Source organism: Eubalaena glacialis, chromosome 19 (assembly GCF_028564815.1).
Source record: "Eubalaena glacialis isolate mEubGla1 chromosome 19, mEubGla1.1.hap2.+ XY, whole genome shotgun sequence".
Taxonomy (NCBI): domain Eukaryota; kingdom Metazoa; phylum Chordata; class Mammalia; order Artiodactyla; family Balaenidae; genus Eubalaena; species Eubalaena glacialis.
Genome location: NC_083734.1, coordinates 29,323,178 through 29,395,266, shown reverse-complemented (window position 1 = coordinate 29,395,266; position 72,089 = coordinate 29,323,178). Strand labels below are relative to the sequence as shown.

Below are 72,089 nucleotides of genomic sequence, written 5' to 3'. Positions count from 1 at the left end.
ACTGATATAGGGTTTCAAACTTTTTTTGACCACCTGACTTGAAGAAAAAACTAAGAAGTAATAGTCCCTCCTTCCCTGCACACCATTCCCAACCCATTCTACCTAAAAATCCTTCATATTGTGGGTTTTATTTTTCATTTTAATATTAATTGTATTTTAAATTAGGTCTCTAAGAAAGAAGTTGGCCTTTCTCATTCTTTTCAGAGTGGTCTGGGAAATACTACATCAATGCATCTGAGAAAAACATAGGAAAACAGGATCTCTTGTAGTTTTGTTTTTGAGTCAATACCAAAATAATGACCAGAAGCAAAAATCCACTGGTGCGTCCACAAGCAGGGTGCTGGGCCAGTCAGCTTCATCCTTCCCGCCCTGAGCTGTTCTCCTGCAGGCTCCATGCCACTGCTGCGAGCCCCTAGAGCAGAGAGAAAATGTAGGACAGAATGAGCAGATCTATGATGGCAAAGAACATCAGGATGAAAATATCCAGCATTGTGGACTCCTTGGCCAAAGAGGCCTCTGGATTCCAGAGAGATGTGAGCTGTGAGCACAGAGTTTGCAGTCGGTGGAGAGAAATGGCTCTTTCTTCCCCGTGCTGCTCAGCCCTCCTTTCCCCTCCCCCTCCCAGGGCCTGCGACTCCGGGTTGCTGCAGCTCCATCAGCAGCTTACTTCCCTCCTCTCTCACTTCCACAGCCAACCAATCACAAAGCCTGGAGGAGGTAACCAGGGAACTGCTCCATATAGACCAGGCAGAAGTGAAGAGGTTTAATTTCTCCCTAGGAACCCAGTCCCACCCCTTTGTATCTAAATGGAGTCTGCATGACATGCACATAGGAGGAGATCTGATCTGTATCCAGATGCCCTAGGAATGAATCCTCCTGACTGCCTTTCTTCTCCCTTTTCCCACTCACACACTCTGGGCAAATTATCTCAGAAAAATGACAGTTGGGAGTTGGATAGGCCGACCACTGGCAAGTAGTAAAAGTCATGTCATGTAAGACATGGACAAAGGTCCCATGTGAGTCTCAGCGGGCATCTCTGTGGATGGAGCTAACACTGATGGGAATTCCTAAGCTGTGCCAGATTCTGCACATGTGGTGTAATTTTTTTTTAAAGAACAATTCAATTTATTTAAATTAAGCAAAAAAACACATCAAAACAGTTCACCTATTGCCCCCACACCAACCATTAATCTGTTCTCTGTATCTATGAGCTTGCTTTCTTTTGCAAAACAAGTACTTTAAAGAAAAAAAAAAGCAGCGTACCACCGTCCACAATCATGATTATTTCTTAAAAGAGAGAATACTTTAGAGCAAAAACAAAAACAGGATATAACCTCATGAAATTGCTTTTATTTTTCACATTTTTCAGTGCATGTCTCCAAATTAGCATTTGGAAACCACCAAAGCTAGATTAATTAATCCAGGAGCCAGAGATGTGAGTTATAATGTCAAATCCTGTAAAAAATAATGGAGGACCAAAATTCTTTGATTTGCATTGGTATTAACTATTGCTCATACCGTGTGGCTCTTTCATGGGGCCAAGGTGTTATGTCTGAAGATTTCTCGATTATTTGCGAGACAGCATATGGAAATCAGCATGCCCAGACACACAAGCCTTGCTGAGAGAATCTCTAACTTTGCCACACTCCATAAACCACTCAGCCTTCATCTTTAAAAGAAGGATCTGTTTTACAGGATGTTATATGAAATGAAATAGTAAATCTGAAAGCATTTAATAAACTATAAAGTGATCTGTAGCCATCAGATTTTGTCAGTATCTCTAAGCTTTATAGACATTTTCTTTAATCAAAATCTCATCAAGGCTGTGTTAATCTGCCTGCAATGTCTGATGAAACATCAAAATATGTTCTACATAGGAGACCACGGTATATAATGTATATGTCAGTGCCTGGCACAAAATAGGCACTCAATTATTTTCTGTTCCCTTTACCCACTGAAAGTACGTGCTTTGACTCTCTAGATAATGCCAAACATTTTGCTGTAAAAGCAATAGACAAACTGCAGTTACGCTTCTATGATCTTTTTGAAATTTTCTTGGATAAATGAATGGAAAGGAAATCAGAATAATCTTTATGTTATGAAAACCTTCATCCTACTCATACATCAGCTTTTTCACTTCACTTCCTTCTCTCTCTCCTTGCGCCCTCTACTGACTGCAAGTTTGTATTGATTTAGCAAATTTAACTGTTCTGAACAAAAAGATCACAATTTTCTCCAGCCTGTGACAGTGACTAATATGTATGCTACTTTTCCCACAAATATAGGATCAAGCTGTATATCAGTTTTTGAAAATTCGCTTTTAGCACTAATTGTGTATTGCAAACATCTCTCCATGTCAATAAATGGACCATCAAGTGGCTACACAGTGTGCCATTGCAAGGATGTCCCATCTTTATGGGAGCACATTTAGACTGCCTCAGCTTTTCTCACTGCTGTATTTTAAAAAGTTTCCTTTTATGTCTCATATTCTCCATGAAGATATGTTAGAAACTAGAGCCAAAATTGATAACACTCCATAATTAACATTGGAATCTAAAAAAGATACACCAGTACTCAAAATTGCAATATACAGTACAGCCAAATATTTATTCTGCCACTTTCTTTTCCCTGCACTGCTTATCCTTTTCTACTAAATTGCACCAAAATACATTTATCATAATCAAAGAGCAAATATTTAAAAAGACTTAAAATTTTGTTTACAATAGGACGCAAGAAGATATTTCATCTCCAAAATGAATGAGGGTTGATTGTCATGAATAAGGAAAAATCTGAGGTCTGGAAAAGCTAGGTGAAAATTAGAAATATATTTGCTATGTTCACACCCCCACCAATGAAGGAGTGAATGTCCTATATTACACTGAAAAAATCCAATTAATGAAGTTGAAGAAAAACTTGAGCATTCTCTCAAAATTCACAGGAAAATAATAAATAATTGAAAATAATGAAAGAAAAGATAAGAAATAAGGAGTCCAAAACATGTAGTTATACAAAGTAGGAATTCCAAAGCAGGAAATGAAACCAGGAGAACACAAGCAAAAATTAAATGGCAGAAGAAGAAATTTTTAAGCTAAAGAAATATTTAAGTTTGAAGCTTTAACAACTTCACTAAAAATAAATGAAACACATGCCTAGGTATATCAGGCAAAATTCTTGAATATAAAAGATAAATCAAGCTTTCTACATGAATTGAGGCTTTTAAAACAGAAAAAAATCATGTATTCTAGAGAAGAACACAAATCAAGCTATTCTCCCTAAAGCTAAATGCCAATCCTCAATGTTTACAGAACTTTGAGGATGGGTCAAAATTAAGAATTCAAGAATTGTAGAGACGTAGCTTAAAAGAACTAACAGTGAACAATAAAAGCATGGTTTTAAAGCAATTTGCAAATATAAAAATATAATTATTTAAAGACAGGATGGATGTTGTAAACCATAACAGTAATAATCTAGGTTTTCATTCCAAAATAATATAAGCAAACCCAAGAAATAGCAAAGGTTAATGAAAGGTAGTATAAAATCACTATATTTTTTCTTTTTTTGGATTAGATTAATATTTTTTATTGAAGTATAGTTGATGTACAATATTATATAAGTTACAGGTATACACCACAGTGATTCACAATTTTTAAAGGTTATATTCCATTTATAGTTATTATAATATATTGGCTATATTCCCCATGTGGTACAATATATCCTTGTACCTTATTTTATATCTAATAGCTTTTACCTTTTTTTTTTTTCAACATCTTTATTGGAGTATAATTGCTCTCCAGTGGTGTGTTAGTTTCTGCTGTAAAACAAAGTGAATCAGCCATACGTATACACATATCCATATTTCCTCCCTCTTGCGTCTCCCTCCCACCCTCCCTATCCCACCCCTCTAGGTGGTCACAAAGCACCGAGCTGATCTCTCTGTGCTATGCAGTTGCTTCCCACCAGCCATCCATTCTACATTTGGTAGTATATATATGTCCATGCTACTCTCTCACCTTGTCCCAGCCCACCCCTCCCCCTCCCTGTGTCCTCAAGTCCACCCTCCAAGTCTGCGTCTTAATTCCTGTCATGCCCCTAGGTTCTTCAGAACCTTTTTTTTTTTTTAGATACCATATATATGTGTTAGCATACGGTATTTGTTTTTCTCTTTCTGACTTCACTCTGTATGACAGACTCTAGGTCCATCCACCTCACTGCAAATAACTCAATTTCGTTTCTTTTTATGGCTGAGCAATATTCCATTGTATATGTGTGCCACATCTTCTTTATCCATTCATCTGTTGATGGACACTTAGGTTGCTTCCATGTCCTGGCTATTGTAAATAGAGCTGCAATGAACATTTTGGTACATGACTCTTTTTGAATTATGGTTTTCTCAGGGTATATGCCCAGTAGTGGGATTGCTGGGTCATATGGTAGTTCTATTTTTAGTTTAAGGAACCTCCATACTGTTTTCCATAGTGGCTGTATCAATTTACATTCCCACCAACAGTGCAAGAGGGTACCCTTTTTTCCACACCCTCTCCAGCATTTATTGTTTGTAGATTTTTTTAATGATGGCCATTCTGATTGGTGTGAGGTGATACCTCATTGTAGTTTTGATTTGCCTTTCTCTAATGATTAGTGCTGCTTGCATCCTTTCATGTGTTTGTTGGCAATATGTATATCTTCTTTGTAGAAATGTCTACTTAGGTCTTCTGGCCATTTTTGATTGGGTTGTTTGTTTTTTTGATATTGAGCTGCATGAGCTGCTTGTATATTTTGGAGATTAATGCTTTGTCAGTTACTTCATTTGCAAATATTTTCACCAATTCTGAGGGTGGTCTGTTGGTCTTGTTTATGGTTTCCTTTGCCATGCGAAAGCTTTTAAGTTTCATTAGGTCTAATTTGTTTTTTTTGTTTTTATTTCCATTTCTCTAGGAGGTGGGTCAAAAAGGATCTTGCTGCGATTTATGTCATAGAGTGTTCTGCCTATGTTTTCCTCTATGAGTTTAATAATGTCTGGCCTTACATTTTGGTCTTTAATCCATTTTGAGTTTATTTTTGTGTATGGTGTTAGGGAGTGTTCTAATTTCATTCTTTCACATGTAGCTGTCCAGTTTTCCCAGCACCACTTATGGAAGAGTCTGTCTTTTTTCCACTGTATATTCTTGCCTCCTTTATCAAAGATAAGGTGACCATATGTGTGTGGGCTTATCTCTGGGCTTTCTATCCTGTTCCATTGATCTATATTTCTGTTTTTGTGCCAGTACCAAACTGTCTTGATTACTGTAGCTTTGTAATATAGTCTGAAGTCAGGGAGCCTGATTCCTCCAGCTCCATTTTTCTTTCTCAAGATTGCTTTGGCTATTCGGGGTCTTTTGTGTTTCCATACAAATTGTGAAATTTTTTGTTCTAGTTCTGTGAAAAGTGCCAGTGGTAGTTTGATAGGGATTGCATTGAATCTGTAGATTGCTTTGTGTAGTAGAGTCATTTTCACAATGTTGATTCTTCCAATCCAAGAACATGGTATATCTCTCCATCTATTTGTATCATCTTTAATTTCTTTCATCAGTGTCCTATAATTTTCTGCATACAGGTCTTTTGTCTCCTTAGGTAGGTTTATTCCTAGATATTTTATTCTTTTTGTTGCAATGGTAAATGGGAGTGTTTTCTTAATTTCACTTTCAGATTTTTCATCATTAGTATACAGGAATGCAAGAGATTTCTGTGCATTAATTTTGTATCCTGCTACTTTACCAAATTCATTGATTAGCTCTAGTAGTTTTCTGGTAGCATCTTTAGGATTCTCTATGTATAGTATCATGTCATCTGCAAACAGTGACAGCTTTACTTCTTCTTTTCCAATTTGGATTCCTTTTATTTCTTTTTCTTCTCTGATTGCTGTGGCTAACACTTCCAAAACTATGTTGAATAATAGTGGTGAGAGTGGGCAACCTTGTCTTGTTCCTGATCTTAGTGGAAATGGTTTCAGTTTTTCACCATTGAGGACAATGTTGGCTGTGGGTTTGTCATATATGGCCTTTATTATGTTGAGGAAAGTTCCCTCTATGCCTACTTTCTGCAGGGCTTTTATCATAAATGGGTGTTGAATTTTGTGGAAAGCTTTCTCTGCATCTATTGAGATGATCATATGGTTTTTCTCCTTCAATTGTGTGAATATGATGTATCACGTTGATTGATTTGCGTATATTGAAGAATCCTTGCATTCCTGGAATAAACCCCACTTGATCATGGTGTATAATCCTTTTAATGTGCTGTGGGATTCTGTTTGCTAGTATTTTGTTGAGGATTTTTGCATCTATGTTCATCAGTGATATTGGCCTGTAATTTTCTTTCTTTGTGACATCTTTGTCTGGTTTTGGTATCAGGGTGATGGTGGCCTCGTAGAATGAGTTGGGGAGTGTTCCTCCCTCTGCTATATTTTGGAAGAGTTTGAGAAGGATAGGTGTTAGCCCTTCTCTAAATGTTTGATAGAATTCGCCTGTGAAGCCATCTGGTCCTGGGCTTTTGTGTGTTGGAAGATTTTTAATCACAGTTTCAATTTCAGTGCTTGTGATTGGTCTGTTTATATTTTCTATTTCTTCTTGGTTCAGTCTCGGAAGGTTGTGCATTTCTAAGAATTTGTCCATTTCTTCCTGGTTGTCCATTTTATTGGCATAGAGTTGCTTGTAGTAATCTCTCATGATCCTTTGTATTTCTGCAGTGTCAGTTGTTACTTCTCCTTTTTCAATTCTAATTCTATTGATTTGAGTCTTCCTTTTTTTCTTGATGGGTCTGGCTAATGGTTTATCAATTTTGTTTATCTTCTCAAGGAACCAGCTTTTATGTTTTATTGATCTTTGCTATAGTTTCCTTCATTTCTTTTTCATTTATTTCTGATCTGATCTTTATAATTTCTTTCCTTCTGCTAACTTTGGGGGTTTTTTGTTCTTCATTCTCTAATTGCTTTAGGTGTAAGGTTAGGTTGTTTATTTGAGATGTTTCTTGTTTCTTAAGGTAGGATTGTATTGCTCTAAACTTCCCTCTTAGAACTGCTTTTGCTGCAGCCCATAGGTTTTGCTTCATCATGTTTTCATTGTCATTTGTTTCTAGGTATTTTTTTATTTCCTCTTTGATTTCTTCAGTGATCCCTTGGTTATTTAGTAGTGTATTGTTTAGCCTCCATGTGTTTGTGTGTTTTACAGATATTTTCCTGTAATTGATATCTAGTCTCATAGTGTTGTGGTCGGAAAAGATACTTGATACGGTTTCAATTTTCTTAAATTTACCAAGGCTTGATTTGTGACCCAAGATATCATCTATCCTGGAGAATGCTCCATGAGCACTTGAGAACAAAGTGTATTCTGTTGTTTTTGGATGGAATGTCCTATAAATATCAATTAAGTCCATCTTGTTTAATGTATCATTTAAAGGTTGTGTTTCCTTATTTATTTTCATTTTGGATGATCTGTCCATTGGTGAAAGTGGGGTGTTAAAGTCCCCACTATGATTGTGTTATTGTCAATTTCCCCTTTTATGGCTGTTAGTATTTGCCTTATGTATTGAGGTGATCCTATGTTGGGTGCATAAATATTTACAATTTTTATATCTTCTTCTTGGATTGATCCCTTGATCACTATGTAGTGTCCTTCTTTATCTCTTGTAATTGTCTTTGTTTTAAAGTCTATTTTGTCTTATACGAGAATTGCTACTCCAGCTTTCTTCTGATTTCCATTTGCATGGAATATCTTTTTCCATTCCCTTACTTTCAGTCTGTATGTGTCCCTAGGTCTGAAATGGGTAGACAGCATATATACGAGTCTTGTTTTTGTACCAATTCAGCCAGTCTATGTATTTTGGTTGGAGCATTTGATCCATTTACATTTAAGGTAATTATTGACATGTATGTTCCTATTACCATTTTCTTAATTGTTTTGGGTTTGTTATTGTAGGTCTTTTCCTTCTCTTGTGTTTCCTGCCTAGAGAAGTTCCTTTAGCATTTGTTGTAAAGCTGGTTTGGTGGTGGTGAATTCTCTTAGCTTTTACTTGTCTGTAAAAGTTTTAATTTCTCTGTTAAATCTGAATGAGATCCTTGCTTTGTAGAGTAACCTTGGTTGTAGGCATTCCCCCTTCATCACTTTAAATATGTCCTGCCACTCCCTTCTGGTTGCAGAGTTTCTGCTGAAAGATCAGCTGTTAACCTTATGGGGTTTCCCCTTTATGTTATTTGTTGTTTTTCCCTTGCTGCTTTTAATATTTCTTCTTTGTATTTAATTTTTGATAGTTTTATTAATGTGTGTCTTGGCGTCTTTCTCCTTGGATTTATCTTGTACGGGACTCTCTGTGCTTCCTGGACTTAACTAGTTCCTTTCCCATATTAGGGAAGTATTCAACTATAATCTCTTCAAATATTTTCTCAGTCCCTTTCTTTTTCTCTTCTTCTTCTGGGACCCCTATAATTCGAATGTTGGTGCACTTAATGTTCTCCCAGAGGTCTCTGAGACTGTCCTCAATTCTCTTCATTCTTTTTTCTTTATTCTGCTCTGCAGTAGTTATTTCCACTATTTTATCTTCCAGGTCACTTATCCGTTCTTCTGCCTCAGTTATTCTGCTATTGATCCCTTCTAGAGAATTCTTTGTTTTTTTTTTTTGTTTTATTTATTTATTTATTTATTTATGGCTGTGTTGGGTCTTCATTTCTGTGTGAGGGCTTTCTCTAGTTGCGGCAAGTGGGGACCACTCTTCATCTCAGTGCGCGGGCCTCTCACCATCACGGCCTCTCTTGTTGCGGAGCACAGGCTCCAGACGCGCAGGCTCAGTAATTGTGGCTCACGGGCCCAGTTGCTCCACGGCATGTGGGATGTTCCCAGAGCAGGGCTCAAACCCGTGTCCCCTTCATTGGCAGGCAGATTCTCAACCACTGCGCCACCAGGGAAGCCCCTAGAGAATTCTTAATTTTATTTATTGTGTTGTTCATCACTGTTTGTTTGCTCTTTAGTTAAGTGTTTCTTGTATTTTCTCCATTCTATTTCCAAGATTTTGGATTATCATTACTATCATTATTCTGAATTATTTTTCAGGTAGACTGCCTATTTCCTCTTCATTTGTTAGGTGTGGTGGGTGTTTACCTTGCTCCTTCATCTGCTGCGTGTTTCTCTATCTTCTCATTTTGCTTAACTTACTGTGTTTGGTGTCTCCTTTCACTGGCTGCAGGTTCATAGTTCCCATTGTTTTTGGTGTCTGCCCCAGTGGCTAAGGTTGGTTCAATGGGTTGTGTAGGCTTCCTGGTGGAGGGGACTAGTGCCTGTGTTCTCGTGGATGAGGCTGGATCTTGTTTTTCTGGTGGATAGGTCCACGTCTGGTGGTGTGTTTTGGGGTGTCTGTGGCCTTATTATGATTTTAGGCAGCCTCTCTGTTAATGGGTGGGGTTGTGTTCCTTTCTTGCTAGTTGTTTGGCATAGGGTGTCCAGCACTGTAGCTTGCTGGTCGTTGAGTGGAGCTGGGTCTTGGCGTTGAGATGAAGATCTCTGGGAGATTTTCGTCATTTGATATTACATGGAGCTGGGAGGCCTCCTGTGGACCAATGTGCTGAACTTGGCTCTCCCACCTCAGAGGCACAGCCCTGATGCCTGGCTGGAGTACCAAGAGCCTGTCATCCACACGGCTCAGAATAAAAGGGAGAAAAAAAAGGAAAGAAAGAAAGAAGAAGATAAAATAAAATAAAATAATGTTATTAAAATAAAAAATAATTAGTAAAAAAACTTTTAAAAGGTAATAGAAAAAAAAAAAAAGAAAGAAGAGAGTAACCAAACCAAAAAACAAACCCACCAATTATAACATGTCCTAAAAACTATACTTAAAAACAAACTAATAAAAAATGGACAGAACCGTAGGACAAATGGTGAAAGCAAAGCTATACAGACAAAATCACACACAGAAGCATACACATACACACTCAGAAAAAGAGAAAAGGGGGGAAATATATATATATCGTTGCTCCCAAAGTCCACCTCCTCAATTTGGGATGATTCGTTGTCCATTCAGGTATTCCACATTTGCAGGGTACATCAAGTTGATTGTTGAGATTTAATCCGCTGCTCCTGAGGCTGCTGGGAGAGATTTCCTTTTCTCTTCTTTGTTCGTACAGCTCCTGGGGTTCAGCTTTGGATTTGGCCCTGCCTCTGCGTGTAGGTCGCCTGAGGTCGTCTGTTCTTCCCTCAGACAGGACGGGGTTAAAGGAGCAGCTGATTCGGGGGCTCTGGCTCACTCAGGCCGGGGGGGAGGGAGGGGTACGGAACGCAGGGTGAGCCTGCGGCAGCAGAGGCCGGCGGGACGTTGCACCAGCCTGAGGCGCCCCATGTGTTCTCCCGGAGAAGTTGTCCCTGGATCACGGGACCCTGGCAGTGGCCGGCTGCAAAGGCTCCCGGGAGGGGAGGTGTGGATAGTGACCTGTGCTTGCACACAGGCTTCTTGGTGGCGGCAGCAGCAGCCTTTGTGTCTCATGCCCGTCTCTGCGGTCTGCGCTGATAGCCGCGGCTCGCGCCCGTCTCTGGAGCTCCTTTAAGCAGTGCTCTGTATCCCCTCTCCTCCCGCACCAGGAAACAAAGAGGCAAGAAAACGTCTCGTGCGTTTTCGTCAGCTCCATACTTTTTCCCGGCCTCCCTCCCAGCTAGCCATGGCGCACTAGCCCCCTTCAGGCTGTGTTCACGCAGCCAACCCCAGTCCTCTCCCTGCGATCTGACTGAAGACCGAGCCTCAGCTCCCAGCCCCCGCCCGCCCTGGCTGGTGAGCAGACAAGCCTCTCGGGCTGGTGAGTGCTGGTCGGCACCGCTCCTCTGTGCGGGAATCTCTCCGCTTTGCCCTCCGCATCCCTGTTGCTGCGCTCTCCTCCGTAGCTCCGAAGGTTCCCCCCTGCCCACCCTCTGTCTTCGCCATTGAAGGGCCTTCCTAGTGTGTGGAAACCTTTCCTCCTTCACAGCTCCTTCCCACTGGTGCAGGTCCCATCCCTATTCTTTTTTCTCTGTTTTTTCTTGTTTCTTTTGCCCTACCCACGTACCTGGGGAGTTTCTTGCCTTTTGGGAGGTCTGCGGTCTTCTGCCAGCGTTCAGTAGGTGTTCTGTAGGAGTTGTTCCACATGCAGATGTATTTCTGATGTATTTGTGGGGGGGAAGGTGATCTCCACGTCTTACTCTTCAGCCATCTTGAAGCTCCTTCCCCAGGATCTACTTTCAAGATGACTTGCTTACATGGCTGGCAAGCTAGTGCTAACTGCCAGCTATAAACTCAGCCAGGGCTGTGAGCCAGGGGCCTTGGATCCTCTCTAAGGCTGCTTGGTCTTCCTCATTTCTTGTCATCTAGGAATTGAGATAGACTTCCTAGAGAAACAGGAAGCAGTATTATCATCTATGACCTGGTCTTGGAAGTCACAGAATATCACTTCTGAGTGTGGGCAGAAGCTCACCCTGATTCAAAACGAGGGGACACAGACACTACCTTTTGGTGGTATGAGTGTCATAGTCACATCATAGGAGGTTATGTGGGATAAGAGATATTGTTGTGGCTATTTTTTAGAAAGTACAATTTGTCTACCTTCAAATTACTAAAGGGGAAAAAGTATTTTAAAATCTCCACATATATGGCCTTATTTACCTCAGTAGTTGTGAGAAGTGGCTAGAATTAGAAAGATATGGATCCTGACTGTAATATTTACTTTCTTTGCATGTATGGACATTTCACTTAGTCTTTTAAAAGCTATTTGTTAAATGGAAATATTGATATACAACTCATAGGGTTTGTAGTGAGAAAATGTATTTTAACTAGTTAGCATATTACCTGGCTCATATTAAATAGTCAATAAATGATCATTTTTAAAAAGACAAGGATGACTGGGATACCACTGTTTACATTGTTTCAGAAGTTCTAGCCCAGTGATTGTCAAGTTTCTTTTGGGGAGTAGAACACTTTTCCCCTCATAAACTCTTCTGTAGAGCAATTAGAAAACCAACTAAAGCTTAGTTCTTATTTTTGAGGCAAGACTGGGGGCCTGGAGCTCTACCTGCTAGTTTACCCTATTTCCCACGATGGAGCCAGAGATATCTCCTCAGATGTTTCAGCCCATATAATAACATGGGAAAGGAAAAGAATTGGTATAGCTATTGGATAAGCTATGATGCAATTATCTTCCCCACTCCTGACAATATGATTGTCTATGTAGAAAACTGAGAACAACTTAAAATCTAATGGAACTGACAAAAGAACTTAGTATATAATTCATATATATATGAATATATATAAGGATCAACAGAATTCTTATATTAATTCACTCAACAGATATTTACATGCCAGTGTGTGCTCATAACTGGGGATAACAGTGGTGAGAGGGATGGACAGGTCTCTGCTGTTGGGCTTATGCTCTAATGGAGAAGACAGATGCTCAGCTAATTACAGATCAAGATCATTGTTGGAAAGCAAAGAGCACTTACTTGTTTACTTTTTAGTTTTCCTACTGCCCCCACTGGGGTGCAGGTTCAGTCACAAGTAGCAGTAAATTTTATACAGGAAAAAAACAAATGGCTGAGATAGCAAATAAAAGAGGCTGAGGAGGAGAGTCTATGGAAGGAAGATTCAGGCTGATATCCAAAGGATGAGAATGAGTGAAGGGTGTGGGGAAAGCTGCTGAGGCAGAGAAAAGAGTGAGGACCATGTTTCTGAGGTAAGGAAATACTTGGCACAACCCAGAAACTAAGGAACAGCAGGCTGGAGCCTAGTGAGTGAGGGGAGGGTGGAGAAAATGGAGACGAAGATGCAGGAAGGGCCAATCAGATGGCGGAGGACTCTGTAGGCTAGGGGAAGAAGTTTGAATGTTATTTAACGCACCCCTAAGCCAATGAACGGTTGTAAGGAGTGGGGTGACAGGATGACTCAGCATTTTAATACAGCACTCTGTGTGTCTCTGTGTTGGGAGTGGGCTCCATCAGGGAGACCATCAGAAGGTCACTGAGCTATCAGGGGAACAGTCATGTGGCTTTGGCTAGGTGGGTAGTGCAGATGGAAAGCAGTGGAAAAATCCAAGCTATGTGGGAAGTAGAAATAGCAAAAACTGTTGACAAATCATATGTGGGGTTTGAAGGAAAGAAAGGAGTATCATTGTAAGGTTTTTAAACTTCCAAACAAATCCGATCTACCCTCATGGACACACAACCCTAGTGAGACAGTGCATAGAGAGGACCTGAATGAGACATTTTCTAGGTGGAAATGGCCTAAATTAAGTTGCCTGAAGTTACGAAGAGCACAGTCTACAATCCCAGTCAGGCTTTGGATCCAAACTTGAGTGCTCCACTCAAAGAGAGGAACCCATATTTATGCTGATTCATATGAAAGTGCAGCCCTGCAGTCTGGAGATCACAACCCAGCTGAAACCCTAGACTTGGTCTGAAACATCCTAGTGCTGAACTTGGATCCCCTGTGGAGATTTGTCAGGGCAACAGAAGGGACTTCGTAATACAATACTTTCAGCTAGTCTCTGGAATCCCCTTACTGGAAGGAAGGTGGTTGATGATTTTATTCTCTGATCCCTTCCAGGAGTCAAACAAACCTAGTTTTGTGAATTATCATTTTCATTTAATAAAGTTCACACAAAGCATGTTTTAACAGGCAAAACTATAAACTCGTCTTTCCTAACACCTAATTTGTATGTCTTATTATATTTATATTAACAGGCAAAATACACTAGGGACACTTGGTCTTCATGGGTCTGTGACAACATGATTTGACTAACTGGATAACCAAGTTATTATTCAAGGTATTACTTCTTTGTAGCTCAATTCTCTCATCTGTAAAAGTGGTGGACTAGATAATACATGACATACATAAAATACTTTCTCTAATTAATTGTGTTCATGTGGACTGCAAGCTAAAGATAAGAATTTGCATCTCGTGTATCTTTTCTACAATAGCTGTTATAGCCATGGAAGCATAAAATTTCATACTTAAGGAGAATTCAGATATTGTCTTTAATTTATTCTTTTACCTATTAATATAGTCACTTGTTTGATAAATATTGATCAATATTCAATAAATACCTATCAAACAAATGAGTACATAAATAAATTAATAAAAGAATAAACTAAGGGTGATATCTAAATCCTTTTTCAATATTAAATTTTATAGTTTTATGGCTATAATGGTTCATTAAAGTCTTTTAGGAATGAAAACCTTGTTTACAGATCTAATTGGGTTAGAAGTTATGTCCACTGCTTCATGTCTATAGATCCTGTATCAGTAATGGGTGACCCAGACATGAGAAATAGGTTCTAGAATCCAAGAAAACTAGCTCCAAACCTCAGCTTTGCCTTTGACCTACCCATGTGACTGTGGACAAGTTACTTCACTTCTCTAAACTTCAGTTTCTTCAGGTAAAATCTGGAGAGTATAATAGAACTGATTTCAAAACTGGTATTGTAAAGATTAAATGAAAACGCTTAGCATAGTTTCTGTTATAAAGAGTACTCAGGAGACTTAATCTATTATGAACCAACTTACAAGTTACTATTTTATGAGTTTTGGAGCCCGGTAACAGCTTCATCACCCTCTTTTACTTCTCCATTGCCCTAGCAAGATAAAGCTCTTGAGCATTTTAATAGAGGCAGACATTCAACAGTACAAGTTGAGTAGAATAGAACTAAATTGATTTGGATGGCCCTTGAAACAGATTAACATCAGCTCAGCTATAGAATTTAGAGTTAACTACTGAGATAATACATTTCATAAGGGTTTTACTTTCACTTTACAGAGAGCTTTCATTTGTATTATTATATTTATATCACTGTTAAGTAAACAGGTTTAAAAAATTGAAGTGATTTGCCGGGTTCTTAAAGACCAGAACCCAGATTTTTTAATTGCAAAGCTAGTTTTTGTGACCATGTTTCTATCTTGGGAATCCACAAATCAAATTAGTTCTGTACCGTGAAACACATCTCTAGGGAAAGTGAGAAGTTCTGATCTTTACACAGACGTTTTATCCATGATACCATATATTTCATTCACTTTTCAGTTACTTGGGGCCTAGTAGCTTTTACTAGTGAATAAGAACAGATATTCTTTTAATCCCCTAATTAAAAACAAAACCAAAAACACTGATCAATCACAATAGGTAATGCCTAACTTTGTTCCCTGTGCAAAGTTAGGCATTTGTGAACATTCATTATTCATTCATTTTTCATAGTATCTCAGAATGGTGTTTTTCTTCTGCTATTGTTAATGGCAATTATAGTATTACACCTTTATTAGAATTATTTCCTTTATTTGTTTAAATTACACAAATTTCAAATATACAGAAAAGTGTAGAGAATAACATAACCCAGTGTATACATTACTATTGTGCCTTATTTGCCTCATACTTTTTTAAAGAAATAAAATGTTACAGTTACTGTTGAAGTTAATGGGAATTCTTCCCATTCACATTCACAGTTTTCAAGGCATATGTATTGTCCGTAAACACTATAAAGTATCTTACTCTGTACGTCCTTCTACAACTTGCTGTCTTCATTCATCAGTGTTTTCAAGATTTATCCATAATTTACAAGTAGATTACTTTTTAATTTCAAAAGCTATATAATGAATAAAGCACAATTTATTGATAATTATTTATTTTCTGGTTCGTAGATCATTATGTTTTATCAAAAAAATTTTTTTGCCACTAAAACAATGTGCATCCTTATGCAATATTAGCAGTTGTCTCAGGTGTACTAATAGATGTGGAACTGCTGGGCCAGACAGTACGTGTATCCTCAAATTTAATAGGTCTTTTCAAGTTGTTTTTCAAACTATCATTTAAATTTTAACCAGAATACTTTGTCAGAGCTATCATTTCCCTCTATATTCACCAACACCTAATTTTTAAGTTTTTGCCAATTTAACATAAATGAAATGATGTAATTTATTTTGCACTTCTCCAGTTACTCTGGAAGTTAAGCAACTTTTCATGTGTTCTTATGCTATATGGGTTTTCTCACTGTTCATATTTTCAATTTCGTTATCTGGGTTTTTCTCACTGATTCCTAGTTCTGTGTATATCAATATTGATCCTTGGTTGGCTTTGTGAGTAACAAGTGTCTTCTACAAATCTATGTGTTGGATTTTAATTTATTTATAGTATGTAGCTGAACAGGAGTTCTTGCTTTTTAATGTAGACAACAATGAGTCAAGAGTAAGTGCAGAAAAGAACACTCTTTTCTGGTACTTCAAGCAGAAAGGAATTTGATGCAGGGAATTAATTGCTGGCTAAGTTCCTAGAATAAGTGTGTATTTGTTTTGTTTTGTTTGCAAATATATGGGGGGGGGCAGGGATTGGCTATTTTTGTTTCCTTTTTATTCCTTTCTTTTATCTTTTACATTGTCATCAGAGAATGATATAGATTCTTTCCTGTTGGTTGAAAACATCCTTTGTGGCTTATGGAATCATCAATTTTAATAAATGTTTTATGAGAGTTTGTAATTGGGTTCTATAAATGCCCTTTATATCAGACATATGAATTATATGCTCAAATCTTTCATATCTTTACCAATTTTTTTGTCTACTTGATCAATCCATTTCCTAGAAAAGAGCCTTAAAATCGTCCACTATGATTGTAAATTTGATGATTTTTCCTTGTACAGTGAACCCTTCACATCCATGGGTTTCCTCGATTTAACCAACCACAAATTGAAAACATAAAAAAATTCCAGAAAGTTTCAAAAAGCAAAGTTTGAAAATGCTACACACAGGCAACTCTTTATGTAGCATTTACATTGTATTAGGTATTATAAGTAATCTAGAGATGATTTAAAGTATATGCGAGGATGTGCATAGGTTATATACAAATATTATACCAATTCATATAAGGGATGTGAGTATCTGCGGATTTTGGTATCCTCAGGGGTCCTGGAATCAATCCCCCAAATACTGAGGGAAGACTGCACTGGTAACATCTTTTGCCTTATGTATTTGAGACTATGTTGTGAAATGAATATAAATTTAGGCATTCAGAACTCCTGAAGAGTTGTGTCCTTTGTCTTTTAACTCATGAACTTCTACTAATTTTTTTCTGGCCTTAAAGTCTGTTTTGTCTGATAGTTTTACAGCCACATCAGCTTTCTTTTGTTTAAGGCTTACTTGTGTATATTTTTCATACATTTACCTCTACATTTTCTGTGTAATTATATTTTAGTTATGTCTCATATAGACACATATAGCTGGGTTTTCTCAAAATTTCTATTTTGAATAATTTCAAATTTGAAGAAAATTTGAAGGAATAGAATAGAAAATATTGCTACCCTTACCTAAATTTATCAGTTGTTTATATTTTGTCACTTTTGCATTTCTATATACATTACACAATTTTTAACTGACCAATTTGAATGTAAATTGCAGGTATCATGCTACTTCACTCCTGAATTGAATGATTTATACAAAAGTGCATAAATTACATTGTATATATATATATATATCTCACATACATATGCACACAAGTTCATATACACATATGTTAATCGTTTAAAAGTGTATTGCTGAGTAGTACTTGGTTGGTGGATATATCATAATTTGTTTTATCAATTTACCCATTGAAGGACATTTGAGTTGTTTCCAGTTTTTGGCTATTACAAATTAAGATGCTATGAACATTTGTGTCTATATGAACAATGCTATTTTTTTTCTCTTGGATAAATACCTAGGAATGGAATGGCTAGATTGTATGGTAGGTGTATGTTTTTGGTTTTTTTTTTTAACATCTTTATTGGAGTATAATTGCTTTACAATGTTGTGTTAGTTTCTGCTGTACAACAAAGTGAATCAGCTATATGTATACATATATCCCCATATCCCCTCCCTCTTGCGTCTCCCTCCCACCCTCCCTATCCCACCCCTCTAGGTGGTCACAAAGCACCAAGCTGATCTCCCTGTGCTATGCGGCTGCTTCCCACTAGTTATCTATTTTACATTTGGTAGTGTATATATGTCCATGCCACTCTCTCACTTCGTCCCAGCTTACCCTTCCCCCTCCCGTGTATGTTTAACTTTTAAAGAAATTGTCAGTTTTCCACAGTGTTTGTCCCATTTCCATTCCCATTAGCAATGCAGGAGAGTTCTATTTCTTCCACATCCTTGCCAACACTTACTTTGGTCAATCTTTTTAATTTCAGCTATCTAAAAGGTGCATATTTATATCTCATATGTGATTTTAATTTATATTACCCTGATGATGAATGATGTTGAGTATCTTTTCATGTTCTTATTTGCCTATCTTTTCATGTTCTTATTTGCCATCAGTATATATTCTTGGTGAAATGTCTGTTTAAATCTTTTGCCCATTTTTATTTGTTTGCTTGCTTTCTTATTGTTGCCTTTTGAGAATTTATTCCATTAAATTTTAACATGCACAGAAGACAATTAATCAATATCTCTTACCCACCTTCTAAAGAAAACTCTGACTTTGTCCTCCCCTGTTTATGTTTTTTGCTGTTTAGAATTTTACTTTCTCTTTGTTTCCATATGTCCATTTATCTATCTATCTCCCCACCCATCCACCTCACCTCTTCACCTCTCTGTTCTCTTCTTGTGGAACTCCAGTCATAAATGTTTTATCTTTTCAATGTGTCCTTCATGTCTCTTAGTTAATCTTTCATGTTTTCCATTTCTATATATCTCTGTGTTGCTTTCTGGAGAATTTCCTCATAGCTACCTTCTTATTTCCCTCTTGAACTGTGGTAGGACAACTACTTTACCTCCTCTTTTACGTTTCTAATTGTAGTGACTGTTAATAGTTTCTATTTGTGAAAGGTGGTTTGCTTCTTTTGGTTCTTTTTCACATTCATTTATCTTTTTCTTAGTGTTCTATTTTCTAGACCTCCTTTTACCTCTTATATTATCACAAATACATGTTGAATAATTACTCTCATATTGGTCTGTTATCTGTGGTTCTTTGGTTCTGATAGTCCTGTTTGCACATCTGCTAACTCTCTGACATGGAGAGTTGTTCCCTCAGGTATTTGTAACTCACTTTTTGTACATGCACCTTCTTGTGGATGTTGTTTTCTCTTGGATAATTGCACGTGTCCTAGCTGTGAAAGTGTCACTGGTTTTGATTCTGGCAGGGTCCCAGGCATTTCAATGGTCCTTTGTGTTAATTTATCTCCTTGTGGCTCAGTTCAGGTTGCAGGTAATGTAAGTTTAAATTCCATCTCTGGCATAGGCTTGGGGTGTGGTTTCTTCCAGTTGCCTTTTTGTTTCTTTCTACCTAAGGCTTCTGGAAAAGCACGAGTTTCCTTGAGGGCTCCATGGTCTACAGGCTGGGGATTTTCTGGTTTCATTGGAATGGAAGGGGCAGCTCTTAGGGGATCCAGGCTCCATGAAGAAGTCCCTGGTCCGGCTTCCCACCAGCTATGGCCCAGCACCACATCTTTAGTCCACGTGTGAGTACTAGAACCCCAACCCCAGCCCTTAGAACGTTTGTCTGTTGGGATTTTAGGAAGCCCCAAATATATTATTCCTCACCAGCCATGTTGCTGGAAGTTCCTCTAAAGAGTGTTTTTCACAAAGGAAAGAGGCTGGCCTATTATAATAGACAAGTCCTAAAGGAGAACAGGTCTTTCTGGACCCCCTTCCAACCCTTTTCCAGATTTTTGCCACAAAATAAAAATTATTTCCTAATATGAGTCTTTCCTTCATTAGCTCTAATAAAATAAGCATGGTTGTAAATCTCAACATACCCAAATATATATACATTTACCTTATGAGTTTAGTAGATAAGCACACTTTTAAACACATGTAATAAACACAATTTAAACTTCCCACCTTATATCTTTCATAATGCCATTTATACTCTCATGCTTGTCTTCATTAATCAATTGCTATAAAGTGATAAAGCTGCAGCCTCATCAAAGCCCACCTTTAAAATGGAATTCCTTGACGATATATGAAAATACTTCACAGTCAATGGTTTTTGAAGAAATTCCTTTTTTTAAGCAATTAAACTTTAGTTTAAATATTTTTTTATAAAGAGGACCAAACTTAAGAGTCTCTAACCTCTTGTGCATTTAGTGTAGGGAACTACCCCATCCCTCCTCCCATCCTCATAAAACAGAACAGAACCAGCCTTGAACTGAATACAGCAGTAACTTATCTACGCTGCCAAGTCTAATCATTTTCTCTTCTTGCAAACTGGCATAAATGCAGAGTTTGCCATCAACTTCAAGGCTTTCTTTCAAGTACAGAAGGAGAAACATTTCAATATATAAATATAAAACAAGTGGGCATTTTAATGAACATTTACTTTGATAGCCACTGCGCAAACATGTTCTATGTTTATTTTATGTAGTCACCTCCTCAATTCTAACTGGTTGCACAATTTTACCCCATTTTACAGATTAGGAAACATGGGTTGCCAGAGTTTACTGGCACCCATGTACTGTTACACTGATTGATGTTTAAACTGTCTACTTTATCCAAACCAAAATGCAGCCTGGTGGTAAGAAATATAGTAACATCAAACGGACTTGAGGGAACAAAAAGGTCTTTGACTTGCAAAAGACCAAAATTATGCAACCAGCAGAAATCTTGGATGGACACCATGATACCTTTTTAGGTCACCTTCCACCATCCAGGGGGCAAAATACCATTATGGATTAGGTTTCTTAATCTTTTTTGTGAGATGGACCCTTTGGCCTTCTGGGGAATCCCATGGACCTCGTCTCAGAAAAATGTTTTAAAGTGCATAACAGAACGAATGCAATATTGTTCTAGCATCTGACCCCTGAGATTTTCAAGCATTTCTGCTCTGTCCATCTTACCTCCACGTCTACCGAATCACTCAGAGACCTTCCCTAGCCTTCTTCAGAGAAGGTAAAGGAGAGACAGCCAAGCAGGTTTGGTGGGTATGGTGTTGGGGAAGAGATGCTTCTGAGATGACATTAGTGTCTTCCTTTTCCCTTCTGTCTAGAAGCCTCCCCATTTCCTAGCCTCTCCAGCTTTCCCCAGATCAAGTCCAAAGTTTCTCTCGTTTTCTTTCTTTCCCGTCCTTCCGCAGCTTTCGCTCTGCCGAAACCTTCTGTAGGCCTGCCCCTCACTGGCCCCGCCTCCCCTTTGCCGCCTCCTCCCAAGTCCCGCCTTCTCCCAATCACTTTTCGGTTCCCTGCCAATCACGCTGGGCCACCGTCTCGCCCCGCCCCCGAACACGAACCTAGCCTGTCCTTGGCCTTCCCTGCAGGCTGAGAAGCAGCTGCTGCGGAAGGATGGACCTTGGGGTCGGCGGCTTTTCTGAGGAGCAGTTCCGGGAAGCCTGCGCTGAGCTTCAGCAGCCCGCACTTTCCGGGGCCGACTGGGAGCTGCTGGTGGAGACCTTCGGTATCAGCATCTACCGGTTGCTGGACCAGGTAGCTGTCGGCCCGCTGGAGGACCACGGGGCGACAGCATACGGGGTTCCCTTGACCGCGGGGAGTGCGGGGCTGCAGCCGGAAGTGCGGACCTCGCGGGTCTTCTGGAGCCCAGAGGAGCTAGCTCTGGGGGTGCCTCCCGCTGACTTTGCCCCCTGCTGGTCGCGGGGAGTGGGGAGGTCATCAGAATTTAGTCTCAGGTCTGAGGCCCGACAGGGCAAGTCGTTTGTTACAACTTACTGAAAGAGTTAAAAGGTGGGTCTGCTGATTCTTAGCTCCATGCACTTGCCTGCAAGGGACGTGGAGCCCCGCTCCCGGGTGGATGCCAGTGGTGTCTGTGGGGTGGGAAGTATTTTAGGATTGAATACAGGTAGAAAAAAGACTGGACTTTTCAGAGAGTGGATGTGCAGGGTGATATGTGTGGGGAGAGGAGTGTTGCTGAGAAGGGACCTACTGTCATCTCTAGTCATTTTACTGACTTGCTTCGTTTGGATGCTCCCCCCTTCCTTGTAAATTGGACTTAATAACTTTTGTCTGAAGCTTCCCGGGAGAAAGATTAAAAGGGTAGGAGGAATGGAGTTGGGGGCCTGCCTGGAGGCCTTTGGAGCCAGGTGGAATCATGGCCAGTCATCAGTTGCTCTGTGTGCTGGTAGCTGTATGGCAAGTAGCTTAAAAGTCACCTTTAGACAAGGTAAGTGAAGTTGAGGTTTCCTGGCAGAGGATCAGAGGATTAGAGTGTTCGAGAAGGGAGGAGCTCTGAATGTCTGTGAGTACTAGGTCACCGGGTACAACAGGATGAGCAGGAAGTTCAGTCTAGGGCAGGCAGAATTAATTTCTTAATGTCATTTCAGCAGTTACCTTGGTGCAAAAATGGACATGTTTTCAGACAACATCCTTTTATCTTCTGACCATTTCATTTTCCGCACCAGCCACGCCCAGGCATTTGCCAAGTGTTGTCAGTTCACTGCTCAGATGTATCTGATGTCTGGTCCATTTCCCTTCCCTTTCTTTCCTTTACCTTTGCTACTCTGAGTGGCACCTCTTACCTAGAATTGCAGTGACCTCCAAACTAGCTTCTTGGCCTTCCACCTCTCTGATCCCTTCCATCCTACACACTACAGTCCAATCAAGCACCTGAAGGAGAGGTTGTGATCTTATCAGTCCCCTTCCAGTGGCCCTGTTGATTGCAGAATTAATAATAATAATACCTACAGTAATAGCTAACACATTGCATGCTTGCTTAGGCTCCAGGCACTTTTTAAGTACTTTGCAGGCATTGACTTCATCCTCACATCAACCCCATGTTGTAAGTTACTATGTATGTATATGTAAGGTACTATGACTATCACCTTTTTACCAATTTGGTAATGGATATGTGGAAAGGTTAAGTTGATTGCTCAAGACTCAAACTGGGATTGGAACTCAGCTATCTAGCTCCAGACCTGTGCTGTGAATATGCTCCTACACTGACTCTGAAAGAGGGCAAGTGCTGCCAGGTGGGCTATGCATGTGGTACTAGGCTGTTCCCAACTCACATTTCCAGCTTTACCTCCCATGACTTGTCCATACCCCTCCTGTCCTCCAGTCAACCCTGGCTGCTCCCCTCACCTCCCCCCAAGGGCTTGTGCTCTTTTGATGTTGTGCCTTTTATCGCACAACATCCACTGCCTGAGCTGAGACAGAGTGACTGGCATTGTATTATGTATCATTTCCATTGTGTATTGTTATGCAGCAGGTCCCATCTCCCTCCTGTGGGGAGGATGTGAGTGGTATTCAGAATAGTTCCTATCCCTACCAACTGTAAGTCTTATTTCCACCCGTTCTGGGTGTGAGGGTAGTCATGGTACATTGACGTAAGCTACAAGTCTTTCCAGAGAACTTCCGTAAGTTGGAGGCTGTACGATTCCCAGAGGTGTGCCCTTTAGCCTCAATAGCTAGAATGGAGGGCCACCTTGATCTCCATCTGTATTAAATGTCAAGAGGCCCTGTTGTGTTGGGTACAAGCCCTTCCTCTTTCTTTCTTCCTTTTCTTTCTTTCTTTCTTTCTTTCTTTCTTCCTTCCTTCCTTCCTTCCTTCCTTCCTTCCTTCCTTCCTTCTTTCTTTCTTTCTTTCTTTCTTTCTTTCTTTCTTCCTTCCTTCTTTCTTTCTCTTTCTTTCTTTCTTTCTTTCTTCCTTCCTTCCTTCCTTCTTTTCTTTCTTTCTTTCTTTCTTTCTTTCTTTCTTTCTTTCTTTCTTTCTTTCTTTCTTTCCTTCTTTCTTTCTTTTCTTTCTTTCTTTCCTTCCTTCCTTCCTTCCTTCCTTCCTTCCTTTCCTCTCTCTTTCTTTCTTTCTTTCTTTTTAACCAGTTGCCAAGTGATGCTGAAGCTCCTGGTCCACAGACCATACTTTGAGAACCACTGATATATGGGGAGCATCTTGCATGGTGCTCAAGGGGGTTCTGACATTGAGAGGCAGGAGAGGGCCCTAGAGATGAGAAGCAGTGGGAACTGAAAGGTAAAGGTGAGAAAAGAGTATCTTAAGACAAAAGCAATGCCCACTTTAAGACTCACTCTCCCTGATTTTTAAATTAGTGGTCACTTGGGAGTGAATGTGGTCCCCTGAACAGTGTTGAGAAGTTCCCCTGGAGAGAAAGGCCGTGGGTTACTTACAAAGACTCTCCCAGGGATCTGCAGTCAGATCTCGCTGGAGCTTTAGGCTGGTTACCATGCCAGTAGACACTGTGAACTGCCAATAGATGGTGTGAAACTGGTGTGCAGAGGCTCACATCATTGATTTAGACCAAGAAAGTGTTGGACTGAAAAGATCTGGCTGAGCGCTTGACTTCTTATGTTTTTAAACCAAGTGTCTGGCACTGTAAGAAGGGACTGCCTTTGTCCTCTAATAGGTCTTCTAATCAATGAGTTTGGTGAGGAGCAGACAGTACTTTCCTAGGGACTGTTCTTTCCTATATTGTTGACCTTCTAAAATACTGAGAGCCTGGATTTACTGGGAAAACTCTGTGGTTAGCCAGGCTGGACTGAGAGAAAGTTTGGCCTTTTGGAGGGAAGCAGAGATTTAACTGCCATGAGAACAGATTTACCTCGATGGATGAGAAGCTTCCACTCCCATTCCCCAGGTGGGATCATAATCCAATTTGCATCATAGGCTTCTTTACTTCCGGATGATAGGACTCTTCTGCTCCCTTCTCCCACCCTTCTGCCTCTCTCTTAAGGGAGGAGTAGGTACCAGTGTGATTGGTGGAACAGTTGTTGCACCCAGGACACTTACAGAGCCATATTTACTCATGGGTAGGGCCACCATGTCTTAAAGCTGAACACCATGTGTTGTTTCCTTCTACTTCCTGCCGCTGATCGAGGCTAACTCTCTGTCTCTCTCTCTCTCTGTCTCTGCCTCTCTGTCTGTCTCTGTCTCTCTCGTATTTCATCTTTCCTGAGCATACAACTGGATGGACATGTCAGAGCCTCAGTTCTCCCTCTCCTCACTTGTCTCTCAGGATGAGGGTGTGGTATGAGGCAGTATGAAGATGCTGGTCCCAAGATTTAGATTTGGGGGAAGGAAGGGGGAGGGATGAGTAGGATCCCCCACTTCCGTCTGCAGGTATAAGTCGAACTTTGTGCTCCACAGCTGCCTTTGGGCTGTTTGAATGTGTCCTAGTGAGAAGAAACCTCCAAAATATTGGTTCATGACCCATTCAAGCAGTCTTTCAGGACCTATTGTGTGCCTGCATTTTGCTAAGCCCTGGTGACGCCTGATGAATAAGACAAAGTTCATGCCTTCCAGAAGCTTTAAGACAATAAAACAGGCACTTTTTTTGCTATGTAGATCTGAGCGCCTGACCTATACCATTTTTCTTCTGCCTGAAAAGCTTCTTTTAACATTCCTTCCAGAGGAGGTCTGCTACTGATGAACTCCCTCAGTTTTTATTTGTCTGAAAAAGTTTTTATTTCTTCTTCACTCTTGAAGGACAGTTTCATTGGATATAGAATTCTAGTCAGTAACTTATTTCTTTCAAAATATTATATATTTCACTCCACCCTCTTTTTGCAGGGTGGATTCTCAGGAGATGTCTGTTGTAATTCTCATCTGTATTCCTCTGGAGGTAAAGTGCTCCCCCATCCCTCCTGCTACAGCATCTTTCAAGATTTTCTTTTTCTCTTTGGTTTTCTGAGTTTGGATATGATTTATTTAGGATTTTTTGGTGTTTCTCCTGTATGGTGTGCTCAAGATTGGCAGATTTACTTTGAAGGGTGGTCTGAGCTTAGATGGTAAACCGCCATGTGATTCAAAATAAAATATAATATATTTGGGGCTTATGACACAAAGATTTCTCTCTTGCATGTGGAATTGCAATGCACTCTAGTAATTCAGAGTTTTCCTGTGGTGTATGTTTTAGAAGTGGTGGTGGCAATGGTCTAAAGCAGGGATTGTGAATTTTTTTATGTAAAGAGCCAAATAGAAAATATTTTAGGCTTTACAGGCTAAGAGGCAAAATGGAGGTAATTATGTATTGACTTATATAACCACTTAAAAATGTAAAAACCATTTTTAGCTTGTGGTCTGTGAAAAATAGCCAGCATGACAGATTTAGCAACCCTGGTCTAACGTATAGTTTTGATGCCTAATTGCTCTGTCACTTTAGGATTTATGAACCTAAGACCCTAGCTGAGTCTCTGCTTCCCAATCTACAAGCTGGAGATAATTCCTGTCCTGCCAAATTTGTACAGGGATCCAATGAGCGGATACGTTTCGAAGCACCTTGTAAATTGAATGGTGTTTGGTTGTGAGATATAGCAAGGGTGATCTATATCCCGATATACCCACCACAGGCCTGGTTTACACTTGTCCTGGTGAAACATTTTACAACACCTCTCTCACTCAAAAGTGTTCTGGTTGGAATGATAAATTATATGGTCACTCTAATGCTATATGCACCCTGAGAGCTTATTAATTTATCTAATGACATGTTTGGAGAGGTCAGTGACTATTTGAGGCAGGATCATAGCCTTTGAACTCTGCGGTCACATCGCTGGCTTCAAGTCCAGGTTCTGTTGCAACTAATGAACTTCAAGTTCATTAGTTGTGTGACCTTGGGTGGGTTTCATAACCTTTTATTTTTATTTTGATAGCTTTTTGAGGTATCATTTAAGTACCACAAAATTTACTCATTTTAAGTGTACAGTTCACTGATTTTTAGTAAATTTATGGAGTCATGCAGCCTTCCGCAAGTCTAATTTTAGAACATGTGTGTTACCCCCAAAGAAACCTCCTGCCCATTTGCAGTCATCCCCTGTTCCCATTCCCAATCCCAGACAACCACCAAGCTACTTCCTGTCTCTACAGACTTAACTTTTCCAGGAATTTCTCAGAACTTCTTTAAACCTCAGTTTTGTTGTCTGTAAAATGAGCTTACCAATGGTCCACACCTCATATTTTCATTGCGTAGATTAAATGGGATGACCCCTGTAATGCACTCAGCCCAGGGCCTGGTATTCAGTAAGTACTCAACAAGCATTAGCTATCACTGTTATCTTACCTAGCTATCTGCAGTCCTTCAGGATTAAACCTGCCATGTGTTCTTGGAGAGACCTCAAATATTGAATCCGATTTAGTCAGCCGTCTTTCTTCATACAGTCTTCTTCATACACACTGCCCAGTGGCAGCTACAGCTTTGACATCTGCCATTAGGAGTGATTCTTGTTGGTGAAAAATGCTTACTTTTCATACCTTCTGAGCCTGTTACTTGCCACAGAGGGCTGGAGTTGGACAGCTTCCACAGTGGTAGATTGGAGAGGTGTCCTGGGCCCTGAGGAATGGAAATGAGCTCTTCTATGAGAGGCAAAGAAAATTCAGTGCACACTCGAGGGTGCATTTATAGGATTAGAGAGATGTGATTCACCAAGGCTGTCTTGTAGTTAGTGATGTAAATGCGGATAAACACCATAATTGGAGAGAATGAGTGATGACTTTCTGCAGGTGAAGTGTCAGGGTTTAGGAACAGTGGGGATTACTCCTCTGTGGGATTACTCCTGTGTGGGAATTGCAAATGTCAAACACAAACATTATGACCTTTTGACATTTCTCAGATGTAAACACAGCCCTACAGAATTTATTCTGCTTAGGGCAAATAAGTGAACTGTTGGCAGCAATGTTTCTCAAACTATTTTAACTCTATGAATGCAATTTAAAAAATTGAAATTTAAAAAAAATGCATTTGAATTACAATTGGTAAGAAATGTAACAGCTTGATTTTTAGACTAGTAAGCCAGAATAACAGAACATCTCAAAAATTAGTGATGACAGTAGCAAATTGCTAAAGCATGCCTCCACACCCCTTCCGCTTCTTCACTGATAAAGTGGAGATAATGAGATGCTTATTTCATAGGGTTATTATGAGTATTAATCTCCAAGTACAGTGCCCAGCTCAGAGCAGGTGCTGCATAGATGTTAGTTACTGTAAAATGTGCATTACATTACAGTTCTGAATTATCAGTTCTTTAATCTGGAAAAAGGAGATCATTATTACACCTACCTTATTAGTACTTACTAAGTACTTATTACATACTGGGCACCACAGTAAGAGCTTTAGATGGATTATCTAATTTAATCCTCATAATCATTCCCCTAGGTAGAAACTCTTATTAGACCCACTTTGCAGCTGAGGAAAGCAAGGCTAGTAGGTGGAAGAGCTTAGACCATACCCGGGTTGTGACTCCAAGCCCATTCTATAAATACCACGCTGTATTTCCTGGCACGGGAGTTTTGAGATGACTCTGAAATAATATATGGAAAAATACCACAGCCCTAGCTCATTGAAAGTGATAATATTTATCCTTTCTCCATTCCTGCCTTTTCCTTTTTCCTTGTCTCAATCCCCCAGAAGCAGCATCTAAAAAATACCTCTTCTGGCTGTTGGAGGCCTATTGGACAAACACTCCAGGCTAAAGGACTCATGGGAGCATCTCAGTGGGAGGTCCATCCTGGGTGGTCTGGTGCAGGAACACTGGCTTGGGGACTGCAAGGAACAGTTTCCCATCCACGCTTTGCCACCAAGAGTCATCAGCTGACTCTTGGCGAGTCACTGTCACCTTTTGCATAAGGGTCTAAAGCCCCTTCCAGCTCTAAGAGCTTGTGTTGTCTTTACTGAAATTATTAGCTTGTCATTTGGAACAGTGGCTTGGAGCAAATGTGCAGAGAGAATAGAGCTAAATTAGAAGACTTTGTGGGAAGAAGAAGGGGCCGGTGTCACCCTCTTTCTGGCTGTCCCAAGTGCTAACTGTAGGACTCAGGCAGCTAATGTAGCCTCTTTGAGCTTCATTTCCTCATGTAAAGGTGGAGATGACACCAGTGCCCCTATTGATACCACAGGGCTATGTTGAGATTATATGACATAATGAATATAAAACTGAAAACGGCACTGTGTTTAGAGAAACAAATGCTAGTGTTATTGAAAGAACTTACAGCAGGTGCAAGTGATTGGAGGACTTCAAATGCATAATACATGATTGTTGCAGTGACTGCTGACAGATCACCGAAGGAAATACATTACAAGCTGAAAAACCAAGTATAAGACTATGCCTGATTGTTTTCTCAGGGCCAAGAACATAGTGGGTCCATAAATTTTTTCTGAGTTACATAGTGGAAGGAGGTGGAACTTTCTATGATAGTGTGTGTGAAGTTTCATATATCCGTGCAAAATTAAATATGCTTCAATTTAATGTCCATTCATAATGTCCATTATCTCTTCTCTTCCTTGACAATTCATTTTAGTAATACTTATGTATTTCTGTACTATTTTAATGTTTTACACATAGTCATATTTGCTTGTAATGTTTTGTCAGTCTACTTTTCTACTTAAAATAATGTTAAGGAAAAAACAAACCTGGACTTAGGGTTGGGGGTTGTTGTAGTAGGGAGAATACTTTGACCATAACATCCACGAGTACCTCAGAAGTGAGGCAGAAAGGTCTTTCTTTTATAGAGAGAAGTCAGCAAGGCTAGAAGCCATGTGTGGGCAAGTGAGATGAAGGTGGCCTGACTGGAGAATAGAACAGAGAATATCTTACCCTGAGGCCAGTCCGTTCTCAGGAGGTGCTGGATGCTGACTCAGGCTGAGGCTGGGCCAAAGTTTAGGGTCTGGAGGAAGGAGAGGTGCTTAACTGGCTTGGTTAACAAGTATTTTGTTCCAATTGATCAGTGGAATAAGCAGTTTAGTTAATCATTTACAGGGCAATGAAAGGGAATTTAGAGGCTCTATGTCTGGCCTTGTGATAGGTAAACAAGGGGCGTGTGTGTGAGTCTCATCTAAGTCATGAGGGGAAAGGTGGTTCTTTTGTGATAAGCTGTTTTCTGGAACCCAAAGGGTGGGAGATTTTCTTAACCTCTACTGTTTTCTGGGATGACAGAACTCAAATACAATTCTCAGTAAGAACTACTTGTAATAATTAGGATTGCTTTTAGCTGCAAGTAACAGAAAACTGGGTTAACAATGACTTAAACAAAGAGGGGTTTATTTTTCTCACCTAACAAGTAGTTCAGAGGTCAGCAGTTGCTGGCATTGGTTTAGCTGATCAACGACGTTAATAAAACTCTTTGAATATTTTCACTCTGCTTTCTCATGTTTGTTGTCTTTTAGTCACAAAATAGCTGCTGCAGCTCCAGAATCATATACATATTCAAAACAAGAGGGGGGTGTCTTATGGCTATTACCTCTACTTGTATAGGGGACCAGGAAAGTTTTTAGCTGTGCACATGGCCATAGGGGTTCTCTTAGTAAGAAAGAGAGTATATGCTATAACAAATCTTCTGTTTCTTCTGGGAATTATATTCTACACATGATATTGATTGATTCTCTACCATTGAATAATTCCTTTACCATCTCAAGTATAGGAAATTAAATATCCTATAAATGGAGCATTAGAAAATCATGCAGTGTGTTTTACTTTAGATAAAAAAAATTGAGCTGTTCTTAGAAGTGGTTTTCTGGAGGACCTTCAGGAAAAGCCAAGAACCTCTTCAGTAAACTTGTTTGGAGTCATTTATTGAAATGTTAGTATGTTTGGAAACATATCTGCAACAAATGTTGTACAGGAATTATATCTCTAATTTGAAAGAGACTAAATACTGAAGTTTTATGTGGGCAATACTAGAAACATTGCCCAAATAAAACTAAGGTTTATGTTCTTTTTCTATTAAATTGTTTGTACAAACAATGGTACCTAATCCTGGTAAGATGCTCCTTTGCTACTGGTGAGAGTATAAATAGGTAAAAATTTTTCTTAAAGGTTTGGAAAAAGTAAAAAGAGCATTAAAATGTTAATGTCCTTTACCCTAAAATTTATCTCTAAGGAAGAATTTGCTTTCCTTGTGAAAATGTTAGAATTATGAACCAAGTTTGTCCATACAGAATCATTTTTCCAGCAATGTTCATAATTGTGAAAATATATGGAAACAGAAATAACTTATAAGAATAATTAAATTAGTTGTTATTGCTCCATAGTTTCAAAATAATATAGTTAAAAATAGGAATACAAGCTGTTTATACCGTCTTACTCCCATTTTATAACACGTAGAAGTATTTATTTACTCAAAAAACATGTCAAATATTACCAATGGGTACTTGTGGATTATGGAATTTCACGTCATTTTAATTTTCTTTATTATTTTTGGCATTTTCTAATTTTCCTTAATGAATATGAATTATTTCTATAATTATAAAAAATTCACTTTATTTTTTAAAAGATATAATGAAAATGTGAGTATGTTTGCTGAGACCCTCTTTTGAAAGAAATAAGGGGTGAAAAAGTGCTTTGATCCAAGAATTTGGGTGGGGTTGCTCAGAGCCTGAAAAGAACATTTTATTGATAGACTAGAAAAGGTGTCACAAAGCATTTTGTCCTCTGGAGTTCTGGCATTTCTCAGTTCTGCCACGAAGGAAATGTTTAAAGGAAGTTGTCACAATAGTTCATTCTTTGGTATTCAGGTTAATCACATCTTTCTATTTTTCTCTTCCTAGAGAGCTTTCTGTTTTTCTTTTCTGTGATATGTACAAGACTGAGGTTACTAGGGCTGAAACTATATTCAGAGGGATGGGAACCAATTCTAGAAAACTGTCTTAATTCATCCAGATAACCAAAGGTAACTCATGTGAAGTTGGGGAGATCATTATCTCTATACATAATTATCCCTTTTGCTTAGTATGTGTAGAAAATGGGGACCCAGTACTCCTGAACAGAAGCTAATTGTCCCTCTCCTAAGACATTAAAATGTGTGTGGGTGTAGATGTGTGGTGTGTACAATCCCTCACTATCTTTCCATCTGTGATCTTGAGGGGAGGGGACAGGAGGGGAAGGAGATGTTTCTCTTGAGTCCTTCCTTTCCTATGGGGCATCCATGGTACAGCATATAAGGAGGTCAGACCTACCAGTTTGTCATTTGCTGGTTGGAAACCCTTGGTATAAAGCCACATACTTTTGGAACTGAAACATCCTTATGAATTCAGTTTCAATTTTACCTTCCATATCCTGCCAGGTACTTTCATATACATCTGAGATTCCTGAACTGGGATATGCTTATCCCTGGGTTATGCCACCTGAGTCAGGAGACACTTGAAGCCTCAGGATCTCTAGAAAGATTCCCCGTGTTTACCCCTTGACCTCAGATAAGTCCCTGGAACGGTGTTTAAGAAGATGGGTTCATTCATGTTTGATTAGCCAATCAGATTGCGTTAGCACGTGGAAATATGAATACATATAAAAGCTTCGTTTTTGTTTGTTTGTTTGCTTTTGCACTGAAATTAAGAGACATTGATTTAATTTTAACAATAGAGCCTTTAGACAAGGTGAGGTTCAGGAATTGTTAGCTGCCATTGTACGGAGAGTGAAGCGTGTAGTGTCACCAACTCCAGCCCAGAACCCTCACAGAATATGGCTTAACATGAAAACAAGGAAAATCTCTTGTACTTAGGAATCTAGATATGGTATTTTACTGAATAAAAGGGACTAGTATGATTTGAGGCTGGTGTGTTGCCCCCTTTTCATTCTTTTATACGCAAGTCTTTTATAGGGACTTCCCTGGCAGTCCAGTGGTTAAGACTTCGCCTTCCAATGCAGTGGGTGAGGGAGGGTTCAATCCCTGGTCGGGGAGCTAAGATCCCACATGCCTCATGGCGAAAACCCCAAAACATAAAACAGAAGCAATATTGTAACAAATTCAATAAAGGCTTAAAAAAAAAAAGTCACTTATAGAAAAATTCTGTCTTGGAATTGGTAAAACAATGTGTTGGGTTTCATTACGCCCCATGGAGATCTAAAACAGTAGTCTGAACCCTGAATGCTAGCTACCTATATGATACCCCTACATGGATGTTTAATAAGCATCTCAAACTCAACTTGCCCAAGGTAGAACTCTTGGTTACCCTGCAGCCCACAAATCACCTCCTCTGCAAGTTTTCTCTGTCTTAGAAAATGGATCTCCCATCTACCTGGTTGTTTAAGCAAATGTTATAAGAATTATCCTCAACTCTTTGTTTTCTCTGTCCCCATGGCCAGTCTGTCAGCAATTCCTGTTGACATTACTTCCAAAATGTGTCCCTAAATCACTGACTTCTCCCCATCACTGTTGTTACCTTCCTGTCTAATCACCGTCATCTCTTTTCTGGACCATTGCACTGGTCTTCTAACTCAGGGCTCCCCAACCCCCGGGCCACGGACTGGTACTGGTCCATGGCCTGTTAGGAACCGCACTGCACAGCAGGAGGTGAGCGGCAGGTGAGCAAGCGAAGCTTCATCTGTATTTACAGCCACTCCCCATCACCCGCATTACCGCCTGAGCTCCGCCTTCTGTCAGATCAGCAGTGGCATCAGAATCTCATAGGAGCTCAAACCCTACTGTGCATTGCTCACGTGAGGGATCTAGGTTGCATGCTTCTCGTGAGAATCTAATGCCTGATGATCTTAGGTGGAGCTGAGGCCGTGATGCTAGGGCTGGGGAGTGGCTGCAAATACAGATTATCATTAGCAGAGAGGTTTGACTACACAGAGACCATAATAAATCAATTGCTTGCAGACTCATATCAAAACCCTGTCAGTGAGCGGCAAGTGAAAACAAGCTCAGGGCTCCCACTGATTCTGCATTAGGGTGAGTTATATAATTATTTCATTAAATATTGCAATGTAATAATAATAGAAATAAGGTACACAATAAATGTAATGCACTTGAATCATCCTGAAACCATCCTCCACCCTGGTCCATGGAAAAATTGTCTTCCACGAAACCGGTCCCTAGTGCCAAAAAAGTTGGGGACCGCTGTTCTAACCCATCTCCTTGCTCCCTTATGATCTATTTTCTACCAAGCAGCAAGAATCATCTTTTAAAAGTCATCCCCTATTTAAAGTCATTCCCATATTTAAAATTATTTGTTGGTTTTCCATAGCAGTTATAAAAATTTTTTTACCCCTTTACCCTGGTTTACAAAGCCCTTTGGGCATGGCCTCTACTACCTCTCTGACCTCAGCCCCTACCACTCTCCCCCATCACAGTTCTCTGGACCCCCTGACTTTCTGTTCTGTAAGGCAAACCATCGGGGCCCCTCCCAACCAGAAGTGGGCTTTCCTCGTCTTCCCATGGCTGGATCCTTCTAATATTTAGAAGAAACCGTTCTGATAAATCCCTCATAGAGACATTTCCTGAACACCCGATGATATAGGACGCACCACCAGCCCACCAAAACTAGACACCATTTATCACATAACCCTCTTTTATCCTACTTAAATTACCTGGATAGCATATAGCTGTCACCACCTCCAATGCCTAAGGCCAAATATAAGACCCATGAGATCAGGCTCCTCATCTGCTTTTTCACTATTGTTTCACTAAGACCAAGAGGAGGTGCTCAGTAATGGTGCTGCATGAACAGCTGTTTTTCATATGCTGTGTAATCTCAACCTGGGAATCAATAGGTTGTTTCTATCTGTTCTTGTTTTATAGCAGACTGGCTTGTATGAGTATAAGGTCTTTGGCATTCTGGAGGATTGCTCACCGGGTCTACTTGCAGATGTCTATATGGACTTAGACTATAGAAAACAGTGGGACCAATATGTTAAAGGTGAGTGACACCTACAATCTAACAAAACCAATTAGAAAGTAGAATCTAATGTTATTTATCCTAGCCAGCAGTAAGCAAAAGTTTTAATTTTTACTATATTATGTTTCATTTTTAATTTTGGCATATATGTCTTAAAGTTCTAGGTTAAAATGTGACTTTGCTAATCTTAGGATTTGCTCCTTGCATACTATTAGAGTCACCCTCCAGTTTGCTCTGAGGGCTGCTTTGTTCTTATTATAAGTTCGTTGTCATCTCATAAACCTAGGTGGTCATGGAAGGCTTCTTGGAGGAGGTGGTACCCAAGCTTTGTTTTAGAGGTTGAATCAGAGTTTTATAAATGGCAAGAATACCTATATGTGAAGAGGTGAGAGGGTGAGGGGGTGAGTGGTTAAAGGGCACTTGAGGTCTAGGGAATAGCATGAGTAAAGTGAAGAAGGCATGAAACAACAGGAAATATTAAAAAACTGTGAGCAGTTGGGTGCTGTTGAGTTGCTGGGGTAGCAGAATCTGGAACTAGGGTGGGAGGAGGGTCCAGAGCCCCAAGGGCCTAGGCTGGCCACCTGGCTACACTTCTTAGATTTTCACTAGAAGTGAGGGAGAGTTATGAGAAGCATTAGATAGGGGCTCTTCCTGCCACTTAGAGTGGGGAGTGGACTCTGCCATCCCAGTCACAGCAGGATAGATACGCAGCAGCTAGCCCAGGGACACAGAAACCCTGACAGACCCTTGCTGTGGTCAGGAATCTTGGTTGCAAGTAACCAAGCACTAACAAATGCCAGTGTAAGAAAAGGAGAAAACATTTTTTTGTTGTTATTGTTCATGGAATTGAAAAGTGCATAGGTGTCTGGCTTCCAGGTCAGCTACATCCAATACTTTATATCTCCAGCTTGACTGTGTTTTCTTCTGTGTTGACCTCATTCTCAGTCAGATTCTTATGTCATGGCAAAGTTGCCACCAGAGGGTGCAGGCTTACATTCTAACCATGTACATAACCCCAGAGGAACAGGAACTCTCGTACTGATGCAGCCAGAGTCCCAGGGTTGGCTCTCATAGCCTCAATATGGATCATATACTTACTTCCTGGGGACGTTTATCATGGTTTTGGGTCACTTAGTGCTATCAAATAGCCTTCCTATCTAGGGGAAATTGTGATGCCACCTATTCAAGGGAGAAGCCACAAGTTCTCTGTCCATCTCTCTAGCAGACATTGTTCAGTCGTGTGCTGGAGACATTGGAAGAGCCTCTGATGTGTGGTACTTGGCATCAGCAGTCCACACTATGGAGTACAGTCCAGAGACAGCAGTATTTTGGCTTCTCTGGAGCCATCCTGAGGTTCTAACCTAACTCTGGTCCTCCTAGATCTTCTGTAGACTGCATGAGAGCCTTTAAAAAAACACTTTTTGGCCTTAACTTGCTAGAGTGGCAAGCCAAGACTCTGTCCACACATGCCTTCCCTAAACTAATCACCTTGGCCATGTCTGGCTCAACATCCCACCCCTATAATTAACGCCGAGTCAGTTCTGCTTAAACCACATAGTGAAGGAGAAAAAGGAGAATGAGATGCTGGTCCAAGAAAGGGAGAGCCAAAGCTGAGCAGGCAAAGCAACAGATGTCTGCTCCTTCCCTTCCTTTCAAGGGCATCTTCAGCCTCCTGTACCAGTGGGCTGGCAAGCTCTTTACCCCATGGTCTGCTTCTAATAGATTTCACTTTTTCAAAAGCTAAATTAATTAACACATTGCCACAGTTAGTATCTCCTCAAGGGACTCTCTTGGTTCCTTCAGCAGCCTTGGTGTAGCGCCTTCTCTAAATGGTTAGTTAGAAGCTTCCTGCACAGCTTGGGGGCAGAGGCTGCACACTTCATATAGCATTCCTTTGCTATCTCCCTACAAGAGCTGATGCTATATGCACTATATGCATGGTGGATATTAAGGAGATTTGGTCCCTGTAGCTGTGGTATAAAGCAACATAGGAGAGAGGAAAGAAAGTTACGGTCAGCACAGTTAAGCAAATTTCTAGCTGTTTAGGAAGGACACTGCCCTCTCTGGAACCTTCGTTTCCCAATTGAACACACTAGACTGGGTGGCTCAGTCCCAGGACACCTGTAATATGTCAAGAAATCTAAAGGGGGGCATAAGGACACAACAGTAAAACATTTGGTACTCTAGTGACATCTGGTGGTTTCCCTGATTTTTAAACCTGAAAATTTATTTTTTAATGCCTAATTTTATTTCACTGCATTTTTTTGAGAGTGTTGTTTGTGCTATCTGATGAACAATTTTTGTTTGGTTCTTTTATTTTTACTCTGTTTTTATATCTACTAGACTCTGCCCCTGGGCAACAAGCTTTCCATGGTAGTAAATCTGACTTTTTCTAGAATTCTGTGCCTTATGAGTGAGTGGTTTATCATCCCTACAGGATCATCATATCAAAGCTTCTTGGGTTTTTTTGGGGTTTTTTTTTGAATTTTTGAATTTTATTTTATTTATTTTTTTATACACCAGGTTCTTACTACTTATCCATTTTATACATATTAGTGTATACATGTCAATCCCAATCTCCCAATTCATCACAACACCACTCCCCCGCCGCCACTTTCCCACCTTGGTGCCCACACATTTGTTCTCTCCATCTGTGTCTCTATTTCTGCCCTGCAAACCGGTTCATCTGTACCATTTTTCTAGGTTCCACATATATGCGTTAATATATGATATTTGTTTTTCTCTTTCTGACTTACTTCACTCTGTAGGACAGTCTCTGGGTCCATCCACGTCTCTACAAATGACCCAATTTCGTTCCTTTTTATGACTGAGTAATATTCCATTGTATATATGTACCACATCTTCTTTATCCATTCGTCTGTCAATGGGCATTTAGGTTGCTTCCATGACCTGGCTATTGTAAATAGTGCTGCAGTGAATATTGAGGTGCATATGTCTTTTTGAATTATGGTTTTCTCTGGGTATATGCCCAGTAGTGGGATTGCTGGGTCATATGGTAATTCTATTTTTAGTTTTTAAAGGAACCTCCATACTGTTCTCCATAGTGGCTGTATCAATTTACAATCCCACCAACAGTGCAAGAGGGTTCCCTTTTCTCCACACCCTCTCCAGCATTTGTTGTTTGTAGATTTTCTGATCATGCCCATTCTAACTGGTGTGAGGTGATACCTCATTATAGTTTTGATTTGCATTTCTCTAATAATTAGTGATGTTGAGCAGCTTTTCATGTGCTTCTTGGCCATCTGTATGTCTTCTTTGGAGAAATGTCTATTTAGGTCTTCTGCCCATTTTTTGATTGGGTTGTTTGTTTTTCTAATATTTAGCTGCATGAACTGTTTATATATTTTGGAGATTAATCCTTTGTCCGTTGATTCATTTGCAAATATTTTCTCCCATTCTGAGGGTTGTCTTTTCATCTTGTTTGTAGTTTCCTTTGCTGTGCAAAAGCTTTTAAGTTTCATTAGGTCCCATTTGTTTATTTTTGTTTTTATTTCCATTACTCTAGGAGGTGGATCAAAAAAGATCTTGCTGTGATTTATGTCAAAGAGTGTTCTTCCTATGTTTTCCTCTAAGAGTTTTATAACGTCTGGTCTTACATTTAGGTCTCTAATCCATTTTGAGTTTATTTTTGTGTATGGTGTTAGGAAGTGTTCTAATTTCATTCTTTTACATGTAGCTGTTCAGTTTTCCCAGCACCACTTGTTGAAGAGACTGTCTTTTCTCCATTGTATATCCTTGCCTCCTTTGTCATAGATTAGTTGACTGTAGGTGCATGGGTTTACCTCTGGGCTTTCTCTCTTGTTGCATTGATCTGTATTTCTGTTTTTGTGCCACTACCATATTGTCTTGATGACTGTAGCTTTGTAGTATAGTCTGAAGTCAGGGAGTCTGATTCCTCCAGCTCCGTTTTTTTTCCCTCAAGACTGCTTTGGCTATTTGGGGTCTTTTGTGTCTCCATACAAATTTTAAGATTTTTTGTTCTAGTTCTGTAAAAAATGCCATTGGTAATTTGATAGGGATTGCACTGAATCTGTAGATTGCTTTGGGTAGCATAGTCATTTTCACAATGTTGATTCTTCCAATCCAAGAACATGGTATATCTCTCCATCTGTTGGTATCATCTTTAATTTCTTTCATCAATGTCTTGTAGTTTTCTGCATACAGGTCTTTTGTCTCCCTAGGTAGGTTTATTCCTAGGTATTTTATTCTTTTTGTTGCAATGGTAAATGGGAGTGTTTCCTTAATTTCTCTTTCAGATTTTTCATCATTAGTGTATAGGAATGCAAGAGACTTATGTGCATTAATTTTGTATCCTGAAACTTTACCAAATTCATTGATTAGCTCTAGTAGTTTTCTGGTGGCATCTTTAGGATTCTCTACATATAGTATCATGTCATCTGCAAACAGTGACAGCTTTACTTCCTCTTTTCCGATTTGGATTCCTTTTATTTCTATTTCTTCTCTGATTGCCGTGGCTGGGGCTTCCAAAACTATGTTGAATCATAGTGGTGAGAGTGGACATTCTTGTCTTGTTCCTGATCTTAGAGGAAATGCTTTCAGTTTTTCACCACTGAGAATGATGTTTGCTGTGGGTTTGTCGTATACGACATTTATTATGTTGAGGTAGGTTCCCTCTATGCCCACTTTCTGGAGAGTTTTTATCATAAATGGGCATTGAATTTTGTCAAAAGCTTTTTCTGCATCTATTGAAATTTTCATATGGTTTTTGTTCTTCTGTTTGTTAATATGGTGTATCACATTGATTGATTTGAGTATATTGAAGAATCCTTGCTTTCCTGGAATAAACCCCACTTGATCATGGTGTACGATCCTTTTAATATGCTATTGGATTCTGTTTGCTAGTATTTTGGTGAGGATTTTTGCATCTATGTTCATCAGTGATATTGGCCTGTAGTTTTCTTTCTTTGTGACATCTTTGTCTGGTTTTGGTATCAGGGTGATGGTGGCCTCGTAGAATGAGTTTGGGAGTGTTCCTCCCTCTGATATATTTTGGAGGAGTTTGAGAAGGATAGGTTTTACCTCTTCTCTAAATATTTGATAGAATTCTCCTGTGAAGCCATCTGGTCCTGGAGTTCTGTTTGTTGGAAGATTTTTAATCACAGTTTCAATTTCATTACTTGTGATTGTTCTGTTCATATTTTCTATTTCTTCCTGGTTCAGTCTTGGAAGGTTATACCTTTCTAAGAATTTGTCCATTTCTTCCAGGTTATCCATTTTATTGGCATAGAGCTGCTTGTAGTAGTCTCTTAGGATGCTTTATATTTCTGCGGTGTCTGTTGTAACTTCTCCTTTTTCATTTCTAATTTTATTGATTTTGAGTCCTCTCCCTCTTTTTCTTGATGAGTCTGGCTAATGGTTTATCAATTTTGTTTATCTTCTCAAAGAACCAGCTTTTAGTTTTATTGATCTTTGCTATTGTTTTCTTTTTTTCAATTTCATTTATTTCTGCTCTGATCTTTATGATTTCTTTCCGTCAGCTAACTTTGGGTTTTTTTTGTTCTTCTTTCTCTAGTTCCTTTAGGTGTAAGGTTCGATTGTTTATTTGAGATTTTTCTTGTTTCCTGAGGTAGGCTTGTATTGCTAAAAATTTCCTTCTTAGAACTGCTTTTGCTGCATCCCATAGGTTTTGGATTGTCTTTTTTTTGTTGTAATTTGTTTCTAGGTATTTTTTGATTTCCTCTTTGATTTCTTCAGTGATCTGTTGGTTATTTAGTAATACATTGTTTAGCCTCCATGTGTTTGTGTTTTTCATGTTTTTTTCTGATTTCTAATCTCATAGCGTTTTGGTCAGAAAAGATGCTTGATATTATTTCAATTTTCTTAAATTTACCAAGGCTTGATTTGTGACCCAAGATGTGATCTATCCTGGAGAATGTTCCGTGTGCACTTGAGAAGAAAGTGTAATCTGCTGTTTTTGGATGGAATGTCCTATAAATATCAATTAAATCTATCTGGCCTATTGTGTCATTTAAAGCTTCTGTTTCCTTATTTATTTTCATTTTGGATGATCTGTCCATTGGTGTAAGTGAGGTGTTAAAGTCCCCCACTCTTACTCTGTTACTGTCGATATCCTCTTTTATAGCTGTTAGCAGTTGCCTTATGTATTGAAGTGCTCCTATGTTGGGTGCGTATATATCTATAATTGTTATATCTTCTTTTGGATTGATCCCTTGATCATTATGTAGCGTCCTTCCTTGTCTCTTGTAAGATTCTTTATTTTAAAGTCTATTTTATCGCATGTGAGTATTGCTACTCCAGCTTTCTTTTGATTTCCATTTGCATGGAATATCTTTTTCCATCCCCTCACTTTCAGTCTGTATGTGTCCCAAGGTCTGAAGTGGGTCTCTTGTAGACAGCATATATATGGATCTTGTTTTTGTATCCATTCAGCGAACCTGTGTCTTCTGGTTGGAGCATTTAATCCATGCGCGTGTAAGGTAATTATTGATATGTATGTTCCTATGACCATTTTCTTAATTGTTATGGGTTTGTTTTTGTAGGTCCTTTTCTTCTCTTGTGTTTCCCACTTAGAGAAGTTCCTTTAGCATTTGTTGTAGAGCTGGTTTGGTGGTGCTGAATATTCTTAGCTTTCACTTGTCTGTAAAGCTTTTGATTTCTCTGTCGAATGTGAATGAGATCCTTGCTGGGTAGAGTAATCTTGGTTGTAGGTTCCTCCTTTTCATCACTTTAAATATATCATGCCACTCCCTTCTGGCTTGTAGAGTTTCTGCTGAGAAATCAGCTGTTAACCTTATGGGTGTTCCCTTGTATGTTATTTGTTGTTTTTCCCTTGTTGCTTTCAATAATTTTTCTTTGTCTTTAATTTTTGTCTTTCTGATTACTGTGTGTCTCAGCGTGTTTCTTCTTGGGCTTATCCTGCCTGGCACTCTCTGTGCTTCCTGGACTTGGGTGGTTATTTCTTTTCCCATGTTAGGGGAATTTTTGACTATAATCTCTTCATATATTTTCTTGGGTCCTTTCTCTGTCTCTTCTCCTTCTGGGACCCCTATAATGCGAATGTTGTTGCATTTAATGTTGTCCCAGAGGTCTCTTAGGCTGTCTTCATTTCTTTTCATTCTTTTTTCTTTATTCTGTTCTGTGGCAGTGAATTCCACCATTCTGTCTTCCGGGTCACTTATCCATTCTTCTGCCTCAGTTATTCTGCTATTGACTCCTTCTAGAGTATTTTTCATTTCAGTTATTGTATTGTTCATCTCTGTTTGTTTGTTCTTTAATTCTTCTAGGTGTTTGTTCTTTAATTCTTCTAGGTTTTTTTAAACATCTCTTGCATCTTCTAGATCTTTGCCTCCATTCTTTTTCCAAGATCCTGGATCATCTTCACCATCATTATTCTGAATTTTTTTTTCTGGAAGGTTGCCTATCTCCACTTCATTTAGTTGTTTTTCTGCGGTTTTATCTTGTTCCTTCATCTGGTACATAGTCCTCTGCCTTTTCATCTTGTCTGTCTTTCTGTGAATGTGGTTTTTGTTCCACAGGCTGCAGGTTTGTAGTTCTTCTTGCTTCTGCTGTCTGACCTCTGGTGGATGAGGCTATCTAAGAGGCTTGTGCAAGTTTCCTGATGGGAGGCAAAGCTTCTTGTTAATAGAAGCCAAAGAGGCTTCTAGATGCAATAACTTCTTTTTTTTTTTTTTTTTTAAGAACTCTATGAAAAAGAATGCAATGGAGACGCAGTGGTCTACTGGCACATCAAGTACCCTTTTCCCATGTCCAACAGAGATGTATCCTTTCCAAAAGCACACCATTACTCAGCTTTTGAAGTCTTTCTGTGCCCCGTGGCCATCACCCAATGGTAGTATGTCCAGCAGATGTGGACAATATTGTTTTTGACTCTTGCAGAGACATCTGCTACAGCTGTTGCTTCCTGTGTGGCTTTCAGATTTCCAGACCTGACCACGTGGAGCATCTGTAATTGTGGTCACGGGAGGGCAGCTCATACTTTCCTGAAAAGTTTTCTAGGAAATCCTTGTGCCAGAGAATTGGGGACCTGAAAACAACTTTTCATAAAGAGTATTCAATACACTCTCTCAATCTATAGGAGAGGAGGTAGGGACCCAGAGAGGCAATGTGACAGAGGCCCACACTCAGGTGGTTAGCAGCAGACTGGGGGCTGGGACTCAGGCCCCACATTTCCAGCTCCCTCCACCTCCCTTCCTCCTGGAATATTGGATCTGGACACTGTGTGTATGTTTCTTCCCCTTAGTTTCCTCGATTACGATATGAAGTATTTGAATGGATGTGAGGAGTTTTAGCTGACACTCCAAGGCTCTATGAAGCCCCTTAGGGCCAGCCTGTGAGGGTTTGATGGACATTTGCTGGGTGGGCAGATGGGGTAGAATATAGGCGGGGATAGGTGAGATTTCGACTCCACTGTTCTCTTCAATCATAGCAGCTGAGTGTTTTACACACTGAACTTCCATAAATAATCCTTTTAACAAAGGGTCTGTGGAATTAAAAAAAACAAAACAAAAACTTGGAAACCACTGAACTGGATGATCGCTGGGATCTTTTCTAGCTCTAACATTCTGTGAGTCTGTGTGTTCCTAAATAATTGTTCTTTAGAAAGAGAGGGGACATCGGGGTGGTTTGTGGGTATTGTTTCTGTGTGTTTTGTGTGTATGTGTCTACTCTGGCCCAGCTAGATTATAGACTCCATAAGAGATTATTTCTGGCACAATTCCCACAGACTGCTAAATACAGGTGGTAGGTATTTCAAGAAATTGTGGTTACTTAATCCCTTAGATTTTATGTTGTTTTCTCTCCTTCTGCCAACAACTGTGCAGGGTAGGAGCCATCATTCCCATCAGTCAGGGAAGGAAACTGAGGCAAAGGGAATTTCAGAACCCTGCTCAGGTTCTCATCAGTTTCTCACCACTAGAGGCAGGCCTGGGCCCAGGTCCAGCTGTGACCAGAGAAGGTGATCTGGACCAGGGCAACACCACTTTCTGACCTCATGTGGATACTGCTGGGGGCTGTTCTCAGGAGTGGACACTCGCTGCTCCTTGAAGTTTGGTTTCATTGGCTTTCCAGTGCCACACAATCCCATAATGAGTTTCTTCGTCTTTGTATATACACATATGTCTCTCCAACAAGGGCTGTTCTATTTTTAGAATAGAGAACAGTATAATGGAAAAGAACATTAGTTTTGGAGGGAAAGATCCCAGGTTGAATGTGCGCTCATTTCCTGGTTTGCTCTGTGACCTTGGAAAATGCCCTTCACTTCTCTGGGCCTCAGTAAACTAGTGGTTCTCCACTCATAGGCTGTGTGCCACGCTGGACCTTCCAACCCTTCAAAGAACTCTGTGAAATGGCAGTCAATATATCAAGTTAATTTTTCCTCAGTAGAGTGTCAGGTGATGTCTATCACATGAGCTAAGCAAGGTGTGGGACCATATTTGCTGTGAGGAAAAAATAAAAGACTTGGGAGAGAGGAAATCCAGAACTAAAGCGACTTCATTCCTTCCCTAAAACATTTAAGAGCTTTACTCATCAGTGCGTAGAGAGTGGGGGAAATAGACCATCCTGCAGGGTGCCTGGGGGAGGGGCAGCCCACCATGGGTGCTGTAGAGCCTCTGAGCTGGCCTGGGGCTGTGGTCACGGCTGTTGCAGTAAGTGTAACTGTGTTGTACTTACAGTGATTGTTTGGATTATTTTAGGCTTTAATTCCTTCTCGTGTGAAACCTAAAATTCTACTGTTGGAAAGTCTAATGAACACATTAAAGAGCTGAGCCCTCTGTAGCTATGAAAATCTCACCAGATTTTGGAGCCTAATCTTGGTTCAAATTCAGGTTCCATCACTTCAGCCGGGCTATGGGATCTTCAGCAAGTTTCTTTACTTCTCTGAGCCTCAATTTGGTCATTTGTAAGATGGGGATACTTATGCTGAACTCACAGGGACTTTCTCAGGATCAAAATTGATGCTAATTGTAAAGCACACGATGCATGTATGTGGTAAGGGCTCAATAAATGGTGACTATTGTTGTTTCATCTTCCCTATAATAGTGCCACAGACATAGTGGTTATTCTATAAGTGTTTATTGAGTTGAAATGGCTTCGTGATTCTTGGTGATCCAGAACCAGCAAGGGCATCTGCCTGCTAAATATTTAGGTATTCATGTGTCTTCCTATGATCTGCAGGTGTACGTAACCCTTCCTGACCATCCTCTGTGCATAGAGGTCAGTGATTAGGGCTTAGAGAGAGGACGAAGAGCAATGGCCCCATTGTTTACTGAGGGCTGCTTCTGCTCTAGTCTCTCTCTAGAGCCCCCACCAAGTCTGCCTGCAGGGCAGTGGTACCCTCTTTTCTTTCAGAGGGAAACCAATCTCAGAAAAGTTGAGTAACCAAACCAGGATCACACAGCTGATAAGTGACCAGTCCTCTGAGATCTCATTGACTTCTTGGAGAAACGAGAAGTGGGTTCCCCACATAACTAAAAGCAGGGAACCATTCACAGGTGGATAATACACGCTCTCAAATGAGAACACCAGTTGGGAGGAGCTATGGTTTTGCAGGGCAGGTCGGTAGACAGGGCAGGAAGTGAAGTAACAATGCAAGGGAGCAAACGCCAAGTGGAGGAACAGAATCATCTCCCTTTGCTTCTGGCTTGAGGGCTTTCCTTCTGCTCATCTGAGGCGCTGGCCGTGATGTCGTGCCTTGACTGCTGGTGTGGTACGTCTATGTGCGGCAGCGGCGAGAGCTGGACCATGAAGGACAGAAGGTCCACGTGATCCTGGCCCAGAGCACCTCTATGCCACAGTTTCCAGAGAAGTCGGGCGTGATTCGGGTGAAGCAGTACAAGCAGAGCCTGGCGATCCAGAGCGATGGCAAGAGGGGGAGCAAAGGTAAAAGGAGGGCACGTGTTGGCGCACCAGCCAGGGCCACCGATGTAAGGCCACACTGGCTGCAAGGCACGTAAAATGCAGGATGCTTATTCCCTGAGGTCAGAGACTTAGGCATGGATGCAAAAGAAACAAGGGAGACTCAATTCACCCCAGAAGCTTGGCTACAATGCAGCGTGGATGTTTAATCTGATCAATTCATTCTTTACTGACTCTTGCATCATCCAGATGAAATCAGAACATCCAAGGGAATCAAAATGTTTAGAAACTTACTTCAGGCTGGTCCTGTCCATGCACACACTGGCCAGGGGTGGGCAGGAAGGCTAGTGGGATCTCTGAGGAGGCAGCTCCTGCTCAGCAAAAACCCAGGGACTCAGGACCTGCCTGCCTTGAGTTCCAGCCTCTGGAGAGAGGCTGGGAGGGGTCCATGTGGCCACCTGCTGGACTGGAATCAGTGTGGCCTTGAGGCTGTGGCAAAATCTGAACTTAGTTGTGATGTGTGTTAGATCTGCCACCTTGGGCATGTCACCCCACTCTTCTGAGTCTCCATTTTATCATTTATGAACTGGGGTTAAATTTTATCAACTCCTTAGGATTGAGATGATTAATGAGAGAAATAATAATATGAGAGACTATATCCAAGTCTAGCACTTGCCAGGCGTTTAATAAATATCAGCAGAATGTGCCTTGGCTGTTTTCCAAAATGTTTATATGTAAGTTTCCCGTAAGGCAAGGCAGAGGGGCGAGTCCACTTGAATTCCTCCTTACTTTCTGGGCCTGGATATGAAGGTGGAATGTTTGCAGGGTTTGTTATTGTATCTTTCTAACATGTTTCTTCCTTTTGAATTGTCCTTTCTTTCCCTCTCTAGTTTTCATGTATTACTTCGATAACCCAGGTGGCCAAATTCCGTCCTGGCTCGTTAACTGGGCTGCCAAGGTGAGATCCCAGGAGGCAGGAGGGGAAGTGTGTTTGACAAATGTTGACTTAGCCCATGGGGCTGTCAGGCTGAAGAGATGTGCTGTCTCAGGCCTCATGATGCTCTTTTATGAGACAGCTCTGTTGAGTGACTATGGTTAGGACTGGGGTTGCCAACACCCAGCACAGAGGCTGGGACAAAAGACAAAGAATCTTTACCTGGAATGCCAGCCCTCCCTGCTTTGCTCTGAGACCCCGCACCAGGATCACAATAGCCTGCTCCTTGTAGGGACAATGGTGCCTGTGGATCCTCTGTCTGCTTATGGAGGGGTTAGACAGGCCAACCTGGCCCAGGAGACACCAACCATGTCCAAGCCTGGGGAAGCCTTCAGTTTTTTTTATGGTGGTTTTGTTTTTCTGTAAGGAGAGGGAGCCACAGTGGTACCCAGATCACTAGAGACTGCCTAGGACCTGGAATCATGCCGACCATTCAGTCTGTTTGTAAGGCCCTACTTACTGGCTGGAAGGCTCTCCAATTCCCTGGGAGAGTGAAAAAGCACATAGGTTTTGAGTCAAACACATGATATTTTGAATCCTGGCCTTGTTTCTGACTGTATAATCTAGGGAAGCCATCAATTTCTTCCCTCTTAAAAATGGAGATGGATATTCCCACCCTGTAGAGAAGGAGTAAATAGAACAATGTTTGGAGAAAGTCTTGAACAATGTTCAACACTAACTAAAGATTGACATATCCTGCCTCTTGCCCCCAATCCTTACCATTTTTTAATTCTGTAAAGCAAGTCCTTTCTGTCACTTCTTTGGAAGAATCCCACAGCCTAACCCAATCTCATTTGTGGGTTTTCTTTTTCTTTTGAAAAAATGGTGTCTTAGAAATATCTTAGCTTTTTATTAGCAAAAGTTAAAATATACAACAAGGTCTTATAACAGTGGCCCCTGCAGTTCAGCCTTACCTGTGCTCTGCATCTTACCTTTTGTCATCATCTGTTGCAATGCTCTGTGGAAATCTGCTCGTGGGCCCTATTGTCATATTTATTACTCCCAAAGCCATCTTCCTTTACCTTTGCCACATCCCGAAGAATTAGGAATAATCCCTGTGAGGACATAGAAGTGACAGTCTCCTTTCCTTTGCAGAATGGAGTTCCTAACTTCTTGAAAGACATGACGAAAGCCTGTCAGAACTATCACAAGAAAACCTAAGGGAGGGAATTGGGAGCCTTGTGTCCATGGAATGATGTCTCCGGAAGTGCCACCACCGCCAGCGCTCAGCCTGCCTTTCACTTTTTTGTCCTCAGAGGCTTGCACGCTCTCCAGCATGTTGTCCCCAAGTGTGTTTGCCTCATGCCCAGCTTCCTTTCCCACTCTCCCTTCCCCAGGACCCACTGCCTTCTTCCACTGTTGAATGTGGGTCAGATTAGGGAAACTTTTGCTTGTTTATTTTTAAAAAGGGGAGTCCTCAGTAAGGAACACAGTCAATCCATTGTGCCATTCTAGGGAGATCTTGGGTGGAGGACTGACAACACCATCTAAGAGTGACTGATCCCGGCAAGCTGGCTCCTTCCCACATGTGATTTCTTGCAGGGGGGTGATTTCCTGCTGAAGTTGCATTTTCTTCGGAACTGACGCTCCGTGCACCAAGACTGGAAGATTCATGTCCATTTGCGTTATGCTTTGCTGCCTTGATTTGAGATGATAATCCACTAAGCCTCTCCCCATTCCTGCGTGTGGAGGATCATGAGCTGTTTTGATTTTAAACCATTTTGAAAAACGTTGCAGGCCTAAGTGTATAGAGTGATAACAATTTTTTCTCATCACCCATGTCTGGGTTTCTCTCTTTCCCATATGCCCCTGGGGAAAGCTGTCCGTACCTCAGTAGCTCTGCATTTTACTGGACACTGAGGCATCAAGACTGCTCTGGCAGTTACCAGAAGCCAACCTACTTTGCACACAGCATTGAGATAAAGTGTCTTTTTATGCAGTTTCCCTTCTAGAATGTTTGGAGATGTTGAAAGGATAAGAGTTCACTGCCAGGGAAATATTAATTAGTGGTGTAGTTGACTCTACACCTTTTTCTCAGGAATTCTACCTAAGTTATCCACCTCTTCCACCACCAGAAGACTTTCCGTTTCCTACTTTTCTCTTGAATTTTGGAGGGAAAGATATTCTGTGGACAAAGGCACAGCCTTATAATCTCAGGGAAAGATTGTAACCACTGTATGTGACGGTACCAAACATTGATTAAGGGGCATAAAAATTCAGGATGCAAAGCCGGAAGCAGGGGATTTATTAAAATGGGATACTCCAGACTCTGTAATTTCTCTCTGGAAAGGGAAGTGCATTGAATACCAAATAAATACAGAGTGACTTATACTTGTCCTGTCTGCAGTCTCCTTCCTGCCTTGTTCCTTCTGTGAGAATAAGTCTGTTAGGTCTCTTTGGTTTGCAAGTCACATCCAACCTAACTCATGGACTTGAAGGAGTTTTAGGGTCACTTACATGCAAGGCCAGGTGTAGAGTAGTTTCAAGTAGGGGTTGATACGGGTGCTCAAACTGGCCTTAGGAATCAGCTCTGTTCTTCTTTCAGGTTTCTTTGATTTGGGGCCGTGTTTGGTGGCAGGATTGCTGCTAATAGCAAATGGTAAGCCTGCACCTTCTCAGGTTCATGCTGAGTCAAAAAAAGACAGCATTTCTTTCCAGTAGATCCTGAACCATCCCATGATTCCCTCTAAACCATGTGTCAATCCCTGCCCCAGTCACTGTGGTCATATGGATAGAATTATGCAAATTAGCAATTACTTCATAAATGTGTCATTAAAATATCACTATTAGTAATGTAGCTGGAATTTAATTTTTGGTAAAGTAAATCTAAATGTCTCATGTCATAGAGGTCAAGTTGACATTTTATGTATAAAGTCACTGAAAGACAAGCACTAGGATTATAGTCTTTGAGCAGAGAATCTGCATGAAATGGTGTCTGGCAAACCGTATCTTTTACAGTGTTTGATAATCTGCTAAGAACACTGAGTATACTAAGAATACTGAGTTTCTAGGTAAGGCAGTTTAAGAAAAGTCACTAAGCTTGCTATAATTAGTAGAGTTAAGACCCTTTGGCATTCATGCTTGCTTATTCAGAGAAGACAGTCCTATACAGCATTGATATAGGTTACGTGGGAAACTGAGAACCTCTGAGCCAATATTAAATGCAAGGGGCCCAAAATATGTAGAACTGGTGCTCTGGAAGCTGCACTGATTTTTCAAGGTCCGTCTCTGTGCAAGGGCTGAAAATATCATTTGGAATTTGAAAGTTGTAAGTGTACTGTCATTCCTCTAGCTCTTTGTTTCACTTGTTTTCTCATGTCTGTCTCTCTGAATAGACAATAAGATCTTTTTGGATAGCAACCCTTCTTTCACTTTGATTTCTGGCCCTCAAATGATAACTAAATGAGTGAATTTAGTGATTTGGGGAAGACTGACCAAATGACACACACCCAGAAGGCAAAACTTATCCAGATATAGAAGTTTAATTTGATTACATTAAATACTACTTTAATAATTTAGTTCTAGCCAAATTGTTTCCCCAAGTCATCATTTTAGGGGTTCCTGATACCTGAGGATCTCATTGTGTTTTCCTTGAAAGCACTCAGGTCCTTTGTTTGTTAAGGGGTGGCTTTGCTGGTGTGGCTATGGGTTATATTTTAATGTTAGAGAAATGGCACAGTCTGGACTGATTCCAGCTGAGATTAGTCAGGATTTCAGGATTTTCATGATGAAAGTAGCACTACTGTTAGTGCTAAATTTTTTCTACAGGCAAATTATTCACGCTGCGTAACAGTTCAAAGTTAATGACCACCTTGGAACTGAGGGATTCCAGCAGAGGGTCACTTCCTTGAAAACGTTCCTATTTCACAGTGAGGGTCCTGGCCTGGCTCCCTGGCTGAGACTCCTCTCCCAGAATCCCCACCTCTACTGCCTGCCCTTCAATCCTCCTGCTTCCCAGCTGGGTTTGAAAGAGAGAGAAAGCAGGAAGAGCCCATTTGGTTCTCATGTTTCTGGTAGCACCACCCACTCGGCTCAGAGAATTATCTTTAAAAGTTTTAAGATGTGTGTTCACTTCACAGATATTTCTTAATGGTCTGGTGTCCATCTGGCAAGGGGACAGGCATGGCAGTTCCTGGGATGAGTGAGACAGACTTGGTGTTTGCCCTCATGGAGCTTATCCAGTGAAGAATACACAATGGACAAGCTGTTGAAAAGGTGATGAGTTGTGAGAAAGGGCAAGTAGAGGGGGCTAGAATCTAAACCTGGGGGCACTAACCAACTTTGAGGAGTCAGGGGAGAACATGTTGGAGTTGGCTGGATGAAGGTTGGAGAAGAAAACTATTCCACGTGGAAGGAACCGTTTCCATAAAATCCCTCAAGCAGGAAGGCCAGTCATGTTGGAGGAACTACCAAAGGCCAGTAGGTCTGAGCAATGAAAGTGGAAGAAAGCATCTCACGTGTGGCTGAAGAAGGAGGCCATCAGGTCATGGGAGATCCTGAGAGCTATGGCAAGGATTTTGGATTTTATACCCAGAACATCAGTAAGCTTTGAAGGATTTTAGGCTGAGCAGTGACCAGATAAGACATATTCATTCCTAACAGCTGCTCATTCCCCCATGGTTCTTCACCATCTCCAGTATCCCTCCAGCACCATCATGGGGGTGCTCTCCAAGGTGCTGTATGCCTCGTGGCTCTGAATCATCCCCACTGTCAGGCTGCACGCTGAGTGGCCCACACCCAAACCTAGTTTCTGAGGTTGAGCATCAGCCTCTGAAGTTTAAGGGGAGTAAAAGAGGTGCAGGGCACACCCATGGACACAGCCCCCTTTTTCCATGCCCACACTGTTGTCAACATGCCCTCCTGTGTGACTGCACCATGCAGCCCATCAGAACAGAGCCACTACAGGAGCCAGAAGTGTCAGAGAAAAAGAAAAGGCATACAAAATGTAAGCAGGTCTGCCTTCCCCAATGTTTATTTTACTATACTGCTCCCCAACTAAAAGGAAGAATATATATATTTTTCTTGAGAATATAGAAACACTTTGTTTGTTCAGGTTCTCAGAGTTTAGAACCAGCATAATGGAAGGACTTCAGAAAAATTATTTATATTGCTAATCTATTTATATGTATTTTTTTGTGTGTCTGCTTGGAGACATATAATATGTGCTCCATTTCATAAGGTATGAAAATGGAACAACAACTAGGCAGCATGTTATGTGAGTGACTTTGCAAGTTCTCTACATGATGTGCCAGGCTCAGTGCTAGGCAGTGGAGTTCATAAAGGTGAACAAATTCTTCCCTTAGGTAATTAGCAGACTACAGAGGACATGGAATATGTGCACAGTTTATGAGCATGAGATCACCACCTTATGTAAGGAAAATATGTAATATTTTCCGAGTCTGTGGCTAACTGCTCTTAAAAACAAGACAACAGGCCCCAAATGGAGTCACTTATGCTAAGCCCCACATCCCAAACCAAGACTTAATTACAGTTTTGGCTCTCCCAAAAATGGAATCTCAAACCAGTCCATCAGGAATTGCCTGATCAGCACTAGTTAATCTGCCTGATAGACCCCTGTCCTCCCCTAAACGAAAGTAATGTTGCAATAACCAACCTTCTTTTTTCCTAATATAACTTCCTTGTTTCTGCTTCCTTCTGCCTACAGAATTCTCTCATTTTGTACATTCCCTTGGAGCTCCTTTCTATCTCCAAGGAGGGATGCTGTCCAACCGAATTGATTTTTGCTTAAACAAGCTCTTAAAAATTTTAATATGCCTCAGTTTATCTTTTAACAGCTCTGGTGTGCGAAGAGGGAACTTAAGGAGACTCCCCCCGAAGGCCCCAAGAAGCAAAAACAACCAGACTTGGTTACCTGCTGAGCCCTTGAACTCTGCTTTCCCGCTGCCTCTGGAGGTGGTGAGAAAGTCTCTCTCAGATTGTAGCTCTGTAGCTTTTCCTTGAGCTTCCAGATTTTATTTGAGCATTTTTTTTTTCTTGACTGGGTCCAGAGACTCACCAAAATCAGATTGGGTCTGACTTAGAAACCAGACTGGGTCTGCGATTTGACTGGGTCCAGCTTAGCAACTGGACTGAGTCTAGAGTCAGACTGGGTCTGACTTAAGTTGTACTGAGTCCACTTGAGGCCTCAGGTGAATAAAATATTGTTTTAGGGCTGGACAAGTAGGCTCACCTTACCAAAGATAATCTTGAATCACAGTGGCCACAGTGGAGAACTTTTAACCTAGATAATCTTATCATTTATGATGTGATCTAGAAAAAAAGCGGTCTCAGCCAAGTATTCATCATAAAGCATAGAGGGAAAATGATTTTTCTTCCTCTAAAATTTTTGGTGACCAGGATGGGACCTGCTGGGACACCCTACTCACTGCAGACAGGATCCTAGGAGAACTGGCAGAAGCCAGCAAAGGTAAGAATTCTTACCAAAGTCAGCTCTCTCATCTCTATCTCCATCTGTGGTGCCTGGTTAACAGAGGAAGGTAACATTCCACTTTCTCCCTTCCTTTCCAAATTCAGATTGGCAGGCAGAAAACATTTATAAGAATTAAATCTTTAAATTGTGAATTTGCTTTTGAGTACACATTGGTTGTAGATCCCTTCTTTCCCAAGGACAGCCGTTGCCTTCTTGTTTGTCTACCTTTTGTCCTGAGAACTTGGCTTGGCAACAGCCAAGTTGGGGTCCCCAAAAATTTTGGCTGGGAAGAAATGTGGGTTGCACTCCATGTGCGGCCAGGGTCCTACCCCTGTTGTCTGCTTTCATGGGAATTGTCTGAGGCTTTCTTTCTTTTGGTTACCTTTGGGAGTGTCTCTGGGTCTTGGGAGGATAATATTTTTTGCACTCTTTGGGAATGCCTCTTGTCCTCATGGGGCTGTTCAGTACTGCTAGGAATATGTACTGTTTGTCCAGCTGAAACCTGATAAAATATTCAAAAGGAATTTTTTTTTTTTTTTAGTAGCTCTATGGTAGAAAATTGGCCAAATTGGAAGTTGACATTCAGAGCCTGATGGGACCTTTTTTTTAGGCATTCTCCTCTAAGCTAAAATGAAACTATGTAGCCAGAGGGAAAGAAATATTCTGAAGGCTTTGTGGAAGGATTTACTAAAACACTCCACAGACACACAGCTCTAAATCTAGAACATAGGATCTTTTGATTTCCATCTTAGTTGAAGATCTTTTCCCTGATGTAAAGAAGGGAATTGAGGATAGTAGAGTTGGATGGGTGGGACGGCCTCGTATCATTCAGGTTGCCACCCAATTCTTTGAGGAATTAAAGACAACTGTACTTGTCTTACAAATCAAGCCTTTGTAAGAACAAAAGTGAAGATATAGAAATAATTCAAAGCCCTCTTTTCCTTTCTACCGATGCCCAAATGTACCCTTTTGATCTCAGAAGGTTTGCAGATATTGTAAACATTCTGGACTTAAGGAACAAAAGTCCTTGGTGCAGCTTCTATTCTTTCTTTGTGCCTTTGAGATATAAATATTCTACATAGTCTTCTCTATGAAGCAAGGGAATTCTTATCAGAAGGAGGAAAAAAAATACTATTGTTAAAATTAGAACTATGAAAAATCTTAAAAGTCTCTTTTACAAATATTAGTAAAAAGCTATCTGAGCAGGTAGACTTAATTTATTCCATCTGCCAGAAATACAATGGACCCAACTGTTCTTTTATAAAATAGTGAGTTTCATATTATCACATCTGTTTCATGGCTAAAATTTTTAAATGAAAGCTAGAAGATCTCTGTTTGCATCTTTATGTTTTTGTATATCTGTATATGTTTGCTATAGATAAGTAATTTTTTGTACCTCTGAATGGTATTTCCAAAATTACTTTTTAAAGGCTCTAGTTAATTGGCTTAAAGATGAACAAGCATTATATAAATCAAGTATACTGTCAGAAATATAGACTAATCCATATGTTTTTCCAAATTCAAGAGATCTAGGATAATATTTGGTATACTAATACTTTTAGTATAAACAGGTTTAATAGAAGTCAAATAAGAGCTTATTATATCTGTTGCAAATTTTTCAGCAAGAAAAATAACTTGGTATGATGACATTTTTATAAGTAAGTTAAGTGTGAATGAGATAAGAGCTTTTGGGTGAACTCCTTAGGAATAATTATATTTTAGGAATATCTACTTAAAAATAATCTCTCCAACCACAAGGACCTACTATATAGCACAGGGAACTATACTCAATATCTTGTAATAACCTATAATGGAAGAGAAGGTAAAAAAAGAATATATATATATATAATATGTATATATATGTGTGTGTATATTTTATATATATACATATACATATCTGTACATATTATATATAGACATATATAACTGAATCACTTTGCTGTACACCTGAAACTAGCACATTATAAATCAACTACATTTCAATAAAAAAATTTTAAAATTCTCTCCAGATTCTGGTAACTTGAAGTTTAGATTTGTGCTAAATTAAGTTAAAAGATGAAAGTTTATTGAATAGTTAGGTCATTCCCAAATAAAACAAGATACTGAAACATTAATTACTGAACATTGGCTTCCTTTTACAAAGAAACTAAAGGGATTTAGGACTATCAATAAATATGTTTGGTTCCACACTGAGATATTTTCTATAAGAAAGCACATGTTTTTAGAAATTATTACTGTTATTTATGTTTGCCAATCTACAGAATGCTAATGTAAAAGTTCATAATTGCTTACTTTTTAGTTTTCACTAGAAATTAAGGTTTTTAAGAGTTGAGTATTTGAATTTAAACATGTAATTAAAGCTACTAGAAATAATAAGGGAAAAATTTCAGTGTATAGTAGCAAAGTAGGATGTGTGTTTTCAGTAAAAGAAGGTACGAGGAATGGAATTGCATTTTGTTAAGGGAAAAGAAAGTAATTTTGTCTTAGAGATAGTTGTTTCTGGATGGAAAAAAAGAACAAACTAATATGGATACTAATATGGATACAGAAAGTTATGGAAAGTTTATGGAAAAGGAACCCTGAGAAAAGAGTTTTGTGCATGGTCAGGATTGGCTAAGTTTAGAATAAATTTAACTGAGTAAATTTTAAAAAGTAAGCTGGTGCAAAACCAGAATTTGTTTTTTTTTCTCTTTTAAGAGGTCAGTTTTCTTAACATATTGATCTGCTTTTGGTATCAGATTGTAAAGTTTATTTTACCTTTAACCAGTAATCTGTTATAACTTTCTGTTTTTGCCTTTGAAATCTTTTGTTATCACTTTGGTTAAGTGAATAACTATTGATTCACAGTGTCCTATGATCCTATTTGACCAAGTGTTTTGAAACTTTTTGATATTTTTGATAACAAATTTCCCAAATCAAATTTTAATGTAGTTTCTTTGACCTCTAACCAACTTTGGGATGCTTCAAAGGACCCTTGAAACATCCCAAAGAGAGCTATAAACTAATTAGGTTTATTTGGTATGTTAAATTACATGGGAAGCATTGTCAAATGAGTAATAAATCTTCTTAGGTTATAGTGTATGAGTCAATGTTATTAATATATTAATAATTAATATTCTAGAACATTAATTAATATTCTAGAAATTATATGGAATTCCTAAAAATCTGGTATGTCCTGGTAAAATGTTATCAGTCATAATTTTAGTCATTATTTTAAAATATTGTATGTCACAGCAGTAACCAAGTTTCTTTGTCAATTGCATTGTAAGCAGGTCTTTTTTTTTTCTTTTTGGTTGCACCAGGTCTTAGTTGTGGCAGGTGGGCTCCTTTAGTTGCAGCTCGAGGGCTCCTTTAGTTGCGGCTCACTGGCTCCTTAGTTGTGGCACGTGGGCTCCTTATTTGTGGCATGTGAAGTCTTAGTTGCAGCATGCATGTGGGATCTAGTTCCCTGGCCAGGGATTGAACCCAGGCCCCCTGCATTGGGAGCATGGAGTCTTAACCACTGCTCCAACAGGGAAGTCCCTGTAAGCAGGTCTTTAACCATGCCTTCTGTGGTCTTTCATCACTCATAGACAGTTATTGTTTTACTCTGATGTTTTGCAAAAATGCTTCCTCTTCGAGAAAATTCTTAGCAAGGACTTTTTGACAAGTACAGGTTTCTGACAACTTTCAGATCATACTGCTGAACTGGGTAAGAATTTAAGAATTCTAATGGTAAACCTGATGGCTTCATAAAACTGTTAATGAAAAGGATTAGTTATATAGGACTGTGTGAACTGGTGAATATGTTTATAATTTTTATGGTTTCTGTCTAAAATATTACTAGCTTTTAATCTGTGTTTTCCAGATATAAGGAAACCCTTCCCCTCAAGCTAATTATGAGTTACAGCAACTTGGTAAATTATACGTTTGTAAGCAGAATTGAAACATTTATCTTTTCTCGTTACTTGATTCCTCCAGAGACTGGAAACTCTTAGGTTGCCAGCAACTTTAAAAATCCGGTAAATTAGGAAAGCCATCTCCTAGCAGGTGCAGAAATCTCAAGGTATTTTGGGGACCTTGAAAAGGGAGGAATTCACCCAAATCTGTAGATAACTCAAGTGAAATCATTGACAAGCCTTGGCCATGGCTTTCCTGGCCTTGAGAGGCCTTTTAAAAATTCAATCCGAGGTGCCAAATAAAAGGTTCCAGCAAAGCCAATTTTAAAAGAGCCTGTATGATTAATTACACTTCTGTAAATCATCAGGCCAAGTTTTTTGAAGCCAGAATTATTTAGCAAACAAATTAATCTTAATTTGGCTATATTTGGTAGAAATGAGGGTAATTTTAGAGAGAAAAAGATTATGTTTCTGTGGAGAGTAAATTCAAGTTTTGTTAATTGAGGTCTATATTAACTAAGAGTCACTTCCCAAATAGCTCCTTATTGTTATATTCTTGTACATTTTAGCTAAATCATTAAAAGGACACTCTAGTTTGTTTCTGAAGTTTTTCTCATTAATCTGTCTTTGGATGAAGATCATATGCCCCATGACCTGCAACCAGGGGATTATGCATACTGGAAAAGACATCATTTAAAGGACTGTCTCCAACCTAGATGGTAGGACCCTTATCAGGTCCTCTTCACTAGCTCATGCACAGTGAACCTGAAGGGAATTGACTCTTGGATTAATATTTCCACTTAGAAAGGGCCCCTGAAATGGACTGGCCTATACAGAGCACTGCTGACCTCAAAATAACCTTAAAACAATGCTGAAACAGAGGAGAAGCTACCAGACCAGGATGGCAAGAAGAAGACATCTAAAGTAGACAGCTGATCCAAGATGCCAAACCCGGCCTGTATACCAGTTACTTTGATAATTGCTTACACTTGCTTATGAACTAAATGTATTTCACAATCTTAAGCAGAGTTAAAGGTTATTGAATTGTTGAGTTTATGGTCAATTACCTATATCCAGTACTTCTGGTTACCTTGGTGGATTTCTCCACTCCAAGGCTCTAATAGGATGGCCCTTAGGAAGTTATTCTAGAAGAAAGAAGTTATAGTTCTGTTTGGGCCACTATTGATATTACTGGATGGGACTCCCTCACTTGGCCAATCAATCATAGTTGCTCTGACCATTGCCATAAATATAAAAGACCCCCCTTATGTTGGGAACAATTAAACCATACTAAGGGTAACCAGGCTAAATAATACAAGGAAATGTGTCTGGATGCCTTATGAACAATGCCAGTATATCATTTCCTTTAAAGGTAAGGATTGGTACAGAACAGATTAAGTCAGATGACCTAGGGATATACTGCGTGGAACCTAATGGAAGTTCTTGGCTTAAATTCTTACTTATAACCTTACAAATACTACTAGCTATATTACTTGTATTCTACCTATTTTATAAGATTATTGTTTCTTTCCTTACCAAATATGTGACTGAGCCTCTGATAAAATAATAAGAAGGTGACTTAAGGCTGTTGACCAGATATATAGTTCTATACAAGATCAATGATGGTAATAGTGTAACTTCAGATATGGAAAGAAGCATCAAGAGGGAATCATTTCCTGGACCATAACAGACTAGTAAATCAGTGGTCCAGAGACTTTTGGCTATAGTTAATAGGGCCTAGTCCAGTAATAGCACACTGAGTGGCCTATCAATGAGACCTTCGCCTGGGACAAAATGATCATGAAATGCCTCCCAAACCATGGTCGAATTTATGACCATGAGAGGGCACTGCCAACTAAAAATTGTCACTTGCCATCTGTCACTACAAGTATGATATCACTAGCCAATGCAGTCACTGACTTTTGACACACCCTGAAAAGAGTTTATGGTGGAGATCAGGAATGAGGTACTCAGTGCTCTGGAAAGATCTGGCAGAACAGGTCTTCAGATAGATATTTTCAGGAGAAGATTTTATGAACCCAATTTCTTGCTTCATCTTATATCTAGAAAATATCTAGAAAATCACTAAAATCATTAACGGAGACATCTGCTCCTCATGACTAGCAGCAACCTTCTTGTGACTGGCAGCAACCCTCTCCCAAAATGTGTACTTGATTGCATGTATCCCCCTTCACTAAAATCACATATATACTGACCTCCCTCCACCTCTTTAGAGCAGTTCCTCAGAGGTAGCTGAGAGGCTTCTCCTGGGCTATAGTCCTCATTTTGCCCCAAAGAAAACTTAACTCACAACTCTCACATTGTGCATTGTTTTTCGGTCGACACCTTCAAACTAAACATTTAAAATAAAATGTCTTCATTTTTGATAAGCAGCTCTACCACCAGTCTCTGATATCCTACGTCATTCAATGCAGCCATTGCATCTAAGGTCTCATGAGGGTTGGGCCAAAGACAACTCCAAGGTTTTCTGCATTCCTACGATTCTCCTTTCAATGGAGGATCATTTTGAAAAACACATGTAAAGGAGTGTGACTTTGTGTAAGCCATGGTGTGCTGCATTGTGCTCTAGCACTAAAAGAAAAACAAGATTCACAGTAAAGGTTTGTGCCCACTTATTAAAAGAAGAAAAGCTAGTTTTAGTTTAGTCAGTTTAATTAAAACAGGCATATCTTTAGAGTTTTCAACATTAAATACTTTTATCCTGTGTTTGCTAAAAGTCAAATAAGTTCATGTTATTTCTATTACAGAATTTGTCAGCAAGAAAGATAACAAGCTGATGGTTAGCTGTTTAATAGCTCTTGAAATTTTCATGAGTGATCTAAACATAATTGTTATGAAAAAGGAAATTACATAGATGTAAATAAGATAAAAGTATATAAATAAAGTTTTCAACAACAGTTATGTTCAGTGCTATGTCTACTTAAAAATAGTTTCCAAAATCTTTTTGGGACTTCTCAGTCTACATAATCGTGTGAGCCAATTCCTTGTGCTAAATGTTGAATTTGGACAGAAATTTGACAAAACGGGTGGAGGATTTCCTTTGAAACTTGGGGAGGTAAACGGAACAGCTTGAGTCAAAGCACAAGGGAGGTAATAGCTAATAATAGCAAAGATTTATTGACCACTTTCTAAATGCCAGGCACAGTCTGAGCACTTCACACACATTAGATTGATTCATCCTCACACTTCTATACATACAAAGACTCCAAGAGGACATGGAACTTTGTCTTGTTCCCAGCTATACACTCAATATAGTGAACACACACAATATTCAAACTCTCTGCTAAAGGAATGAATGAATCAATGGTGCAACAGCAATCCTAAAGCTCCAGGATCTCAATTTGAACCTATGCCAAAAAGATGGATATAAAAATTTATGCTTTATCTTGTGTTCCACCTATTTCTTAACGAAAGAGTGAGCTTTTGGACAAATGAATTTTTAGAATTTTTAACAGCTAGAATTGTTTTGTCTTTCAGTTATATTTTTGCTTAATCTTACTGCTTAAAAATTTTAAAAAAAATGTTTTTTGCTTCTCCAGTCTGTTTGAACACCTTTGGAGGACTTATACAGACTGTCTAGAAGTCCACACAGTAGGAAAGTATTATTGATGTAGCTGCTGGAGGGGAGAGAGGCAGGGGGCAAAGCAGGTTAAGAAGAGAAGTGCTTTTCATTTGCAGGCCAAGAACCTGGAAGTTAAGAAAACCTGATTCCCCCAGGGACAGATATGGAGGTTGGTGGGGGTGAGGGTAGCACCCCAAACCCATTTTCTCTTATCTATTTCACCTGATTCCTCTCTAGTGGTTCATAAACTGAGAAAAAAGTCAATGGAAACCAAGCAGGACAAAAAGGGTACTTAGAGCTCAGTGAAAGACACACAGAAACTTTTGTTCTGTGTCAAACAGCTTAGGAAGGGCTGGGTCTGTTTCTAAGTGGTCGTGGATTCTGTTTACCAATGAATGTGGAGTTTCCTTTTCCCAGGGACAGTCAATAATACTCTTCATTAGGAGCCTTATTTCAGGCCAGTGTTGACTAATTGCTGGATTGCTGAAAGCGTCCAAGTAGGAGCTCTCCCTGCACTACACTGCTTGGCTCCTGTCCCCTTCCAGCCACTTCAAGCTCTTGTAAACAGCATTCATTTTCCACCACAAGCGAGGAAATGTGACTGTGCAGCCAAGGTGCCAGGTCCCTGGAGAGGGCCTGCCAGGGAGGCAGTTTCCTCACATCTCATTTTAGTTTGTAACTTGCTGGCGGGGTTGAGTAATTGCTGAAGCTCCATGTCTTCCCATCCTATTCTGCTCCACTAACTTATGAAACACCCAGCGACCCGCTGGAGGACTAGCAGATCAACCAGATGTTTCCTGAACAAAGACAGCACACACAGCATCTCGTGAGAGGGGAGAGCTGGCGGGCACTCACCCCCTCTGACGTCACTGGGCGAGGTAGCCTGCGGCAGAATTTCAAAGCAGAGCAGCTTGGCCAGGGAAGAGCTCAGCTGGCAGCTCTGTGCTGGGATTAACTGACCCAGATAGCTAGGGAGAAGGAATCAGCAATTAAGTGTGTTTATTCTCCGGGAGGAATTAGACCCTGCACTCCCTGATTATCCATGGGTGCTAGGAGACCCTCCCCCATGGCTCCCCATGCCCAGTCAAGATCACGTTCACCATGTTGCTTCTCATCCCAGCCTCTTGTTTTCCTGACTTTGCCTGAGGTTGATGTGGGACAAACTCAACTGATTGCAAAGAACAGCAATGAAATAGTAATAATTATTCATAATAAATCAACTAATTCTTCTTCCCCCAAAACATAGGGGAGAACAAATCCTAAAAAATCTGATTTCAAATCATCTCCCTATAGATCACTGGCTTGTCAGATTCAGGGTGTTAAGAACCAATAAAATAACATAATTTTTTAACATAGGGAATATAGGTATGGAATTGCCAGCTTCCCCTTAGAAAGGTCATTAAGAGTAAATCATAACAAACAAATAAATAAACAAGTAGAATGCATGTACCATTTGCTGTCACTGTGATCTCATAAATGAAAGGTTAATTCAACCTCCTTGACTCAAATCCCTCCAAGAAATTTTCTTCACACTCATCAAATCCAATCTTCTGAAACCTGAAAAGTTCCATATGACCTAGGATCTGACCCCTGCCTACTTTATAAGCTCCACCTCCTCCTCTTCTTATTCCTCTCCAGCCTTTTCTCTGTCCCTCAAACAAGCCCTGGTCTTTGCATTTGCTGTTCCCAACATCTGCAATGCTCTTCCCCCAGATCTGTGGACAGCGGCCTCCTGTGTTGGGCAGCCTTCTGACTGGACTCCCAGGGACCTACCTCCTGGGATTCTTGTCTGTGTGATCCCCTCCCTTGTGTGTGAGCTGGACCTAGTGACTTGCTTCTAAAGAACAGACAAGAATAGACCTGCTGTAAAGAAGAGCAAAAGCAATGGGATGTCACCCAGAGATTAGGTTATGAAGGACTCTGACGTCCTTCTTACTCACTCTCTCTCTGTGGCTCTTCTCACTTGCTCTGATGAAGCGAGTTGCCATTTGTGAGCTGCTCTCCGCAGAGACTGATGTGACAAAGAACAGAGGGTGGTCGCTTGACCAGCAGCCAGTTAGGAGCTGAGACCCTCCATCCAACAGGTTGGGAGGAAATGAGTCCTGCCAACAACCTCTTGAGTAAGACTGCAGAGGATCCTTCCCTGTCCTCTCCGGCTTTGCAAGGACTGCAGTCCCAGAAGTCACCTTGACTGCAGCCTCGTGAGAGACGCTGAGCCAGACACTGGGACCAGCTCAGCCACACCTAGGGCCCAGACACACTGAAACCCGGAGATAATAAGCGTTGGTACATTTGGTACAAGAGTGATAGTTGAGTAATCCTCTACCTCACTTCACTCAGGTCTCTGCTCAAATGTCTCCTAACTCACCTTCAAAACCAACCAATCCCACAAAACTGATCACACATTATCCTCTCTCCCCTTACCCATCTGAATTTTTCATTCTGGAAATTTTCACCACTTACATTTATATTATATATTTATTTATTAACTGGCTTCCCTACTAGAGTGAATATTCAATGAACACCATGTGTGTCATTTTGCTGGTGAAAAAAATGATTATATATTTGCACTGGTGTTGCTCAGGTTTATTTGAAAAATACTTATTGCAGGGCTACTGTATACCAGGTCCAGTGACGTAGGTTATTTATCGCTGTTCCCTGGTATCTTGGCCAATTAATTTAGTCTCTTGGTTAATTATTTTTTTTTCTTGTTATTGTTATTAAATCGCTCTGTTTTGATAATGCACCTTTCTATGCCTTTAACTGAGTATTTAATTAAAATGCCAATATTTTGTTAAGGCCAGAGCTTGTACATGCTTGATTGAAGTCCAGCGTAGGATGATCATAATTATTTGAAAAGTTCTTATTTCACACTCTGCTGAAGTCTAACTTCCTGGTACTTTCCTCTATTGGCCTTAGCTTTGCTTTCAGAATTAATAAATAACATAACTATTCTGTTTCCACCAGCCCAGTTCTAATCATTCCATTAACTCTGTTTCTTTGGGTGTAAGTTCTGCTTGTTGAATTTATTGTCTTTTTTACACTGTAGACTTTTCTTGCATGTTTGGTGTTTCCTCATTTGGTGTTCACCTTTGCCGTTGAGATTCCAATTCAACTTTATGCTTCCTTAGAGGAGGTGTGGGAGCTACTGCTGAGGTTCACTGTCCCCCAGTTTCCAGTGAGAGTGGGTGGGCCAATGGTGCCATTAGCCAGGCCTCCAGGGACCATCTCCTGCATCACCTGACCTAGGAACTGCCTTGTGTATCTTCCTGAAGCTCCCACAGTCACTCTTCTGATCTCAAGGCAGATTCCTCTACCCCTGGTGTATGTGTGTGTGTGTGGTCTACGGTGGTTAATTGGCCCGACTACTTTCCTACTCTCATGAGAGATGCCAGAGATAGACAACCTCTGAGCGTGGATCATCTGTACTGTTTCCCATCTTTACAACTGCGTTCTTCCACAGGAGTCCTGACCTCTAGTTTTCTCTCAAGTTTATCTCATCTGTTTGCTGTCTGTTTCTGGGCCACAAAGTATAACAATTCTTATGTGGAAATCCTTATGCTTTAATTCTTATGTATGTGTTTAGGTTCATATATTTTACATATTTAAAATATAAAATATGATTTATTTATATTAGTATGTATACATATGTATATGTATATGTAGTCAGCTTAGCTGCCATTTTGAAACCAGTATCTCTACTTCCTTTCTTTCATCCCTTCAAATATTTGAAGATCATTATCACATTCTCCCTTATTCTCTCCTCCTTAGTCTAAAAATATCATGTTCCTCTAATTCTAATCTCCAATAATTTTCTGACTTTTTATCACCATAAACTCCTTTCTCTATTCCAATAGACACGTAAGATTCATTCAATAGCACTATGTGGATCCCAGTGTGAGAGAAATACTGAGTACAATGGGACTATTACTTCTTGTAATGTATATATTTTTTCTCTACTGCTAAGTCTGGTTTATCTTTTTAACCACATATTTATACTACAGGCTCCTCATAATCCATTTCCTTTCCATTCCTCTTCCACATTTTAAATACATAAACTCTGCCAAGCAACAGCTGCCCCTCCTCTACTTGTGTAATTGATCACTAACTAATATGAAAGACTTCACATCAGTCTCTACTGAGTTTTACCATGTTCATTTTAAGTTCTCCACACCCTCTTGAAGTGTGTCAGGCTATGCAGAAAGAGTAGCTTCAGTCTACTCTTACTTTACTAAATTGACTATCCTCTGATATATTGATCCCTGGAGAATTGTTTCCTTCCATCTATGGAACATTTTTTCCTCTCTTATTAACTTTTCAGAGAGCATACTATATTATCTTCTTTAGCTGAATCCCATTTTTACTCACTGGGATTGTGTCATCCATTTATTCAATAAAGATTTATCAAGGGCCAACTCTGTGCCAAGAGTCACACTGGGCATTGGCTACACAGAGAGAAACAAACGTAGTTCTTGACTTCATGGAACTTATGGTATAATATTCACAGTTGCATAATTGTTTGTAGACTTAATATTATAATTGCTAGTTTTTATATAGTCAGAAGTTTATTTCTTTTTAAAGTACCAATCTTGACAAAGGAAAAACAGCACAATGTTAACTGTAGAATCTAGGTGATGGATAGATGGGTGTTCACTGGACATTTCTTTCTACTTTTCCGTATATTTGAAATATTTCATAATAAAGTTTTGGGATAAATTTTGCCTATCCTTCACAATCTATATTTTTTATAGAAATATAGCTATAGGTAGCTTTACTTGCTTTTATGAACTTCCAGATATCACAGCCTTGATTGCACAGGGTTCCTGGGAGAAACAGTAACGTAATAGAAAGAATACACACAGTGAAGAAGGACTAGGACTCAAACTCGGAGCCCAGCACCTGCTGGCTCTGTGCCTCCTGACAAGTCACTTAATGTCTCTGAGCCTCGATTTTTCTCATCCCTTAAATGGGATAATATTCACATCCTAAGTTGTTGTGAAAAGTAAATAAAATTATGTACATAATCACTTAGTATATTTAAAATGCATCTGCCCCTCTTCTACTACTTTCTTCACTTAGTCACCTTGCACATAACCATTATTTCCTTCCTTAAAAATCTGAATTAAGTGATTAATACCCGTTCATCTTTTTTTCTTTCTTTAACTTTTGAAGAATAAAATTCTTAGAAACTCACATCCATAACATATTATTAGATGTTTTTGTCTAGCAAATAATGGTGTCAGAAGAAGTGAATTCATCCATCACCCTCAAATTTCTTTTTGTTCAGGTATGGGATTGATGTTAAGGAAATGCCATTCATATCCAGACTAAGGGGTCTGAAATTGCTTTATTGCCAATGGCTGTCTTGAGTTAGCATGTTTATGCTATTGTCTGTGTGTCCTAATTCTTCTGTCTACAGTGTTATCTTTTCTTTACGAAACTGCAGAAGCCTTGCACTTCTTCAGAACAAGTTCAATGCTATGTCCTCCAGTAACATCTTCCTGAATCCCTTCCTCCAGGTTTTACTCATGATATTTCCTCTGTATCATGTCATATCTCAAAATATTTTACATCATTTACTACTAGATGGTAAGCACGATGCAGCCAGAGGAAAGCACTCTTCTATCTTTCTACTCCCAGCGTACAGGACTGGGAACAGCCAGTAGGCACTTGTTAGAGATAATTCATGAATGCCTATGCGGATAAATGACTAGAGTTCATTGTCCTTGGGCATCAGGATTCATCCTCTAAGAAATGAGAGAGATAGTCAGGTGCCTTAAAAACTGTATTTGAGCACTAAAATGCTATGATTCTTAGATGTTGTATTATGCTACTCAAATGCAGTAGACTTTAAAAAAAAATTATTCCAAGTATTATTCTTAATGCCAGAGCTTTCTGTATGGTCAGAAGCTTCTTGATTTTTTAAGCAACTGAGATTTGAATGCTTATACAACCCCTTTCTCTGACTCTTTGCCTGTAATTGCACCAAGGATATGGCTGAGTTGATGTATCTATCATTCCTGACGTATCCCCCACTCTAAACAAACAAAAAATCTTCTCTTCATCTCTTTCACTTCCATATCCCAGATTACCTGGCTTAGAATACCCCTTCTGTCCTGACTCTGAAGAAGTTTGAGTGGATTCATGTATCCTGGAGGCTGCTGGGTCTCTACATAAGTGTTAAGATGATGCTGGCTTTCAGACTTTCAGACGCTTTAATCCTCCAGTGGCTGCTGCGTCCAGTTGCTTGGAGGACATTGAAATTCTACCCTATAATATTGTGAGCTTCCACTAATTATTGGGGAGAATCAGCAACACTCAGGGAGGATGAGGAAGCATGTCAGGGAAGTGCAAAACCTCATATTTCACCCTTCACTCCTCACCCTTTAAGTTCCAGCCATGCTGAATGTATTTAATATGCTCAATTCTCTACACTGTCATTCAATACTTTCCCTGTACTTCATACACTCTTCAAATCCTCTCTACCTTCTTTGTCTGCTAAAGCTTATTCATCCTCTGAGTCTCAGCTGAAAATATCACCTCCTACAGGAGTCTCCTGATTCTCCTATTATAATACTTACTACACTGTTTGGCAATTGTCTGAAACTGTGTGTTCTCTTCACTTACCTGTAAGATTCATATGGAAGAAGATGCCATCTTTCTTGTTTATTGTTGTATCCCTAAAGCTTAGTACAGTGCCTGACATATAGTAGTTGCTCCTGTATCTACTGAATGAATTAATGAATGTAGGAGTCCCTGCTCTCATGGGGATTGAAATGTTATAGGATACACAAGATAAGCACACAAATAACCAGTATATTCATGCCTCTTCTTTACAATTCCCAAGGAATCTGTGGAGTTAGCATTGTTTTTCCCTTTTTACAGAAAGGAAAATTTAGGCTTAGAAGTTATATAACTTCCCAAGATGACTCTACAGGTAGAAAGTGGCAAAAATGGATTTAAACTCTAGTCTTCTGATAGTCAATTAGGTGCTCCCTACATAATGTTGCAACAATATGAAGCAAGTGTTAGAAAATTTTACTTCATTTCATAAATGGGAGAATTCACTCTTAGATAAGATGACATTTGAGCTTGAATCTGAAAGATGAATCAGCTTTTTTAAAAAGAATTATTTTCAATTACAAAAACATAATCAAACAACCCTTATGTGTTATAATAAATTCAACTAATACAGACATATTTAATGCAAAAGTCAAAGTTCACCTCACTCTTGCTTTAATTACATTCCCAAGATATAGCCATCATAAACCATATCTGTGTATATAGACATGATATGGTGGTTTTGTTTTATTTGTTTTAAAAGGAATCACACTATAAATACGGTTCTGCAGCCTCTTTCTTTTTAACTTCAGTACCACTTGGACAAACTTCCATCTGGTATATTTATACTTACCTACTGTACTTTTAACTGCTGCATTTCATTTCTTTGTAGGAATGATCTATAATTTGTTTAACCAATCTCCTGTTGTAGGCATTTAAGTGGCTTTTTGTTTTCTCTTCTATAAATGTTTCTGCAATAATTCTCTAGTATATATATCTCCTAGCTTTCATTAAAGATTTTCTGTCCATCAATTCCTAAATATAGGATTTCTTGTGTCATGGGTTATATGCCTTTAAAATTGTGAACAAAACTGACAAAAATACATGGAATGTGAAAAGTTGGAAATGGGAGGGCAAAAAACATTCAAGGTGGGGAAAGTCACATAAACAAAGGTACTGAGAAGCATAAATCACAATCCTTTATTTCTCCCAAGAAGTTTCAGCATTTTGACCCTTTGTGTGAGCTCGAATGACAAATTCCAGCTCCTGCCAAGTGACCACAAGCTATTTGTCAGTCTCTTTTTATCCTCCTCCTGTCCTTTCAGTGATGAACTCCCTAGAGATTAAACATTCTCATTAGTAATCTTACCACTAGACTCCCTGAGAACCAAAGTTTGCTGCCCTTTGGTTTTTTTTTTTTTAATAGATCTTTATTGGAGTATAATCGCTTCACAATACTGTGTTAGTTTCTGTTGCACAACAAAGCGAATCAGCCATATGCATACACGTGTCCCCATATCCCCTCTCTCTTGAGCCTCCCTCCCATCCTCCCATCCCACTCCTCTAGGTCATCGCAAAACACTGAGCTGATCTCCCTGTGCTATGCTGCTGCTTCCCACCAGCCAACTCTTTTCTTAATGACTCCTCACCACACACAGACCCCTCATTGTGCTATTCACAATTTCCAGATGAAACCAAAAGCTTGATTCAACTGTAGTCAGAGAAAAAGAATTCTGCACAATTCCACAAACATACACACACTAACACTCCACTTTCCACCAGCAACTGAAACTTAAAATTGAATGATCATGGCATGTGATGTTTCCAAAGAGCTACTCCCTTGCCTTCAGTTTTATTAAAGACACAAACGTGCAGTTGCATTTAATGGTGTTTACTTGGAAGCATGCGATGTTTACCCTTGGAAACGTATTATGCATCTCTCACCTTACAGTGAACAAACGGACATTGTAATTTCATGTAGTCTAACTGCTTGCTCAAATTTATGTCTGCGCTCAAATGAGAAAAATCCTGGAGTATCAGTCATCTTTGAATCCAAGGGACTTATTCATAGAGCATGTGGGGCTCTATTCATAAATGATTTATGTCTTTGCATAAAAGGGAGTGGGGGCTGTGTGTGTGTGTGTGTTGCTCAGAGAACCATCAACTGCCTTTCCTGAGTAATTTATACAAGATCAATATTTATCAAAGTGAGCCAAGAATTGTGCCATACTCTCTGAGTTCTAAATACTACTTTTATAGTTCCTTTACCCATAGAAGGGAGCACGACAAATTGAAATGTTTGCACAAAACCTACTTAAAGTTGTTCTCACTTGGTTTCTGTTGCTTTAGATAAAATGTGATGCTTTGGCTGAAACTGCAGATTTCTATCATGGATGTTGCTTATGACTAACACACAGTAGATATTCAAAAATGTATTTGTTGAGTAAATGAGTAAAGAGAAATAAGCAAACATTGTTGTCACTGTTCACAAAGGGAAAAGAGGGTTGCTCGCTGAATGTATTATTTTAATATATCTTAACTGAGCACCTGCTAGGCATTTTGCATTGAATGAGGACACAGTTGTTATTTGGAATGATATTCTAGCCATATGTGTAAATAATTAAAAACATAATAATGAAAAATGCTATATTCTCTACTAAAGGTTAAAAATGTGTTCTGGAGATCCAGAGGAAGGATCAACTAATTCTGCTCAGAGAAGTTTAGGAAAGATTAAGAGTCTGTAGGAGTTAAATAGGCTTGTGGTGAATGGGGAAGGGAATTTTAGGAGGAAGTAATGGCATGAACAAAAGAAACATAAAAGACCTTCAGATTGCAGAAATGGGATGTGTTGCCATGAGCAATTAGAGTACTTGTGTCAGTAATGACAAGTCTGAACTTTTCCATTAGAATTGGATTGTAAAAGGCCTTACACACTCAACCAGTGAGCTGTTACCTTGTTCTGTAAGCAAGATAAGACTAATAGATTTTTAAACATGGAAGTGACATGATCAGATTTCCTGTAGTGATATATCTCTGGTGGCATAATCTATACTATCTACATACCATCTGGTGGAGAAGGATAGAGAGGAGGTGACAAATGGGATTCCACTTGCTTCTCAAGTCTACTAGTGTCTCTATGGAATGCTGCTTTGAGAAGGACTGCTGAACTGCATCTGGACTCAGCAGGAAAGTCTCCAGTAATAAAGAAGTAATGTTTCTCATTAGTGTAAGAAGGAAAAGAAGAGAAAGTGGCAGCAGGCATAACCTAAGCATTTGCCATCCCTGAATTAGCAGGATGCTGGGAAAGTCTAGGTGAGAAATCATAAGTCCTAATTTATGACAATCTCAGTGTGTAAGTGGGAGATGACAGGAGCATATTTAAATATTTTATACTATATATATATACTAAATACATTAAACATGTTAATAAACATTATATATATATATATAGTATATATAAATATATATATATATATATACTCCTGCATATAGAGGACTTTATGAATTATGTGAGTTTTAAGATAAAAGAATAGAGGATAACTTTATAAAGTTTGTAGTTTAAGACAGGATCCTGGGAAAAGCAGCCATCATTAATTAGAAAGGAAATACGAGCAGGAAAGTAAGTTGAGAGTGGTAAGGAGGTGAAAAGGAAGGTGATGACTTCATTATTGGGCATAATAATTTCTAGGTGCACAGAGGATATCCAGAGAGAGGTACTCAGTAAAGTGTTTGAAGCCTGGGGTTGAAGCCCAGATGAATGTTCTGGAATAGAGATATAATTCTATTTATAGAATTTTGGGATTCTTCAGAATATGGGCAGCATTTCATGCACTGCATGGATATTATCTCTCAAGAAATCCTGATGAACACCAACATTTAAATAATGGACAGAATACAAGGAAGATCCATGTGGATGATTTAAAACATCCACAAATAGTATTTACAACTTGAGAAAAATATGTAATTGTCTCTCAACCTTTCATTAGTACACACATGGAGAAACAAAAGGGATTTTTATTTTTGACCCTGAAGGACTAGTTTGTTTCAGATGAACTATCCTGCAGAGAATAACTGGAAAAGGTAGATTAAATTTTTTACAATCTTGTTGAAAACATGGGAAACCTACAGAGAAAGTGTTGATTTAGGGGCTAAAAAATCCAGGGATAAGTGCAAATAGATGAGCGTGATATTAAGGCTTTACATTTCCTCTTGAGGTTTTTGCTAACTTATAAGTCAAAGCAAAGAAGCTGAGGAGCTAAGCAGAGTTCAGGCAGTCTTATGGAGGCTGTGGAGCAAAATATAGAATTCAGAACCTCCCAAGGAACAGATGCTTTGTAAGTACCACAGATTTTCAGATGGTATCAGGGCCAGGACTAGAGTGAAAAAAATTAGGTGTGTATGGTACAAAGTTTTAGGATGAACTCACTTGTTAAATCCTGTACCCTGCATGCCTCACCCCATCCTGACTCTTTGAGGACACTTGAAGTGTTATCTACAAGCAGTAAACAAAATCTGGAGTTAGATCGTCCTTCACAAAGGCCAGTTCTAAAAGAGATCAATCCAAAATTGTACCATGACCTGCCTCTACTATAGTTGCCTGATAGAGGTAAAATTTTATCCTCTCTGTAGGAAAAGAATATCATCTGAAAACTCATATTAAACTATATTTTTTTCTGACAAGATACCTTTCAAGAAATTTACTAGATATGTAAGGATATAAAATGCAATGCTTAAAAAACAAAAATAAAAACAGGCAAAAGTGGCAGACCCATAGGAAATTCAGATCTTGATTTATAAGATGTAGACTTGGGACAGACCTTCAAGATGGCAGAGGAGTAAGATGTGGAGATCACCTTCCTCCCCACAAATACATCAGAAATACATCTACATGCAGAACAACTCCTGCAGAACACCTACTGAACGCTGGCAGAAGACCTCAGACTTCCCAAAAGGCAAGAAACTCCCCACGTACCTGGGTAGGGCAAAAGAAGAAAGAAAAAACAGAGACAAAAGAATAGGGACAGGACCTGCGCCTCTGGGAGGGAGCTGTGAAGGAGGAAAGGTTTCCACACACTAGGAAGCCCCTTCACTGGTGGAGACAAGGGGTGGTGGGGGAGAAGTTTCGGAGCCACGGAGGAGAGAGCAGCAACAAGAGTGTAGAGGGCAAAGTGGAGAGATTCCCGCACAGAGAGTGGTGCCGACCAGCACTCACCAGCCTGAGAGGCTTGTCTGCTCACCTGGTGGGGCGGGCAGGGGCTGGGAGCTGAGGCTCTGGCTT

The 72,089-nt window shown here is 39.8% G+C and overlaps 1 protein-coding gene across 2 annotated transcripts; it reads left to right on the top strand.

Annotated features, from left to right (window-relative positions):
* The first annotated feature begins 21,215 nt into the window (after positions 1-21,215).
* On the top strand, positions 21,216-48,690 carry LOC133079459 (phosphatidylcholine transfer protein). 2 transcript variants are annotated; one of them, XM_061174922.1, is made up of 6 exons: positions 21,216-21,405; positions 34,391-34,508; positions 42,189-42,268; positions 45,236-45,389; positions 46,256-46,323; positions 47,455-48,690. In XM_061174922.1, exons 1-6 carry the CDS (start codon positions 21,265-21,267, stop codon positions 47,518-47,520), a joined length of 627 nt encoding a protein of 208 aa, XP_061030905.1. In that variant the 5' UTR covers positions 21,216-21,264; the 3' UTR covers positions 47,521-48,690. The 2 variants fall into 2 exon arrangements, with proteins under 2 accessions (XP_061030905.1, XP_061030904.1); XM_061174921.1 differs by having other exon boundaries at positions 45,218-45,389.
* The last annotated feature ends 23,399 nt before the right edge of the window (positions 48,691-72,089 follow it).

Coding starts and splice junctions, on each gene's coding strand:
- LOC133079459 (XM_061174921.1), top strand. CDS start 21,265: ATGGACCTTGGGGTCGGCGGCTTTTCTGAGGAGCAGTTCCGGGAAGCC. Junction 42,269..45,217: donor TTCCCATGTCCAACAGAGAT/GTATCCTTTCCA, acceptor CTGCTGGTGTGG/TACGTCTATGTGCGGCAGCG. Junction 45,390..46,255: donor TGGCAAGAGGGGGAGCAAAG/GTAAAAGGAGGG, acceptor TTCCCTCTCTAG/TTTTCATGTATTACTTCGAT.